The sequence below is a fragment of the Vanessa tameamea genome, chromosome 2 (assembly GCF_037043105.1).
Source record: "Vanessa tameamea isolate UH-Manoa-2023 chromosome 2, ilVanTame1 primary haplotype, whole genome shotgun sequence".
Classification (NCBI taxonomy): Eukaryota; Metazoa; Arthropoda; class Insecta; order Lepidoptera; family Nymphalidae; genus Vanessa; species Vanessa tameamea.
This window is the reverse complement of record NC_087310.1, coordinates 14,285,395-14,351,783: the sequence shown is the minus strand read 5'-3', so window position 1 is coordinate 14,351,783 and position 66,389 is coordinate 14,285,395. Positions and strand designations below refer to the sequence as shown.

The 66,389-nt window shown below is 34.6% G+C and overlaps 4 protein-coding genes and 1 long non-coding RNA gene across 6 annotated transcripts; 3 read left to right on the top strand and 2 right to left on the bottom strand.

The window, feature by feature from the left end:
* Nucleotides 1–6,207: 6,207 nt before the first annotated feature.
* LOC113394083 (sulfite oxidase, mitochondrial) lies at nucleotides 6,208–15,691 on the top strand. 2 transcript variants are annotated; one of them, XM_026631281.2, is made up of 11 exons: nucleotides 6,208–6,463; nucleotides 6,668–6,819; nucleotides 7,100–7,199; nucleotides 10,319–10,497; nucleotides 10,801–10,954; nucleotides 11,029–11,221; nucleotides 13,088–13,219; nucleotides 14,572–14,755; nucleotides 14,845–15,045; nucleotides 15,161–15,330; nucleotides 15,441–15,691. In XM_026631281.2, the coding sequence occupies exons 1-11, from the start codon at nucleotides 6,438–6,440 to the stop codon at nucleotides 15,567–15,569; spliced, it is 1,620 nt and encodes a 539-aa protein (XP_026487066.2). In that variant the 5' UTR covers nucleotides 6,208–6,437; the 3' UTR covers nucleotides 15,570–15,691. The 2 variants fall into 2 exon arrangements, with proteins under 2 accessions (XP_026487066.2, XP_064072054.1); XM_064215984.1 differs by lacking the exon at nucleotides 15,161–15,330 and having other exon boundaries at nucleotides 6,209–6,463; nucleotides 15,441–15,608.
* A 715-nt stretch (nucleotides 15,692–16,406) lies between these two features.
* Nucleotides 16,407–17,796, top strand: LOC113394085 (gamma-butyrobetaine dioxygenase). Its single transcript, XM_026631283.2, has one exon. The coding sequence runs from the start codon at nucleotides 16,487–16,489 to the stop codon at nucleotides 17,741–17,743; it is 1,257 nt and encodes a 418-aa protein (XP_026487068.2). The 5' UTR covers nucleotides 16,407–16,486; the 3' UTR covers nucleotides 17,744–17,796.
* A 66-nt stretch (nucleotides 17,797–17,862) lies between these two features.
* On the bottom strand, nucleotides 17,863–18,763 carry LOC113394060 (mitotic spindle assembly checkpoint protein MAD2B). The gene is made up of 2 exons (XM_064215628.1): nucleotides 18,688–18,763; nucleotides 17,863–18,595 (listed from the first exon to the last, which is right to left on the bottom strand). The coding sequence occupies exon 2, from the start codon at nucleotides 18,588–18,590 to the stop codon at nucleotides 18,003–18,005; it is 588 nt and encodes a 195-aa protein (XP_064071698.1). The 5' UTR covers nucleotides 18,591–18,595; nucleotides 18,688–18,763; the 3' UTR covers nucleotides 17,863–18,002.
* Nucleotides 18,764–20,291: 1,528 nt separating this feature from the next.
* Nucleotides 20,292–21,013, bottom strand: LOC135193344 (uncharacterized). Its single transcript, XR_010309170.1, has 3 exons — nucleotides 20,835–21,013; nucleotides 20,465–20,551; nucleotides 20,292–20,383 (listed from the first exon to the last, which is right to left on the bottom strand). It is a non-coding gene; the product is annotated as an uncharacterized LOC135193344 (long non-coding RNA).
* Nucleotides 21,014–21,395: 382 nt separating this feature from the next.
* Nucleotides 21,396–30,956, top strand: LOC113394057 (tripeptidyl-peptidase 2). Its single transcript, XM_026631228.2, has 25 exons — nucleotides 21,396–21,581; nucleotides 21,662–21,793; nucleotides 22,244–22,430; nucleotides 23,312–23,459; nucleotides 23,941–24,104; nucleotides 24,233–24,476; nucleotides 24,589–24,719; nucleotides 24,837–24,999; nucleotides 25,283–25,353; nucleotides 25,458–25,597; nucleotides 25,827–26,004; nucleotides 26,547–26,712; nucleotides 26,827–26,993; nucleotides 27,063–27,241; nucleotides 27,321–27,535; nucleotides 27,633–27,744; nucleotides 27,841–27,963; nucleotides 28,083–28,238; nucleotides 28,428–28,516; nucleotides 28,614–28,810; nucleotides 28,889–29,000; nucleotides 29,139–29,211; nucleotides 29,291–29,376; nucleotides 29,496–29,658; nucleotides 29,742–30,956. Exons 1-25 carry the CDS (start codon nucleotides 21,417–21,419, stop codon nucleotides 29,949–29,951), a joined length of 3,771 nt encoding a protein of 1,256 aa, XP_026487013.1. The 5' UTR covers nucleotides 21,396–21,416; the 3' UTR covers nucleotides 29,952–30,956.
* Nucleotides 30,957–66,389: the final 35,433 nt, after the last annotated feature.

Here is a 66,389-nt window from a genome sequence, read left to right as displayed (position 1 = left end):
GAATTAATATATAGATCTTTAAAACAGCTGATCACTTACTGATACATTACTTGGTTATTTAATCGAGGAAATCCAAAACAACATACAGTCTGTCTTCATATAAATGAAGCCTGTTTTTAATATCACCATTGTTTGCGATCAAATTAAGCGTGGAGGTTAAATTATCTTGTCCAAACAAATCTCATTAAACCCATACGTTTATTTAGAATTAAATGAAATATTACAAATATATAGTACATTTTTTAAAACTATTACCTACGGTAATTAAGATGAAAAATATCTAAAATTAAATAATTTTTTTTTTTCGAAATTTAATTAATTTCTTACGATACGTGAAAGTAATAAATTATTTAGGTGGACGGTATGGTTCATGCATTAATTCAAGCTAAGTCGTCGTTAACTTTTTCAATAACCGAAATCCCCGGACGCGAGCCCTGGTTGCTCAGGGCCCGGGACAGAGGGAGGGTCTAAAGTGAGAGCGGATGCCTGCTGTACATATTTTTTACTTTTGTTTAAACAAGAATATCTAACAGCTAGTAACAAAAGGTTGACAACTAAAATATTAATGTATTACCTTAAATTTTGCTTAAAAAAAAAAACAAACAAAAAATTTATTTTATTTAAAAAAATTATAACAGCGGATGACAATATTTTGTCTATATATATAAATATCCTATATTCCGTTCCGAGAAAAACTCGATTTTTAAACGAATTGTTATTAGAACTATCCATACGTTTATGGTTAATTAAAAAAAAGTAACATATTAATTTGATTAATAGTAACATTTAAAAGGTTATAACAGGAGTATCCGCTGTCACTGAGACCGTAACAAATCGAGCTAATAAATAGGAGTTCGTTACCGAACATCGATTTCGTAACTCGAGAAGTCGTGATGGAAAATTTTGCTCTGAAAACCTGCTTACGTCTCACGCAAAACTTCTAACCAACTTAATATCCATGTACTGAGCCTTCAAAAACTTTATATACCAGTTTGTTAACATTGAAGCATAACACGTTTTAAGCAAACTCCTAATATCGTGATTGATAAGTGTTAGGAATACCACCGTACAATATAAACAACATTATCAGCCGTAATTATGTTTTCTTCTTTTTCTGTCAGTCAGATGTCCTATTAAATGCAAAATATGCTAGATTTGAATATCAGTAATCGAATCGCGACGACAATGATCAGCGATTTCTTGGGACATAGTTATATTTATTTCGATTAGCTTATTAATTAACAAATTACAATTTTAAGACTTTAGGAATAATAAGTACATTACACTGGGTCGGTATTCACAGGTTCCGCTTTTCAGCACCTAAGTCTCGATAATTATCAGAATGTCTTCTGTTTCAGTTCGAGAAATTTCTAAATAAACATTTTGGGTAACTTGAATTTACAAAATAACTTTTTATCTAGTCAACATCTATCGAACATAAAAATCAAGTCCAACGTTTAAAATTCTCCAGAATCTGTATTTTTTTTTTATTATAATTTTATTACTACTATAAATGCGAAAGCTTTTTTTCAGAATGGGTTTGGAATTAAATTCGGCACAAATATGGATAATAGTCTGGAATATAATATAGGTTCATTTCAATCTCGGAATATCAACGCGTAGCACTTGCAACAATACGAGACCAATACAATCATGTTGACTGTACGAAACAGCTGACACACACACATAAGAGAAAAAAAAATATACAAATAAAGTTTCCACATATAAACTAATCAATTAATAATGAAAAAATTATAGACAGTAGGTATTAATTTGTGTATCCTACAAAATATTTGACTAAATACATTAAAAATATTTCATAACTAAATTCCGAGTCGTAAAAAAGCTGAACGTAGTTCGTGTGATGAATATTTTTACCGATAGACGTGAACATAAAAAACTGAAATATAAATCATAACAAAACATTATGTATTCATTCAAACAGAGCTCAGAGGTAACGTTTATGACGCGCTTAATAATTCTCCTTTTATGATCAATTCTAAGAAGCTTTTAAGAAAAAGTGTTTTTCGATTTTTTTATAATTCGTTGCCAAGTGATATGATTTTATATTGAATCTGTCGCTTAAAACATGAAATAAACTTTTAAAATTGTACTTACAACCAAAGTTAATGTGATTTTTAAAGTTAAACAAGACTGTTAATTAAAAAAAACCCCCAGATTTGTTAAGGTTTTAAACTCAGTATTTACGGATTAACAAAACGCATACTCACAGTCGCGACAGTATATTAAATTGCTTATTTTAACATAATAATCTAAAATAATAATATATGTTATAATATTATACAGAAGTAAAGTAGAAAGCTACTCCTGATTGCTCTATAATGTACCCGTGCGAAGCGGCCGGATCGCTGGTTAACAATAAAATACGGTTACAGTATACCTAAAAAATACTAACACATACCTACAAGGTTAATTATTTTCAATGATAAGGAACCATACTCGTTATTTAGCTTTAAAGGTAAATTATCATTTCCATCAAAGAATCGCGAACGAACGATGGTAGGGTAAATATTCAGCGTGTGATTGATGTTTAAAAACAAGGCCATTTTACGTGTAGTTTGTTGCTACGCCGCTTTGCGGTACGTCCCCACAAGCTGTATATTGAACAGGTTTATGCAGCAGAGTGGAAATAGTTTACCGCGTCTACTAGTGACAAAAAGTAAAGTAAAGTTCTATGTATGTCGACCAATGCTCGAATAGAGATATAGAAAGTATGGAAAAAGGCTTTGGGATTTCACATATACCACACTTTTTTTTTCGCTGGAAACACGCGTTACGCGTTACCCCCACTTGGAAGTGGGGGGTATGTGGGACTCGCCAGTGCCCAAGATGCTAACTATCCGGTACACCGGAATACCCACTAAAAAACCAGCGGTACCCTCTCCGTCTCATTGGCGGGCGCCACGGGATCGCTTTCTCATGCTACCGTGACGTAAATATATACCACACTGACTATTAAATATGTTGCCCAGATAAAACAGGAAACTGTTTATAACTATATGCACGTTTGAAAGATCAGCGTTCATCCGATAATTGTTGAAAGCATACAATAAATAAATAGGTAATTAAAAAGTAAACGCAGCACACATTTCTACTGTACTCATATATATTGTTTTCATTAAGAAACACTATCGTGTTTCACTAGTTTAATATAAATAGATTATTCCAGTAAATATAAATGCATTCGCTCCAATGACGTTTGACCCAATTACATCTCGAGGTAGAATATTACGTATAATATTCTTGAAAACTTACTGGAATACTCGCTCAGTGCAATCATGTATAAAATCAAATTGATATGTAATTAGTTTTTTTTGTTACTTAAAGGAGAGAGAGGAGTGCGGTTTTTTAGAGTAAAAAAGCATTTTCAATAAATTGTACAAATGTAGTTTAGGTATCCCGGTCAAATTCATGTTATATACATTTAACGAGGAATGCTCCATATATTTCAGTAAGCTACGATTTCTATCAATATGCAACGGATGCGTAGAAAATTCATCGCTTACCAAATGTGAGTACTTCTGAAATATTTAGTTGAGACTATGTAGGTATATATTTCATTCGATATAAATATTAACCACTGAATTTCTTTCCGATTCGCTTCCTGCATTCCGAACTGAGGTCAGCTTTACATTTAATCCAATCTCATAACATGACGATTTAAAAGTACCCATAAAGGCGTTCTTGAAAAAATTGGGGGTTTCTGTCAGAGAGTTCTTACAAGCAACCGACTTAAAACGTATAGCCTTTCATCTCGCACCTGAGATCTCTCCGATCGTGTTGGATTCATGTCTTATACGACGAGTAAATGTGATGACAGAAAGTCAAGTTGAGTGAAACGCCGATGTTAATCCACTTGTGCCAATACTGTCTCATAGGCAAACTTTAGCCCGACGAACATTACGTATGTGTCCAATATTGTTAAAGATAATTTAAATGGAGAGGCTTCTAAGCGTTTCTACGTTTAAAAATAATCTATGTCATTTTACAGATGATAATTTATAAACATAAGGCTGGTACTCAAAACAGAATGAAGTTGGGTAAACGAAAGAATACTAAAACAAAGAATGAACGATAGAATCGAAATGGTTTCGTTTTCTGTTGGAATTGTCTGTGTGGTAATTTTTGGATTTCTTATTGCGCAGTTCGCGGGATTTTTTTTAATTATTAAAAATATTAACATATGCTTTTTTACATTATTCCAGTTCCTTAGTAATTAACATTTATCATTTTATAATTATCAACGAAATCATCAAATATTCAAATGTTTGTAATAATTGTAATACAAGAAATAGGTATATGAAATTCAAAGAAAATATTTTTTTCAATAAAAAATATATCATTTTTTTTTAGTCAGATGTCGGGCTCATAAGATATTAGCAAAAAGGAGTCATTCAAGATGACAGACAAATATTCGCTTTTCCCCGAGGCGCACACTTGGAGTTACACTAAGGGGCTGTCTTTATCCCTTAAGTAATTATTTATTTTACAGCGTTGCGATCCAATCGAAGGAAAGAAAACAAGCCGAAATATAAATACTTCACACAATCCTGCTGCACACATAACGATTTTCGCGCACTCGTATTCGACATTTCTATTGAGTAAAAAGTAACTTATATTTTAATTTATAACATTTTTAGAATCTACTGTAATGAGAATTTTGTACATCTTTTTAAAAGAATTTACATTACAATGACAGTTCCAATTCTGAGCGACCAGGATAAGCTTATAAGTCAATTGATAGCTGATATATATTATATTTTTCGACGTACTTACTCGGACGCAATATCTAGAAAATTTATAAAATCATGATCCTTATAAATACCAAATTCGTTAGCTTATGAATTTATTTACATCATCAAAAATTAAGTTTGAAAAAAGTATGATGACGGGACGGTCCATGTGACCGTTCGGAAAATCATGCTTTATTTTTTTAAATAATTAATAAATCTCTGCAAACTGTACTATACATACTTGTTTCGAGAATAACCACTACTCTTAGAACTAATGCATCAGGTCTTTAAAAACTCATTAGGAGAGAAAAAAAGTGAAGATTCATTATAAATGGGTCAAAGGTAATGTATGTATGTAACTTATTTCAATTATATTATAATATCTTAGGTTATGTTAACTTACGACTTATTAAAATTATTAAATGAGGAAATTGAAAACAAACTCTGGTAAAAAGCCAAGATGATTTAATAGTTAAAATACGTTCTAATTTAGGTACATCACTGAATTGTTTTGTACATAGTTTGTGTTTATATTAGTTTCGCACAATGCGAAGTTGTCTTGCATGTATCGGATGAAAATCTGCCACGTTTCCACAAGTGTATCCAACAATTTTCTGCACAAAAAGGAGGAGTTTTTACTTTACTTTTTACGTTACCACTTGACAATAATAAAAAGGCATAACAACTCAACAGCGTAAACAACAAAATACATAATTATTTTTAAATGAATTCGGTTCGATTTTTCATCGAGAAATTCTCAACATTTTTTCACAATTTGTTTAACTGTAGTTTTCAATGTAACAGAACACATGAAACGAATATGTCGACATCATGTCGAAAGTAAATCGAAACTAATTTATATAGGTTTTTAGAAATACATAACTAATTTCAGTCGAAATTAAAAGCAACATATAATACACATATATTTTGTTTCAATATTTAAAAAGGTACATCTAAAGAATTTTGAACGAAATAAATTTACTCGATTAATAAAAAAGAAAGGGAGCAGATTATTATATCAAAATAATTATTTTAATGAATTTCGTCATTGTTTTAAGATAACATGAGCTTAGCAATGTAACAATTTCTAATAAATCAAAATGCACGCCATTTGGCACATCTTACTACAATGATGTAATTTTAAACTGACGCGTCTTTTAGCGTTGATATGTATGATGTCGTGGAGCTTCGTAACCGAAACTGATAATTTTTTTTATTATAATACTTTTTTTTTATAGTCAAAGTGATAATATGACACAAAAAAAAACTCAATAACTATTACCAAACTATTGACAATAATAGATGTTTAATAATTATATTTCCATCACTTTACCATTTGCTTGACCAATTTATTTATTTGGAGTAATGAAACGTAAAATTAAAAAATAATTAAGGTTGACACTAAACGATGTCAAGTCAAAAATATTGTAATTATGTCAACGTCAATATAAGACAGCGTTAGCGGTCAAAATCAAAAATCAAAACAATGTCATTCATAACATAGTTTTTCTTGTAATTGTATCAACGTATTATGTAGACATTTTAATAAATATAAACATAGGATAAGATAAAAAATCAAGGTCAATCGTTTAGTTCAAATTCTTATATTCTTGGCTGTGAATAAAATTCACAACACATGTACGTGTGTACATATCGGAAGATCATAGTTGATATTTAGTCAGGATGTCTTTAAAAACTTTATTACTAAGGTACGTTTTAATTCTGAACTAATTTTACCTAATCATTTAATTGTGCAGAAATTGTTTTATTAATGTTAATTTTCACGGATTCAAAAATAATTATAATAATCATCACATTGGAGTACTTTTTGTATTTCAATATTATAATCATATATTGTTATTAAAACTCTTCATACTTGGTTTAATTTTATAATACTTGAATTTTATTTTCAGAAATTTAATTAGACACAGTAAGATCACTAGCTTTGCACCTATTTTTATTCAGAGACAATCGTATAATAAAAATGAACGACATTATTGGACCTCAAGCAGAAATACAGCTGTTGCATTACTAGCTTCTGTTGTAATAGGCTCTGCGGTTAAAGGTAATTTTATACTGTAATGACAGAAACAGCTGTATATAAAAGTTTTCATTTATCCATATATTAACTCAAGATATGTAATTAAAAACCGAACAATGATTTATCTTCATGTGCTAGATGAGGCCTTAGCTCAGACATGGCTGTCTATTATAGAAACATTTTTGAATTTTAGTTTACTTTTTGAGTGAAATTATTATAGTGTTTGTGTAAGTGCCATTTCTATTAATAATACTTAACCCTTTGTATGATCATGTGATATATTCATCAAAAATAAAACTTCTAGATCAAGAAAATGTAAATAAAAAGGGAGATGTCGAAGCAGGAGAGAAAAGATCAGATTTGCCGACATTTACAGCTGAAGAAGTCAGCAAACATGATAGCAAGTAAGATTATTTAGTACTTCTACTTTGAAATCAATATTGTTTTATAAAAAATCACTAATAGGTATGAAATAAATTATTTTGTACCACTACCCAGATTAAATATTAAGTTCAATTGTTGTGTTCTAATAAAGTGGTAACTTAAAGCAAGTAATTTTGTGATTGTTGATCAATCTGGCAATGGCAACACACATTTACAATATCATCATTCAGTATTCAGAAGCACAAATGTAAAATGGGATCACTTTACAGGAGAAGCAAAAAAGTGATTTAAATATAATGTACACTTTAATAGTTACTAAATAATCATTATTGAGCATTAATAGTGTTTGTTTTTTATAATAATGCACATTAGCGGTATTTACCTAAACATCTTGGTCAAATGTATTACATTAGCGGTTTCCGTAAAGATATTTGATCATAAAATGATCATTGACATTTGACATTTATTGTTGTATCTTAGAAACAAAATTTAAATAAAGAACATTTAGTTAAATGAAAATAAAAAAGTTTATTACTACCTTTCTTAATCATACTATCACAATGTTTGTTACAAATAATAATTATCGTTAAAAGTCTTATTAAGTGTCAATTTCACTATAAAATTAAGTTTTATTAAAAAATAAACAAATAATAATATTAATTCTTATAGCAGGATCATACATTAACGCTTTTATATCCATGACTACTGGGCCTCTTAGAGATGGCCTTATTGAATCATATCTCAGGAACTCTCTTTTAGAATAATCTTTAAAAAAATTATAAGAGACAACCTTTTGCTCATACGGAAATGGCTTACTTCTTGCTGTGCTAGCCACGGTAGCATATTGACTAGGCAAATGTATTTCTACGTTTTTTAATCGGCGTTCTATACAGCTATTCGCAGAATCGCATTCCATCTGTGTGTGACCTTTTACTAGATATTTTTGGTAGATTACTATACTATTTTGTACAGCCAGTTCGAGTAAAGCGTTAGCCATTACAGCATTCCGATTTTGATACGTACATCCATCAGAATAAACTATGATTGGTATCGGTTTTCTTCAATGTATTCAGATAAAATATCTATCAGACAACTGGCAAATGTCGAAGAAGACAGGTCCGTATCGGTTTCAGTAAACCAATAGCATCTCACTCGATGATCTACCAAATTGTATACCGTATAGTTGTATACGCAAAGTTTTGTCTTGTAGTACATACTGCTGGTATTTAGATTTGGAGATAATTTAACAGACTGAAGGTCAACAGTGAAAACGTGACAAAGGCCATCAATTGCGTTCTTTTTATCTTTGGTTTTAGCGCTCCTAGACAGATCTTTTTCAAATATATGAGCGTCATAAGATGATTTCAGAATATTTCCTACTTTATATTGGGTACACGTATCGCAGGCATCCTTTTTTGGTTGATATATCACCACATTCATTTTTTTAAATACTCTATCAAACGTTCTTTTGCTTGCTATAAAATCTTCTTTTTCACTTTGGTGATTAGAGTATAATGTATATAAATGGTTCATATTTCGTACAATTGGTTCAAGATGTAATCTGCTAGTAGACTTCCTGCAATAATGAGATGGAAATTTCGGTAAAGAATTTATAAAGTTAACGATTGTGTCCTCTTTCTTACTATACTGCCTCCTTCTAGTTAGTGTTTCTCTGGTTTCCTGTGTAGGTTTGTTTTTCGTATCTATCCAATATCTTATTATCCACTCTTTAATGCCTAACGTATTCAAAAACAAAATTCGGCAAACACGAAGTCGATACTGTCAAACTGATAAATAATATAATTTAGTTAAGCCTTTCCTTGAGTTAATATCATCATATTTTTTTCTTCTACGAGCAGGTAGCTTTACATCTATCATTGATTTTACATAAACCTTCTTTTCATTCCAAACCATATTCCAAAATTGATTGAAAATCTCTTTTCTATCGACCTCTGTTATCTCTTTGCATTTTAAACCTCCTTTCAATCACACATTAGAAGCACAGCGCATTTTCATTACTCTTTCTTCTTTCTCAACGTCTTGAAACCATTTATTTCCTTCCTTTCTAAAACCAGTGTATTTTTTTCCAGCCATTCGTTTTTTCTTTTCAATAGCACGTTTTGGTAATGATCTTTCTTTAATCTGGTTAGTATTCATATCACTATCATGGTGTCGATTGGGATAATCTTGAATATCTGGAACGCAGTTGGCATCATTGATCTACAGTTTTCGGTTGTGAATGTGGCAAGTCTGCTTTATTAAAATTATCTTTTTGTGGGTTTAGGCAATCTTGTAAATCGAATACTGAGGTGGCTGGAATGCGCCCAATATTATTTAAATCTACTCTTTCGGGTCGTAATTCGAGTAACTCCGGTGTACTTAAATCATTAAAATCAGTTTCTTGGCTATCAAGGCTTGGTTTTAGGAGATTTGGAGTACACGAGACAAAAATTTTTAGGTTAAATGAGTCTAGTAAATTTTCTTTTTCAGAACTTGATGCCAGATAATAATCAGGTACATAATTATCAAGTTAATTGACCACAGGATCTTTTTTTCTGACGTTCTTGAAATAGCAAAAGGTCTTACAGGCTCCAACAGACATAATAATTTATGTGTTCGGGGATTTTTAACACGAGCCCTATCTAATAAGTGCCTGCTAAACCCCATTTCCCTCAGTAAGTCTTCGTCAAAGTAAGAGGATTATTCTGAATCTGCCAGTTTTATAAAAGTAATAGGTAGGTATTAGTAATACGGCAATAAAGTTTTACGATACGACTACGACTACGACTATAATTACTAGAGAGTTTATAATATAAATATTTTAAACTCTAGTAAATATAGTCGTAGTTACATTTTTTGGTTTTATCTCAAATACACAATCGCGTATTTGATTAAATACTATCGATATAAGAAGAGAAAAAAAATTCAATATTTTTACATTCGCGCTTCTGAATGCCGAACGACGATGTATATATTTTTTAACCACAACCTATACCACAATAAACAGTATTAAACTCGGCATTACCCATCATCAAACCATTGGATTTTGTGTCCAGAAATAATCATATAAGATTACTTGCTGATCAAACAATATAGGTATATCAGCATTCTATTATTAACCGAGCTTTTGTTGTTTTAGAAAAAGTTTTTGGGTAATATACAAGCATGGCGTGTATGATGTGACATCTTTTCTGCCATCACACCCTGGTGGAGAGCAAATCTTTAACGCTGGAGGTCTTAGCATAGAGCCATTCTGGAATGTCTATGGCATGCATAAGACAAAGGAAATATTTGAACTACTAGAGTCTTATAGAATAGGTAAATTGGTAATTAATTGTTAGCAAAGAGCATTATTTACGTCATGACCCTTTTATTATTGGTGCTATCATTTATAAATATAAGGAAGAGATAAGGATTAAGAATTATGCCCTGCATGACTCCTATTTATAATTTTTTTTTAAGATAGTTTCACATTTATGTATGATTACGATGAATCCCAATTGCAGTATCAAACTAGTTATAGTTACGAAGTTAGTAGCTCTTTTAAATATGTAAACAAAATATATTTCGTGCTTACAATAATAAATTATCTCCAACATGCAATCTTATTTTTATTTCCAGGCAACCTTCATGATGACGATGTGGTAGATCACAGTGATGATGAGTTTTGGGCGAAGGAACCCTATCGAGACAAAAGGCTCATTATCAAAACTGCAAAGCCATTCAATGCGGAAATACCCCCTAAACTACAAGTGGAACATTTCAATACACCAAAGTGAGCTTTCTTTTTAATTCAAGCTGGAACGCAGACAGTTTTATTTTAAAACAAATGTTACCTTCTATTTACAGTGAATTATTTTACGTCCGTCAACACATGCCCGTTCCAGACATTAACGAAAATGAACACAAACTTACCGTGACTATAGTCGGTAAAACCACCAAAGTAAAGGAGTTTACATTAAAAGATTTGAGAAAATTCAAACCAGTTTCGGTCAACGCGGCGCTCATGTGCGCGGGGAACAGGCGCAGCGAGATGAATAAGGTTAGTATTCGATACGAAACCAAAATTGTCATATGTTTTTTGGAACAAACTATCTTGGTGAATAAGTGCTTAGTCCAGGGGAGTCCTTTGATACGTTGGCTGCCCTAGGTCTTGAAAGATTGCTGCTCCTCTACTTTTTGAAAGTTTGGACCATCACAATCTGCATACGATTTTTTTGTCTGATATGCTATATTCGTACAGGGCAAAAACTAACCTGGACGAGACCTCTCCTTGTGAGCAGTTGTGTCGATGAGTTAGCAAAGTGGTCTCAGCAGCAGGGGAGGACCGTGAGTTTAGGGGGCCACATAAGACACACATGAACGTAAACTTGAATTAATTGAATGGGTTTAATTAATTTCAGGATTCGCAGGGCTGCAAGCCATACATATATCTGTTTAATTTAATAAAATGATGGATTCTTTCGCATTATCGTCTATTGTTCACTTTTGATCTCTGGTTTAAAGAAGTTTATTTCCAAAAAGAACAAAGTTCGCTTACAAAGGAAATTTTAAAATTATAACTACAATTAAGATATTACAAATAATAAACAGTAGTGATATCAAACAAGATCATTGAAATCCTCTAATATATGGGTTCTTAATCGTTTTTTAAATATATTTAGGGATTTTGAATTTACAACACTTAGAGGCAAAGAGTTCTACAGCTATATATCTCATTTAATATAATCAACGATAGATAACAAAAGTAATGTAAGCAACAAAATTGCAAGTGGCAATGTCGTCCTTTGTCAACTACCTTCCAGGAAATGTATAAGTATGTCGTTCATAGGCCGCAGATATTTGTCATATCGAGCTAATTGAAGAAATACATACAAGGCCGTGTCCACGTCAAAGCCGCGCCGCGACACGGGCCGTGTTTTAGGAAATTAATCAAATCAATGTGTTTTTATTGAGTTTTTTTTCTCGGTGCTATTAGTCTTTATGGGATTCTAGATTCATCAGCTGAATTGGATGGTATTCGACCAGTTTGTCCATAATCGGGTCATCTCTATGGACAAACTGGCGACTTTTCGATTGCAATCCTGAATTTCCAATGAGACAACTACTGAATTTTAAAAATGTACGGTATACAAATACTCATTTCGTTCACAACAATACATCGAATTTAACAATGTGCTTAAATTATTAATATATCTAAAGCTAAATAAAATTTTTTTAGAGATTTGTTTCTCCGTTATGAAAAGATGTCGCCATCGGGAAACAAACTCACATTAATAATCTCTATAAGTAAAATGAAAAAAAATAGTATCACAAACATTCTCCTCAAGACAGGAGGTCTTTGACCAACAGTGGGACGTTTACGGACTTACTCTTCACTAAGTTTTAGGTCATACGCCTAAATGTTGAAATTGAAATAAAAATTCGTTATATTAGTATCAATTACCAATTCTTTCGAGTACTTTGGAGGTCACGCGCCTCAATGCTTTAGTATTCTACGAGCATTGGGTATCGCGACGGGCAACTGATTGATATTTTTTATTTCTTACTTATGTTATTTGTTAGGTTTGGAATACATTATAATATGTTATGAATTCATCTGTTCAATGGATGCTAATGATTTCAAAGCCTTGTCTATCATGAACTAGTCTTTGGTCGCCGCTTCGCTCGCGTTTTAGAGGGTAGTCGTTAGGTGCCATAGGTGTAGTACAGGCAAAAAAAATTACTATGACCTTCCCGTTTATTAATTTTTTTCCCTGGAAAAACGCTCTTACGTTTCCCTCACACGATGTGGGCAGGTATGTGGGACAATGTAAACGCCTTTGATTAATTTTTTTACATCATGAAATTAAGTCACTCAGAATATTTCATAAATGTCATAACAACACTATCTAACGTGATTAAGCAGGTGAAGCCGGTGAAGGGTCTGAGCTGGACGACTGGTGCCATCAGCAACGCCGAGTGGAGTGGCGTACTGCTGCGCGACGTGCTGCTGCACTGTGGATTGGACACCGAGAACATCGACGACAAACACGTCATAGTGAGTGCTTCACACTGCAACATCGCACCGCGTTTTTATATCATCTTATAAGAAACATACCGAGTTAGCAGAGCTTTGATCAAGGCAAATTTGTCTCTTAGTAATTATCAGATAATCGTCAAACATACAAAATATAACTTGTAAGTCGACCAAGGACATAGTACTAAATACAATTCATGGAAGGAATATCATTCTCAACAACTGCATTAGTAATCTGAAGAGCCTAGATTGAAAAGCTAACTTATTTCGTTGTAATTATTTGCAGTGTGTTATTTAAAGTATTTAAATAAAATGTGAGTTTAACTCGCTAATTTAGTCACCGCTTCCTAATTTCCCAGTCGATTTTTTTCGATTCGGAACTGGTCCGAATGAAGATCATCGGACAAAATGATAGATTTTTTTCGAAGCCACAATTCATTTTATAAGGACAAGTTGTTCCGCAAGTTCCGTATCGAATAGAAAGTTCTACTTTCTGGATTCAGAAATGCCGATCTCACTTTTGCTGGTTGATCTTTTTGGTTCCGAATCTAATTTCAACGCGCTACAGCGACTTTGGTAGATTTTATTTGCGTGATATCTACTGTAATACAATAGGAGTAAATATTTGTAGCTAATCAACATAATTATTAGTGATTGCAGCGTCAGTGTATTATGTCTATACTAATTATGTCATTGTCAATACATTCTTAGAATACTGACATACTTGTATAAGAATGCCTTTGTTATCCAAATATGAATGACAAATAATGAAACAAATACATAACTAATAGAATCATAGACACGAGTACCGCTCGCCCGATCATCGAAATGCCACCCCACACGAATTGCCTCCAAAAGGAACACGCTCCGCAACGCAACTTTAAGCATATATGTCCCGAAGTCGACGATAGACTCTTCTGTGCCATTTAAACATGTCCTGCGCTCATCTGTGAACGACATGGAGGTCCATTGCTCTTCAGTCCAATTAAGATTTTCACGTAAATCTTAAAAGAGCTCCAGACAGCTTCAGACCATTTGCTGGTCTAAAAGGAGTGATTGTCGCTTCCTAAGCCTCCTTCTTATTGTTCGTGCACACATGATTTTTCCACGCACTGCAGCTCTGATTACTGACGATAGGAAACGATTTCGTAGGAAAGTTAAAATAATTAATCGATCGTCACGACAGGTGGTTGCGCGAGTTTCGGCAGTAATTTTAACTTTTACTGCAGTTCTATTTTTAAATATATTTTTTTTTTATGATCAATGGACTGCCCCGACGTTTTCAATTTGTTTAATCTAAAAGTTTCGTTTATTAATTCGGAAGTGGATTACTTTAAACTGAAACTGAAAAATAAGTGTTCGTGCTCGCACAGCTGACGGGAGCGGACACGGACGCGACGGGCACGCAGTTCTCCACGTCGCTGCCGCTGCGCGACGCGCTCGACACCGTGCTGCTCGCCACGCACATGAACGGCGCACCGTTGCCGCCCGACCACGGCCGCCCGCTGCGCGCCGTCGCGCCCGGCGCGCCCGCCGTGCGCAGCGTCAAGTGGCTGCGTGAGTAGCGCGTGCGCGTGCGCGGGCGCGTGACCCCACACAGAGATCCACGTTTGGACGATTGACCAATATTCCAAAATTCGAAACAGAATCGATCACGATATCGACCGAAGAGAGCTCCTCTCACTGGCACCAGAGAGACTACCGATCCTTCAACCCGTCGACGACGTGGGAAACGGCGGACTTCCCGACGGCTCCGCCCGTGTACAGCCTGCCCGTCACGTCCGCCATCTGCGACCCGGAGGACGGCGAAACGGTCACCGTCGAAGACGGCCACATAGAAGTCAGAGGTGAAGATTCAAAAATTTTTTTACCATAAGTGATAGTCCAATATACACGATGTCAATCCGGTCCATTTTTGCTCCTTCACACGCACGTTCGCCGACACGCGGGTCGCCGAGCCAGGCTACGCGTACTCGGGCGGCGGCGCGCGCGTGCTGCGCGTGGACGTGAGCGCGGACGGCGGCGCCAGCTGGCGCGCGGCGCGCCTGCGGCAGCACGCGGCGCCGCCCGCGCGCCACTTCGCCTGGACGCTGTGGAGCGCGCGCCTGCCGCTCGCGGGCGCGCCGGCGCAGGTGCCGCTCTCTTACTCTTGTTCGGTCGCCGAGGCTAAATACTAAGCCACTGGAAATAAAATTGTTGTCAATCCGACTTCCCATGGTCATAACTTATTCGTTTAATTCAGGTTGAAATATGGGTGAAGGCGACGGATAGCAACTTCAATACTCAACCGGAGAAGTTCAACGACATCTGGAACATTCGTGGGATTCTCAGCAACGCGTACCATAAGATCAAAGTCAATCTAAAATATTGATATTATTAGTTATCTAATAAAATTATTATACTTTAATGTTAACAGCGATTATTTATGTTTTTTTTATAAACTTATAATTAAAAGTGAATATTTTAGCTGTGACAATATATTTCATATTATTTCATTGAGTTTTGTTTGATTAAATTGATTATTGATGACGTTTACTTGGTATTTGGGTCCTAGCCCGCCTAGGTAGCCACCCAATTATCAGATATTCTGCAGCCAAACAGCAATACTTGGTATTGTTGTGTTCCGGTTTGAACGGTAAGTGAGCCAGTGTAACTACAGGCGCAAGGAACATAATATTTCAGCTTCCAAGGTTGGTAGCGCAATAGCGATAAAAAGAATGTCTAAAATTTCTTACAGCTACGCTTATATAAGTCCTACGGATTGTGGTGACCTCTTACCATCTATGATGGTCAATTTGCCCGTCCGTCTATGTATATTATAAAAAAACCGCTCCAAATAAATTAAATTTTAAATGGAAACTAGAATACAATTACAATTATTCAATTATTGTAATAGTTATATAGTTACGTCGTACGTCGTGGTTACGTATATTCTATTAATTTATACATCCATTCCATTCGGTGTGATAAAAATTAAACAAATGTATATTTTTGGCCTCTGACGTATATATATATACGTAGGTAATAAAGTTAATATGCATAGACAATTAGACACTAACATGAAATGTGATAATTTCAACGCATTTGTAAGAAAAATATTGTATCCAAGTATGTATCTAATTAATGTGTACTCGATAAATAGAAGCAATTTTTTTTAAACATATCACATCTGTTATCTAAATTGTGTGTATATTTAAGTAGGTACCTACATCGTTTATCACACAATAAACTGTTAATAACCTCTATCTCAATTGTAAGTACTCACTGTTGTACAATTCAAAGTTCACAATGATTGTGTTGAGACGAATTCAAAGTGCAAATAAATTTATATCAAGACAATTTAAAATTATAAATGAATTTAAAACAGGTAAATTTCACACAAACAGTTTATTGATGCAAACGGATACTAAGGATGTTATGAATATAGAAATTAACGGTAAAACTCTGCAATTTCCAAGTGTGTGGTTAAGAGACAATTGCCAGTGTGAACAGTGTTTCCATCAATCAGCAAAAAGTCGAATTATTGATTGGAGCAAATTCAACTTGAAAGTTAAGCCAAACAACGTTAGTAAGGACGATAATTCTTTACAAGTTACTTGGGACGACGGTCATGTATCCAAATATAAACTTAGCTGGTTAAAATTCCGTAGTTTTACACCAGATGATCAAGAAATCTACACCAATACTCTGTATAAACCAGCGAAAGTTACATGGCACGGAAACGATTTTAGTAAAGTTTGCAGTAAGCATGATTATAAGGAAATTTTAAATTCTGATAATGCACTATACAACTGGTTACTTCAGTTTTCAATATATGGAGTTGCGTTGATACAGAACACACCCGATTCAGAAACTGCTTTAGATAGTATTGTAGCAAAAGTAGGTTTTAATAAAAAGACACATTATGGTGAAAAATTTGTAGTGCAACATGTCGTTAATACCAGTAATGTTGCATATTTATCGAACAATTTGCAAATGCACACTGACCTCCCATACTATGAGTATTGTCCAGGTGTAAACCTACTACACTGTCTCGTGCAGACTCTTAGCAAAGGAGGAGAAAATCTTCTATCTGACTGCCATTACACAGTTGCTTACATGAAAGAGAAACATCCTGATGAATATAAAATCTTAACCGAAACAGAAGTAGAATGGAGTGATGTGGGTTGTGAAAATGGCAATGAATTCTTTAAACTCTATAGATCACCAGTGATATGCCTAGACAAACAGGGTGAAGTAATCAGAATTAATTTTTCAATTCCTCAACGTGGTGCACATTTTCCTGGACCCATTGAAAGTGTAAGACCTTGGTACAGGGCCCATAGCCTCTTCTATGAATTGAATAAAAACTTTTCAGCCAAGTTTAAAACAAAAGCTGGGGACATACTTGTGTTTGATAATATTAGATTGTTGCATGGCAGGAATATGTATGAAGATAAAGGTAACAATGTTAGGAAGCTGATTGGTGCATATGTGGATTGGGATGAAATATATTCACGGTTGAGATGTTTGAAAGTGAAGTTGCACTCAGAGGATAGAATATAAATTGATCCACTTATACTTTATGCATTTTTCTGGAAATTACTATGAATATACTAATTTGTTATGTATTGTATTTCATTATTTTCTTGCTCTTGTCCTCACCTTCTTACGCAAGTTGACTCTCAATTCACAAATGTTATTTATTTTTTCCCATATTTGCTTATTTAACAGTTATTAGACTAATAATAATGATCTGAAATTTTTAGTATAAAAATAATTTATTTCTATAAATTATACCTTAAAGCTTAAGATAAGTAGCTGCTTATTTTGCAAATTCAATGTATGTGTCAATACAACAATTTCTAACAGAAAACCTTCTTATTGGTAATATTTTATCAGAGTCTTCATACTTGTCATCCATTTCTACTAACGGAAAATCTTCTAGATCTGGTTTAGATGCCATAGCGACTGCTGTTGATTCATTTGTATGAATATAAATTGTAAAGCTCCCATCTTGAGGCAGATTGGTGAATTTGTTGCTTAATGTTGCTAACTTAAGGCAAAACGCGCGCAAATTCTGCTCAGTTTTAATCAAATACGCATCTGCAGTTTCATCATAGAAATCCATGTGGTCGAAGTCAAAAATAAATTTTAGTATAGATTTATAAGTGTTGTCTGTTATTGCAAACTCTAATCTTTTTAACTGTCCAGTTTTCAGACATTCTGCTATACTTTTTAAGCACAAATCAATGTACTGGTTAAGCTCAGGGTGCATTGATCGATACACGACAATGTTATATTTCTTTTTTGTTTCAAAAATACTTTCTGGGTATGTTGAAGTGTAGTATAAAATACTATGGAAAGCGACTGCGAGAAATTCTATAGTTATGTCTACCAAACAGGAGTCCATTATAACTAAAAGAACAAAACATATTACAAATATTACAGACCTATTACATAAGATACCAGAATACCCGACATTTCGTCGTTATTTTTCATTTCATTACCATTAATTAATTATCATAATCTAAAATTATCAAAAATATTTATTACTAGTTCGACATTATCCAATTTATAAATTTGGCATGGCATGTATTTAGCGAATATGTTTATATTTATAATAGTTTTCCGTAATTTTCAAAATTAATTCATAATTAAATGTCAAAATACAAACGTCAATAATTGTCAACTTATATTTTTTTTGTTCAATTTCTCTTAGAATAAGTTGAAGGCAGCGGCTTACACCATACAGCTTTTATAAAACCTTTAATACTTTATGAAATTAAAAAATATATTTGTGTGCCTATGAGCAAAATTATCAATAACGAGTTACCTGCCTTAAATTGAAGATTTAAATCCAAGGAAGGCCTCGGACCGTTGATTGGAAAATATTTATAAATGGCAGCCGATCTCGTGTCATCTCAATTTACGCACATGATATTTAATTGTTCAGTTCTTGGTAGTGTTGCACTTGAACGGTAATAAAATTAGTTAATTTAACATTCTTAACTGTATTTGATTACTTATTTAATAATTATGTATTTAGTAATATAAAAGCACAGTATACACGTACTCAACTTATAAATATATAAAAATAAGAAGCATTAGAAGTTCTACTTCTTCGGCGTAATTAGGTAGGATGCAAACAATTAATTCCAATAAACTAATAATTACTTATTAATAAATAGTAATTATTATTATGTTGAATGTAATTTCTTCATTTTTCACAAATTTACACATTCGTAATTAAAATGCTTAATAAAATAAACATTGTAAAATAAGTTTAGCGTGAAGATGTCTATTCCGAGCGACACGACAGTTAATGGGCGGTCCAGACTTCAGGTAACTTCATCATGGAGTTTTCATACCACTGCATAAAAAAACTAAACAAAACAATTTTTTTGATTTTATCCTAACACACCATAAGTATATAATGAAAAAATTGTCTCGTAATTTTGATTGAAATGAAAATGAATCCATATCAGAAAGCTAAGAATAATAAATTAAGCTCATTTAACTTAAATACTCCTACTATATACTTTATTGTTAAACCCCACTTTTTTTATAAAATTACCTTATCTTTAAATAATCGATAGGTATTTATGATGGTTTAATTTATATATTTAATGGAAACTATGTTTCTATACTAATTCAAATATGTATAAAAAGATTATTAGAGTGAATAACTGGTTGAACAGGGTAAAGCCATTTAAAATAAAAACAGGAAATTATATTTGCAAGACTGTCCAAAAAAGAAGGGTATATATGTCTGCGACCTTCTTTAATTCACCTTTACATTTAAATGCATGAACCAATTTTATTGTATGAAGAATCTTTAGAACACCAATTTCAATATAATTGGAATATAGTATAGTTTTATTAGAATTGCATAGAAAGATTGATACCTATTTGAAATATGATAATCATATGATTTTCACTTTATAGGAATATTAATTGTTAGGCTACAAAATGTAGGTCATATAGGATTTTGTACATAGCATAGGACATAAAGGACATCTTAGGTATGTAGTACACAGAACACTGATAGTTTTAATGTAAATTACCTAACCTAATGACAATTTATATGAAATTTTTGTAATAAAACAATAAATTGTTGTTTGAATTAAATAATCTATATTTTGTAATACACTATATATTTCATATTGTAACAACCTTTTATTTATCAGGTAGAGCATCTAATCCCTGAAAATAAATATAAAAATATATTAATATACATATGAAGGTAACGAGGCTGGAATATCATTAAATTGTTTTATAACTTACATTGACTTGGTAAGGATTTCCTGTGATCCTCCGGTCCCGCTGGTAGTGCATACGGTCCCATCGACTGATCATAGTGCGCCTATAATGCTGAAAAACCAATCACTTTTAATTTTTTTACTATTGATATTGGACATGAGCATGCTATACACAAAATAAATATATTATCTTCAACATACTATATTATCATATATTTACTTTATATTTAACAAAGGTCTATAAGAAGGTAACTTTTAAGTTAGTTTAACCAATTTATAAAATTGCCTTAGAATTGGACCTTAGAAGATTTGGTTGTAAAGTATTATCTATGGTTCTCTTATATTTTTGCTATTAAGACCCTTGTTACCTAATATAATTTTAAGTGTAAACTTACGTTGCCTAAAGTTAAATTATGTATGTGGTAAAGACCCCAACCGGGTAGCCCCAGGCCGGCTGTAATGATTAAGAAACTAGGTATAATTTCGTACCACATATTAATTACAATTATTCAAATAATATTCAAGAAATTATTTTATTTCGAAGAATGACAATGACATATGGGACATAGGTCAATCTTGCCAGCCTTAAAAAACAAATATCGATATCAAGATAATAAAAAAATGTATCAAAGTAAATTGTTAAATAACAATGTTTAGAAATTATTATTAAACTTTAGTAATTATACAATGTTTTATATTTAATTAAAAGTATTTTCCTTCTTTTAAATAAGGATAGAGTAGTTTTGATCGACATGGTATAATATTATGAAAAATTTCATTGAAGAGTATTCATCAATGTATTATAGGAATAACTTTTTTTTTAAATAATTATGCATTAGAAATTATTAAAATATCGTTTATTGTAAAAATGTATTTGGGACATATACATTTTTCTTTTCTTAACGCCTGTCGTCACTAACAAAAAGAAGAAACTATTTCTTAATTTAATCTGTACATAAGGTATACGGTCATCAAAAATGGCAGACGTACCGATCGATTGTGATTTCCCTGTTTGGGGATTATTACCTAAAAAAGAAACAGGGGTGGTTTCATTCTTAACAAAATACCCAAAATACGATGGCAGAAACACGGTTATTGCTATTCTTGATTCGGGCGTCGACCCGGCAGCGGCAGGGCTTAAGGTAAAAAATTGACTTGTCATGATTTGTTTGGTTGCAATTTTGTTGAATATTTTCCCTAAAATAAATATTTTATGACTTAGGTGACCAGTACTGGAGAGACAAAGGTCATAGAAAGATTTGACTGCAGCGGTTGCGGGGATGTGGATACTAGCACAGTCATTCGAAAGGTCGTTGATGGATGTATTACCGGCATCACGGGTCGCAAGCTGAAAGTAATTTTATTTTATTATTAAGAAAATGTTGTTGTTCTTTTTATTCCATAGAATATATACAAATAGTTATAATTTGCACGTTGAGCTAATTTATGAAATTGAAAAAAAAGCGGTAACATACTAGGTCATTGACTTCGTGTCATATGTTCACAGCTGTTCTTTGTCATTTATACCTTGACACCTAAACAGTTGCTAAGCTGGTTTTTCCTTTTAAGGTGAATGCTATATTAAAACATTGTAAAATATGCATTTTATGAACTTAAATAATGTTGATGATTAGCACTTTAAATGAATTTTTCTTTTTATAGAATTATAAAACCACTGAACTCTGACTAAATTTTAATTTTAGCTTCTACATATGGCCTTATAAAAAACAATTACTCTTTTTTATGTAGTATTAGATATGTTACATTAGTTTGTAGCAGTTGTGTTCATAACTATGTGTTACAGATTCCAGAATCATGGAATAATTCTACAGGGGAATGGAGAATAGGTGTCCTGTATCCATTTAGTTTATATCCTACAAAAGTTAAGGAACGCTTGCAAGATCATAGAAAGGAACATCTGTGGGATGTAGGTTATAAACCTGCACTAGCTGAAGCTACGAAACAGTTACAGGACTTTGAAGATGAAAATGGTAAGTTTTGTCAGCATGATAAGCTGGTTTGTATACCCTAAATGAATCAAGGAAGGAATAAATATAAACAAACCTTAGATTTGCTAATAGCTTAGCTATATTGTTCGCTAAAACAGTTCTTTATTAATATATTTTTATTTATAATACAACACTATTTCACTTAACTTATAAGACTAATTTTAATTCCAATGTTTAATTAACATGCAGTGCCATATTTTGGCAAATCCTTAAGCTCTCAACCAATGATTTTGCATCATTTTGATGTAGAATGTGGTTTGTCTTTTGTCTTGTTATGGTTGGAACAGACTTAAATCACACTGGTCTAACAAAGGTTAACAGCTGAATGTTAATAAAATTTATTTAATGTGAGAGTAAAATATATTTAATGTGTATAATAGACTCTTTAAGTAGTTTATGTTAAGATCTCATATTCTATTGAAGTAAAAGTCTTAAGTTTATTACTTGTATGGCCTACCAAAATACAATTTAAAATCACCAATGTCCACTTGATTGAAATACACAAATTGTACCTTATGCTTTTGTATAATTTACACCATTGTGATCTTAAATTAGTTGTAATTATTGATATTGATTATTTCATATACAAATCTATATGAAAAGAATATAATTGCAATAATTTCTTATAATGAGAAGGAACGAATTGTAGAATGAGGGGGAAGGGGGGTTAGCAAGTTTTGTCAATTTAATTTAGAACCTTTTTAATATACTATACATTATTGTTGAAAAACAAAATAGTTTAGTTGCATATTAATTTATAAATATATTTTGTTGCACAAAGCTTATGACGTTCTTTAATAATTTGATAAAGCCATTACCATTCTAGACATACTAAGATATAATAAATTATTTCATTTCTTTAGCATCAAAAACAACTCTTAGTCAAGATGAAAAAACGCAAAAAGAAGAATTAGAGGCAAGAGTAGAAGTATTGAAGGAGCTTGAGAAGAAATATAATGATGTAGGACCCACCTATGACTGTGTACTGTTCCATGATGGTACTGTTTGGAGGTAAGGGTTTTGATTAACTATGGGAACTAATACATTTAAGTAGATTGGTCTTTTTGAGTTCTAATACTCTAATTTAGAAATGTCCAAGTCATTATCAAAAGGACTTGTGTTTGTATATGAAAGTAGAGTTTACTTAGATTTTATTTAATAATTTTGCCCTAGGTGAAAGTGATTTGATGTTCTTAGTCTTTGGATAAGGATTTACATTAAATAACATTAATCTTTATAACGGTATTTTTAAATTCCTCAATATGTTGTAGTCTGTTCAATTTTGTTTGTTACCTTTTGATATTAAAATGTGTAACGTTGAATATTTAGTAGAATAGTTTGTGCTATAAATATTTTCAATAACCACATTCTCAGTAAAACTAATTCAATGAATAATAGCTTATATATGTCATTTGGTGATTTTGAATAAAAATATCTTAACATAATTTTTATATACTTGTAATTGCTGATAATGTTATGTATATTATTACAGAGCATGTATTGATACCTCTGAGACAGGGGATTTATCGTCTGGACCATTTTTGGGGGAATACAGTGTCACACTAGAGCACTCACATCTCACTCCATTGGATGAAATGACTGTTAGTATTAATGTACATGATGAGGGAAATACACTTGAAGTTGTTGGGATGTGCTGTGAGTCTTTTACCTTATTTATAAAAACATATATAGCCTTTATATGTACTATATGCAGTATTGTTATTATATATATTATCTACTTTATAAAGCATAGATAAAATAATGTCTATATAAATACATTTCAGCGACTCATGGAACCCATGTAGCAGCAATAGCAGCAGGTTACTTTCCTGATGAACCAGACAAAAATGGAGTGGCTCCCGGTGCTAAAATTATCTCACTTACGATCGGTGACAGTAGGCTGGGTTCCATGGAGACCGGAACGGCACTAGTGAGAGCATGTATAAAAGTTATGGAATTGTCCAAAAAGATGAAAGTAGATGTCATCAATATGAGTTACGGTGAACATGCCCATTGGTCTAATGCTGGGTTAGTATATCATCATAACTATTAAGTAGTAGTTGATCATAATATTTCAGTTTATTATTTAAAATGTAAAAAAAAAAATCATTTATTTGACAAAATTGTCTTATTTTATTAGACGCGTCGGCTCCGTGATCAGCTCAGTGGTCAATCGGTACGGCGTGTCGTGGGTGGTGTCGGCCGGCAACCACGGACCCGCACTCGCCACCGTCGGGGCGCCGCCCGACATCGCGCAGCCCATACTTATCGGTAACCACCGTGCATTGTAATGAAATATTTACAATTATCTGCGTTTCCTAATTAAAAATGAAGGGATAGTCATTCCACTCTCGGTGCGTAAGTGTTGTGTAAGCGCGCTCGTTGCAGGCGTGGGCGCGTACGTGTCGTCGGAGATGATGCTGGCGGCGTACTCCATGCGCGCGCAGGGCGCGCCGGGCGCCTTCAGCTGGAGCTCGCGCGGGCCGTGCGCCGACGGCGCCGCCGGGCTGGCCGTGTGCGCGCCGGGCGGGGCCGTCGCCTCCGTCGCCAGGTCCGTGCCGCTGTGACACCCAACCATTGAACCCGAACCCGAACCCAAAAATCTTTTTTATACATCATATTTCTTACGATTTCCATTTGTTTAAACGAAAATACACGTAAATACTTTGAAATAGCAACACCGTCTGGCTTTTCATCCAGCAGTGTTGCCACTCCCTATTATTGGAATTGCAGGACTGCTGAGTTGTTAGATCAATGATAGATAACAGATTCTGTCATTTATATTAGTCTGTAAGTTTTGTTCATGTTTTTCAAAGTTTATTTTTACTCTATAGATTCACATTACGCAATTCTCAATTGATGAATGGAACGTCTATGGCAGCGCCTCACGTCGCTGGAGCTGTCGGTAAGCATTTTTTAAGTTAATATATCTTTAGCTTAACCTTTTTTTAGTACAAAATATATTGTTTTTTAAAGATAGACTACTTAATCCTAAATAATATATTCTAGCGGCGCTCATATCCGGCCTGAAGGACCGTCAACTACCGTATTCGCCGTACTCTATAAAACGTGCATTGGAGAATTCGGCGACGTTCCTGCCGCACGTGGAGCCCTGGGCGCAGGGCTGCGGACTGTTGCACATTGAGAAGGTAAAGTATATATAATAAGAATATAATTGTTAGCCTGATTTAGCTCAACTTGATCCAATTATCTTATCTACATAATTTTCAATTTTGTATTATTAATTTTGCCATGATTCCAAGACAAGATACAATAATCGAAATTAAATTGTAAGTTATACATGAGCGCTTAGTGTTGCTCTTTTAAATCATCAGGCGCTCGAACAAAGTGATAAATAATCAATATAATATTTGACAGGCTTTCGAAATTGTCACTTCCTACCACGATCAACCAGAACGAGACGTGACTTTCAATATCAAGTGCGGTAACAACAATTCAAAGGGTATTTTCCTGAGACCGAAGATGGAGGACGTATCCAAAGATATCGGCATTACAGTTGAACCACAGTTCTTAGAAAACCATCTAGATGAGGAAAGTGAGTAGATATAGCATTGAGTATACTTTTTAATAATAAAATTCGTATATTACTTAATATATTAACTTTAAGCAAGTAGGATAGACTGTCTCTAACCTTCTATACAATTATGTCTAGAAAACCATGTCTAGAATGGAATTTTATTTGTAGGCTCAAACGTGGAATTATATTTAGAAGAAAAAGAATGTAAAGATGTATTGATTATCTGTAATGGTATGTTGATAATTTTTAAAAAACCAAGTTTGATTGTTGTAGTGTTGTGTAAACTATCTAGTATTTATTACATTACAAATTCCATTAAATAGAGAATCGGAGTAAAAATAGCTCTATAAATATGATTTTATATTTGGAAATTTTATTGTCAGTCAATAATTAGTGTAACCGGAATAACTAATTTAGATAATAATATTCGATTTTTATAAATATATCCCTGGTACAGTGAATTGCGAATTTAAATTTGTTCCCATACATAGCAGGTACATAGAAAGAGTCGTTTAAGCATAAAACAGATACAAAAAAAGTATGTAGCGTGCGTGTTGCAGACAAGGCAGTGATCCCCAAGCAGATCGCTTTCAGCGTGCGCCTCGCGCTCGTGTGCCGCGCCGCCTGGGTGTCGCACCCCGCGCACCTCGAGCTCATGAACGCGCCGCGCCCGCTCACCGCGCGCCTCGCCACCGCCGGCCTGCCGCCCGGCCCGCACCACGCCAGGTACCGCGCCGTTCGCATCCAGCTTCTACTTTTTATACCAATTGTGATCATTTTTAATTCAACACCTGTGCACCGACTACCAATATGATAGAATATTTTATTGTATCTCAACAGTATCGACGCGTATGACGTAACCTGCATCGAGAAGGGTCCCGTGTTCCGCATCCCCATTACGGTTCTGCAGCCGCAGTCCCTGGACAACTCGCCCTCGAGCGCGCCGCAGATAGACGAGAAGGACGTCCTATTCCAGCCCTCCACCATCAAGCGTCACATCGTCGTCGGTGAGTGGTCGCGGGTGGGTGTCGCGGGTGGGCCCCGCGGGAGCGAGCTGACCGTGTCCGTGTCCGCAGTGCCGCTGGAGGCGACGTGGGGCGTGGTGCGCATCCACCGGCGCGGCGGGGAGAGCTGCGCGCGCTTCCTCGTGCACGCCATGCAGCTGGCGCCGCGCCGCTCGTGCCGCGCGCACGACACGCACCGCCTGCTGGCGCTCGCGCCGCACGCGCCCGCCGTCGCGCCCTTCCGCCTGCTCGTGAGTGTCGTCCCGCACGCCCCCGCCCCCGCCCCCGCCCCCGTGTCCGCTCCGCTCTGACGTCACGCTGTGTCCGCAGGGCGGCGTGACGCTTGAGGTGGTCATCGCCAAGTATTGGGCGAACATCGGAGACGTGACCGTCGACTACAGCATCGAATTCCACGGCCTGAAGCCGGACTTCGGCACCAAGCTGACGCTGTCGGGCGCGTCGCTGGGCGCCGTCACGCTGCGCGCGCTGCGTCCGCAGGACGTGCAGCCCTGCGCCACGCTCAAGCACGTCGAGCACGTCTACAGGTGCGTCATTGCGTCCACGCCGTGATCATTATTTGAGGAAAAAATATCAAAAGCCAATGATAACAGCCGATGGCCAACTCCGTTCTTCCGTTTGCAGGCCGGCAGAGTCGAAGCTGGCGCCGCTTACGTCACGCGACATTTTGCCGCCCTCGCGTCAGATCTACCAGCTGATCAACACGTACACCTTCCACATACCCAAGGCGACCGAAGTGAGACCCTAACCTTTGAAACTAACACACGCTTTCCAACAATCTTAACGAGGGAGTCGTAACTCGATAGTATATACCGTGTCACTCTTGTCGCAGGTATCCCCGATAGTGCCGATGCTGTGCGATATGCTGTACGAGTCCGAGTTCGAGTCGCAGATGTGGATGTTGTACAACAGCTCCAAGCAACTCATGGCCGTCGGTGACGCTTACCCCACCAAGGTACATAGGTACAAGACATTCTCCACCAAGAGTCTCATGTTCCACGTACTACTACTTTTATCGTTCGATTATAGTAAGATAAATGATGAATAATGATGGCGGGCGTGTTCCCCGCGCAGTACTCGGCCAAGGTGGAGAAGGGCGAGTACACGCTGCGGCTGTCGGTGCGGCACGAGTCGCGCGTGCTGCTGGAGCGCCTCGCCGAGCTGCCCGTCGCGCTGCAGCAGCGCCTCGCGCAGCCGCTGCCGCTCGACGCCTACGCCGAGCAGGCGCAGGTCGCACTCCTCTATTTCACGCTCTCTACGACCGCTCATTCATTTGTATCGATTGATATAGTCTTATTACAGATTATTTTACTTTTATATTATTGTTCGCTGAATTTATCAAAATTGTTTACATTGTCGTGAATAAATAGCACATTGTGATTGCAAATGCTGATCTATATATGGTTTGATACATTATAGGCATTGACCGGCGGCAAGAAGTTCACAGCCGCTTCACTGGCTAGCGGAGACCTACTACCTCTCTACTTCACACCCGTGCCTTCCGACAAGTAAGAATGCCCCCGGACCTTCGTCCGCTCCCGTGCCGCGGGCCGCTCACCGCCCGCTCACCGCCCGCTCACCGCCCGCTCCCCGCCGTGTCCGCAGGGTGTCCCGCTCGAGCTGCTCGGGCGCGACGCTGACGGGCAGCGTGTCGTTCGCGAAGGACGAGCTCGGGCACAAGGCGGACAGCTACCCGCTGTCGCTGCAGCCGTGCGAGGCGCCGCGCCGCCCGCGCGAGCGCGCCCGCGAGGACTACGCCGACGCGCTCAAGGACTTCGCCTGCGCCTGGCTCGCCAAGCTCGGTACACGATACGCGCACATTATTTTACGCTTGTGTTGCGCGGTTCTGATTACTTTATTCGATGTGTACTTGGTTGCAGAGGGCGAGAAGCTAGAGCAAGTGTACGAGGAGCTGCTGGAGAAGTTCCCTGGATACCTCGGTGCTCACATCGCCTACTTGAACGCGATCGACCCACCGACTGATCCCAAGAAGTGAGAGCTGATACTGTCCTCTGACATAATATATCAATATGCTTTAAATTCATATGGATTTATAACGATTCAACGAGCAATATATAAAATATCTGAATACATTTTTTAAAAGTTAATCTAATTTAAATATACTTTCAGATTACCGAGTATTAATGAGGAACCAGACGTGACGACGGCTTGGTGCGAACAATTGATAGCAATAGCTGATAAGGTATCTTTTAAGATTTACTGTAATTTGTTATGTGAGGATGTAACTCGCACGGCAGATAATAATTGTTTTTTTTTTACAGGTTATAAAACAAATCGACCAAGATAAGTTACTGGCGTATTTAGGTATGAAGAATGACTCACGCAGCGATGCTAGCAAAATAAAGCAGTAAGGTTTTTTTTTATTTGAAAAAATAATACTAATATCTTTTTTTACAAAATAAAAGATATATGACTAGTAACTTTTGTTGCGAAATGAATATTTTAACACGCAACGCGCCCCGACAGGGAGCGCGAGCGGCAGAAGAGCCAGATGGTGGAGGCGCTGTGCCGGCGCGGCGCCGCGCTGTGCCGCCTGCGCGCGCTGGCCGCCGGCAGCGACAAGCTGGCCGACGCGCTCGCGCACAACATGCACGACCTGCTCAAGTACACCGACCTCGCCGACGCCAAGGTGCCGACTCGCCCGCGCTAGCTTTTTATCAAATTAAAAAAAAAATTATAACCGCGGTGACGGTATGTACGCGTGTGTCGCAGACGCTGCACTACGGCGTGTGGCACAGCGTGGCGGTGGGGCAGTGGGGCCGCGCGGCGCGCCTGCTGCTGCGCCTGCTGGAGGAGCGGCCGGCGCGGGAGGCCGAGGAGCGCCTGGCCGGCCTGGCGCTGAAGCTGGGCTGGAGCTTCCTCGCCGAGCACACGAGCCGCCAGCTGCCGCAGCGCTACCCCGCGCACTACCGCCCCTTCTGATCGCACCCGCCCGCACTCCCGTACCGCACTACCGTTTTGCAGAACCGTCCTCATCCCTTCCGACGCATAGCGATCACATAGTATCTTCGATGAGCTAGACGAGAACGCTAATGCCTCCTAAACCCTTCTGATAGTTTACCGCCTTTACTTATATCGCAGGACCATCCCCTAGTTAATTGAAATTCATTTTGTCTATTCGAAAAGTTATATAAAATTTCACACAAATTGCCAATACAGCGCTCAACCTTCATTAATAAAACTCTTTCTTATTTTATTTGACGCTTCAAAACTGTATGCTATATATTTTAATTCAGTTTTACCATACTACGTAAAATTACCTCAACTTTATGAATAATGAAATTATACAATTTAAAAATGAATCAAATTATTAACCAATTAAAAAGTTGAGAACATTCTAATAAATGAAATGAATTAATATATTTCACGAGATTCCGGTGTCTTCCTTAAATTCTAAGAGGCAAATTTTAATAAAGGAAATCCGTATTGAATTAATTCCGAATATACATTTAAAATGCATTTTACCTACAAGGCAACGAATTTTTATATCAATAGTAATTCATAATGTGTAATCTGTGTCAATTTTGACAGCTTAAAAATAGGTTATTTTATATGTTGACATAGGGTGCTCAGCGTGTGCTCAAACACTAGATCAATACGTTTATTATTTTATTTTTTTATTTTAATAGGTGATAAATAATAAATGAATTAACGACGTCAGTATAGTTTTGATACTTGAAAATGTATAGCGATTGAGTTTAATCTATTATGGCTTGAGCTTTTTTATAACGATTTCGAAATAGTCTTATCTCAAAAGTAATTCCTTGAAAGTATTATAAATATGCTAAATTACATTTCAAGTATCAAAGACAACTGTTAAAGCAATACAGCACATAATATTATATAGTATATTAGAATAGAATATCTACACTTTAAAAAAACGGTATAAACATAGTGTAAGAACAAATTCGAATGTCTTCATTTAATAAAGTTATATATTCAATAAATTTTAAAATATGTTCTTAATTACATAAAATACTCTTTTTTTAAAGATATACAGGTTAAATACTTCATCCTACAGAAACAATAATAAAAATAAATAAAGTGTTTTGATATGTCTTTAAATTAAAACACACAATGTAACATGTCACTTACATAGGCTGCTGTAAAATATCACAATGCAAATGCCACTATAGACATCGTTTTCCTTAAATCTTAATAACTTTAATAAAGTGACTAAAGTATATAATATTTATTGAAAAATACCTTTGTGAGTCAATCACGCTGAAACTTAAACGTATATTATTAATGACCATAGGATTGGGCGGTTTGTACTTATTATGTATTACCGATAAAATTTGCATTTATATAAGTTGAAAGGATATTAACAGAGCATCATAAATCATGTTGGTTCTTATATACAAATTTAATTATAATTTGTAGATATTCTATCGCAATGTACTACGCTAATAGTATTTGGTATAGATGTTACAGATAAATATTTTGTTAAGCTGAGTCGACCGACTGAACACGTTTTTTTATATACATAGTTTATAGTTAAAGCGAATCTTTAACGTTAATAAATTCTAGTATATTATAGAACTTTCTAGGAAATTAATGAGCTGAAGCAATAAGTACAGGCCAAGGTAATTAGATAACTAAAATTATGTAAGAAAGTCCGATATCATTGTAACTTTCTATTTTTTTCTTAATGGTGTACCTTGCAAGTGACGAAAAGGTTCCGATATTAAACCTTTTGGACGCGATAGGATTAATACGATGTTCGAATTTATGTGTAACGCCGGATGGAAACGATTCCGACGAAAAAAAAATTATTTTCTATGAAGTTGTTTAATTATCTTGGAAAATTCGATTTAAAAATAAAGGGCATTAGAATTTAGCGTAGTCTTATTTTTTTATATCGACTAGGTATAGTGGCGTATGCATGTTTAGCGAAATTTGATCGTTCCGTGTGCGGCAGAAAGTCCATATTGGTGGGCCGGGTGTCGGTCGGTCGAGCTTCCCGCGAGCTGGTCACGCCGACCTACGTGATCATGTTTAGATGATTTAAATGAATTGTTAATTAAGATAATAAATATTTGTGACAATTTTATATTTGTTTTATTTTTATCTTTATAATAAATGCGTCAAGTCTCTAAAAAATAGGTACTCCCTTATATCATCCCTATATGTTCATCCCATTTAATTGCGGTTGTTACAATGAGTTTTTAGACTTGGAAAAATAATTTGATATACCTTAACGGGCCCCTTGGAATGCTTTCAACTATAGCGTATTCCAATCGAAGGAGGCATAGAAATAAACAAACCTTAGAGTATTCATGCGATTTGCTAATAACTAGGCTATATTTTGCACTACAAAGAGTTTATGACTAATATATCTTCGTTTATGATTAATAGAATACGTCAGTGTTCTCCTACTTATATCCATTTTAATTTTACTTCCAAAATTCCAGTTTGGAATTTTTGCAAATCCATAGTGAATATCGTAGATTAATTAAGCTTTCGCCTCAATTTGCTGTCAAATGTTGTTTATTTGGCTTTTTCCTGTTATGGTTGGAATAGAGTATTGGGTTATTTTGGTTGCGATGGTGGTTTTGATGTATCATCATCATGGCTCATATCGAATATTTTCCCTCTGTAAAACATAAGATCAGTGATATTTAGTATACAAATAACTTATTTTCCTTTGAATTGGATTGTGTTCGTTTTTTTTTATAACATGTTCAGTTCATCCTTCAAAAGAATCAATAATACTGTTTAGTCTTGGTAACATGTATCAAGTTTGTTCCTTGAATGATGATGAATGTAATATTGTTAAGATTAACATAAAATGCGAGTAAGCTGTTTTTTAGATATTAGATTTTTGCACCATATTTACAAAAAGAGATAAATTTAGTTTTTTAGCTATATGTCGATAAATTCTCGAACTGGGGCCGGCTAAACCTAGTTCAATTCAACCCCAAAAAGGCGCAAGTTTGCGGGTTAACTGCTAAAAAAACACCATTCGTCTTATCCTCACGATTTGAGAACATTCCGATAGCCACCACAGCTAGTATCGGAATACTTGGCGTTGATATTTCGAGCCTCGTCCAGTTCCGCGGTCAATTGGAAGGCAAAGCCAAATTTGCATCAAAAAAGCTCGGTGTGTTCAGCGAGGCAAGAGAGTATTTCACGTCGGCCCATCGCCTAAGACTATACAAGGCCCAAATTCGGCCTCACATAGAGTACTGCTCTCACCTCTGGGCGGGTGCTCCCCAGTACCAGCTCCTTCCATTTGACCGTATCCAACGTAGAGCGATTAGAGGATTTTCCACGGGGAATGTTCCGAGCAATTGTTTGGATTAATCCCCGCTGCTGCATTTCACCTTCGGACATCTCGTCAAAAGTGTCACCCGCACCACCTAGATGTCCGAAAATCCATAACAGCGCGATTTTTAAGTCATTTTCTTCCTCGAACAACTACTCTGTGGAACCAGCTTTCGCCGGCGGTTTAGCCGAACCGATACGATTTGGGAACCTTCAAGAAAAAAGCGTACACATTTCTTAAAGGCTGGTAACGCACCTGTAAGTCCCCCGGTGTTGCAGATTTCAATGGGCAGTTGTAGTCACTTTCCATCAGGTGAGCCTCCTGCTCATTTACCAACTATATCATACAAAAGACGATCATTATTTCGTCTTATTTCATTGAATAATAGGGTCAGATCAATTATTCATATCGCTGAGTGCCGTTGCAACCCCTAGCGAGGATAACGTCATTGGTGTGATTTATTTCTATCTGTGGAGGCCCATATTGTTAAGATTTCGTACGTCTAAATATATGTATGAACTGTATATAATTACAGATATCACAGAGAATAATTCAACGATATGTTATCCAGATGCTGGGAATTTAGTTTATATTTTAATTTATAATATGTATGCGGACTTGTCTTGACTTGGGTCGTCTGATGTTTAGTGCAGCCTATATACCTTGGGAACTAAAAAGAGTCCCTTACCTATGCCCTAAGATTACACTATCTCACTCACTCTTTAAAAAATAATACTAAATAGTAATCAGCGGTAGCACAAATTATATCGTTTATGGCGTAAATAAAATTAAAAATGACGGTTCAATGATGACGTTTGCATATTTCATATATTCACACCGAATATTTAACATAGCAACACCTTTGACATCAGTCTGCCTTATAGCCAAACTAAATAATAAACGAACTGATATTACTTTATAATACATTCTGTATGAGTATTAGAAGATACCCTACGCTATCATCATTATTAACACAAAATAATATAGAATATCATGCTAAGGTTTATGTTACACAATTATTGGTTGCTGCAATCTATATTAACGAGGTTAATTTTAAGCCGACTTGAAATTGGAGGTTAGAACGGCTTTCTATAAAATAAATATATATTATACCCCAATAGTTTTAATATATAATTAATACTTAAATAAAAATATCGGACAATGGCCCAACCAATGAACAAATGTGTAAAAATTTAATATTTTTTTTATTTTATTTTATAGATTATACTTTAATGATATTTAGTACTGTATAATAGGCTATTTGACTTGTTTTTAAAATACACTTTATACTATTTAGTAGAGGTTAAGGAACCCAGTAAAAGTTGTGGTTTTTAATTTTAGTACATATTTGATGCAAAATATCAAATTAAAAATTCAATATTTAAATAATGCGCGAAAACGCTACTTAGACAGTATGGCGTTGCAATGGGGTCGGTGACGTTACGTGCCTGTATTGTAATCTGTGACACATAATCCACATACAGTAGGCGAACGAGGCTATCAAGCAAGTGACGTCATCATAAGCCCGACCAATCAAGAGCATTTTGTGTCACGTGACAAAAGGTTTCAAAAAAAATATTTTTATTTATAGATTTTTGAATAAATTAATTACTATTTTCAACTTTCGTTGATAAATAACCATTTTTAAACTTATAATATATACTGATTACAATAATTGACACTTTTTTTTCGCATTGTCAAATAGCCTATTGTGTACAAAAAATACTGATTATTACGACACAGTCCAGCGTCATATATGCTACTCTAATATAGTCTTCTGTCTACTGTCAAGTATATAAAATATAATCAAAGACAATGAGATTTAAACTGAATATTATTTTAGAAGACAAATTTACTTTTTCGTTATAAGTATGATATACTTATAACAAGCACAACTTAAGAGAAGACATATGTGAATCAATTAAAAAAAAAACACCCATTAGGGTATTCTCAAATTATTTTTCAAAATGTAACGACTACGTCTGTTTAAAAAAATGAAAATTCATAAATATGCACTTACTACATACTTGTCTTACTAAGCTATTTCATTCATATACTATTTTCATGTAAAATCAACATTTAATAAATTGATAAATTTAAGTGGAGCGTGAGGGTAGACATGATTATTATTTAATTACTTTGTTTTTAAATTCACGCGAATACACGTTTACATAAACTCTTATTAATGTTTATATTTGTTGAATAATACGTTGAGATAAACGTTGAACATGACCGTCATTAATAAATTTCAGGCTTTAAAAAGGTAGTTGCAATTTAATATGGAATCGTTGACATTTTCTGTAATAATTTAAGGTTTAATATAATTTATGATTTAATTAATATGAGGTTAAGAATAATTACATATTTTTTTACTAGCAAACCTTTTTAAATATTTTAACAGTAGAATTGCCGAGGCACTTTGTTTTATTTCTACTCCGGAGTCAAATTTATCCTGTATTTATTGTGCGTGTCATGAAATGAAACTGCTAGGATATTTGCGCTATTTATATGGGACACTTACGATGTTAGAAGAGGATAACATTATATTTGTATTGTGTTAGAACGGGATAGGCATAGGTAGGGAACACTGAAAATGGTTTTTATCTTTTTTACATATTGGGCATGTCGCAATTCTAAACAATAGCGCGTCCTATTTACTTTTGGTATATTGTTACTACGACCTACAGAGTTGTGATTCGTTTTGATAACAACGATATTTATAAAATTATTCTTTTGCAATATTAGTCTAATGGTTAGCATATAGGGCTGGAGATGATACCCTGGTCGGGACTAATTTACAGTTTTCCTATCAAGAAATTACCAACTCGGAGTAACAATGACCTAAGCTTGTAAGAATAAACATTTGCCTTAATAACTGAAATATAAGAAATTTTTTGGTGGTAGGGCTGCAAGTCATTATCCACTCTTAACGTATTCCACCAACAAACATCGATAGTTATACTTAGGACTCTTCCAACCGGAACACAACAATGTTAGAAGAGTGAGTCAAAGTAACTACGGTCACAAAAGGCGTATTGATGATGAAAGCAAAGTAACAGCCTGTAATTGTCCAACGGCTGGGCTAAGGCATCCTCTCCCTTTTGAGGGGAAAGTTTGGAGCTTATTCCACCACGCTGCTCCAATGCAGATTTTCATACACATGTGGAAAATTTCATTGAAATTAGACTCATGCAGGTTTCCTCACGATGTTTTCCTTCACCGCCAAGCACGAAATGAATTACAAACAATAATTAATCAGATGAAACTTGCAGTGGGTTTGAACCCGCAATTATCGGCTAAATGGGCCAACGTCATTGACGATGTGAAGATGGTAAATATTTCCTAGAGTGCAAATGTCTCTTATGGTGGTCCACTTATCATTGAGTGATAAATTTGATAGAATATATAAATAAAATGATAAAATGTTATGATATGCAAAAATATGTTAAAACTGCAGTCTAGCGCAGTGCAGCAAACTACACACCAGCCGTCCCGTATTCAATTCCCACTTGGGACGGTATTTGTTTTGGCCAAGCGACTAGTCAATCTGTCTCGGTCTGGATATTGCTCTCGTCTCGCTTATAAACCTGAATGACCTTCAAAATGAACAATGATTATTTTATATCCAGAAGAGAAGCAACAATTTAATGAGAACTCATTAAATATAACTTCATAATATCATCGTGCGACAGATTTTAAAGCCGATTTTCGAAATTAAACCATTAATGCGAATGAGACAGATTAATGCATGAAATAAACTAGATTATCAGGAACGTAATATAATGAAAAATATTACTGTAGTATTAAAAATTATGCAATTTTTAGGTACTTATTAATTTACTACTGTAACAGGTCCTAAGCATTCAACAGTTGGATAAAGGGTTATTTTATAAAAAGTGCGAAAAGAACAATTCAATATAGATTGGCCGATAAAAATGTTTTATGACGGTGTTACCACGAGGGAAATAAATAACGTAACGATGTTTCTATCATCACCGAACATTGTAAATGTAACGGAGAATGTAAAAGAAATGTGTCACGCATACCAAGATAATAAAGCTGGCTCGTTTGTTTTAGTTCTTTTGTATCCGACACTCTATCTATACTAATATATAAAGCGGAAGAGTTTGTTTGTTTGTTTGTTTAAACGCGCTAATCTCAGGAACTACTGGTCCGATTTGAAAAATTCTTTTTTTGTTGAATAGTCCATTTATAGAGGAAGGCTTTAGGCTATATAACATTACGCTGCGACCAATAGGAGCGCAGCGACAGTGAGAAATGTTGCAAAAACGGGGAAAATTATTCACATTTATGGACTTTCGATGCGTGCGCAGCATAAACGTTTTAAGTTACTCAAAAAATGTGTATAAAAGATATATTCCTCTTTTAATAATAAAAAAAAAGTCCGTGACACTATATGTCTATTTGTTAAGAGTGTGCTAGCAGGCGGGGCGCGGCGGCGGCTGAGGGGGAGGCGGGTCAGCCCCGCCGCCGCGCTCGCCACTCTCACCCGCGGGTGTAGTTCTGCGAAGTAGCAATGCACATAACGACTTAAAAAAATTAACATTCTTAATAGTTAAATTATTTATCAAAATTAGGTTTTGTTATCAGCTTATTTGCTCATTATTTTTTATCGTTTAAAATCGATTACATTTAAATCATAATCTGCTGTAGTTTTAACTTACGATATAAGATAAAATTTCAATGAACATTCCTTCGTACTTTGCAAGTAAACAATTCAAACGTTTCACGGTATAAATAAGGTATAAAAATTACATTACACACGTAAAAAAGTTCAAAGGTTCAAGCAAATAGGTGAATATCGTTTAAAATGACTACACAAATAAATTAGTAGTTCAATATTTCAAGTAATTTCTATTACGTTCAAGCATATTCAACACGGTTGTACTATAATCACCTTATGAAATAATAACACCAAAGGAGAAACAATCTAAACTTCTTATTGTTCGGTTTGTTTATCTTATTACGTTTAAGTTAATATTATTTGTTTTCAACCGACTTCAAAAAGGAGGAGGTTATCAATTCATCTGTATTTATTTTTTTTATATGTTTGTTACCTCTTAACTTTTCACTGGATTTTGATAATTTTTTTTTGTTTGAAAGGTAGTGCTTCCCGTGGGGCCCCATTTTAATTTTATCCTGTTACGATGATGGTATCCCTATGAAAACGATATAAGTCTTAAATGTGCATTATGTATGTGCGCGATAAATAGGTGAATAACTCAAAATTGTGCCAACCAATTTTAATGATTCTTTTTTTATTATAAAGGATATACTTCAAGGGTACTATGGTGAAAGTTTGGTAAGGTTCTGAGCATAGGATCCTTGACAAAGTAACGGTACGGAAGGGAACGGAACAATTCTAAGGAGCACGTTAGCGATACTCGGCAAAAAAAGTAATATGCTCTAAAAAGTAAAAAATAATTGCTTATTATTCTACAACTTAATAATCAAGTAACTTATTCTACTTACCAATATCTAGGTACGTTCTGTGTTTCCACGCAAGGAGATAAGTATGTACCTACCCACTTTAAATCTAACTTAACACAAACCTATGAATAACAAACAATGATCACAATATTTTTTAGATTTATACTATGTAAAATGAAATTAAAAATATTTAGACTATTTAAAAGTCAGCAAAGTTATTACGATAATATATTATAGTTAAAATTATTGTTATTTTTGGAGGCGGTGTCAGCCAAGGTAGGTTTGTAAATATATGATATACTCCAAATTTGTAAATCTGGTCTATCGATAAATACACTTCTTCTTGATGTTTTTTTAAACCCTATACGTACATAGTGGTCCTATATAATGACAGAAAATTGGAATCAAAATTGAGTGTTTAAGCAAACATGTCTACCGTCAGGTATTACAATTCATGAACTTTTCTCCTAATCCAAGACGAAGAAAAGTCATTCAGATTTACTATTACATTTCCTGTTGAACGTTTTGTTTGTTTTGGCAGAGTATGAATTTTGTTTGTGATTTATTTATTTACAATTGACTTTTTCTTTTGTCTTACATCTAGATGTCGATACACCTGCATCGAATTGTTAACAAAAAAAATATTCGCAATCGTACACTATTGTACAATATTTCTTTTATGTTTAAGAAAAGGGTTGTCATAATTGACCGTATAACAATAAGCAATAAAAACACAGATGTTGGTAATTTATTTAGACAAACTTTACCGGTAATTTTAAGAGGAACTAGAGCAGACATTGTAAGGTCTTGCCTTAAAAGTTCACCGTTATGGAAATTTGTCCATACCTTAAAACTATCTACGAATATGAGAGCACATTTGGGGGGAGGAAGTACAAATTTTCCTTCAAAGTTACTTTTAATAGGAGATGGAAAAGTACCTCTTTCTGAAAATAAAATTGAAATTGATCGCGATTTAGGAGAAAAAGTGACTAGCATAGAGGATTTAATATTAAAAGTTTACCCTAATATCGTCGAAATAGAAAATAAAGATTACCAATGGATGTGTCAAAGGGCAATATTGGCGGCGAGAAATAGTAGCGTTGACGAAATTAACGACCTAATTTTAACCAAACTTCCAGGCGATATAACTACCTACCCATCTATTGATAATGTAATGGATCAAGAAGATGCTGTCCATTACCCACAAGAGTTTCTCAATTCTTTAAACCCGAGCGGCCTTCCACCACATTCCCTGAAGTTAAAAATAGGTGCTGCGATAATTTTACTCAGAAATCTTAAACCACCAAATTTATATAACGGGACCCGCCTTCAAGTAAAATTCCTTCGCAATAACGTGATCGTTGCAACAGTTTTGACTGGTCCGGCAGTTGGTCAGTGCTTATACCTCGCATCCCAATGATTCCAAATGATTTACCTTTTAATTTTAAAAGAATTCAATTTCCCATTAAGTTATCTTTTGCCGTAACGATTAATAAATCACAGGGCCAAACATTTAAACACGTAGGAATCGATTTACGTCAAGACTGCTTTTCACACGGCCGACTATATGTCGCGTTGTCAAGATCGGGTTGCGGGCAAAATCAGTATGTTCTTCTACCACAAGAAAATAAAACTAAAAATATAATCTACGCTGAAGTACTGTAAAACATATTATTAAATCTTATTGACGATTATAATAACAAAAATCAACGTGAGCAATCAAACGATAATCATAATAGTGTTTCCGACAACTACGCGAACGAAGTCGCGGGCACAGCTAGTCTAAACATATATGTAATCTAAGGTCTGCTGTATTCAGTTGACTTATTCTGTAAGGAGAAACTCAAAACTCACCACAGAACACGAGCGTGAAATATCAATGTGATATGTGATATTGACTAAAATTATTATAAAAGGTAACCGTAAATCGGTAGTCCGTCATCGTGACGTCGAAGTGACTTACACCATCACAATTCTGAAGTGTTTCGTATCTCACTCGTGACTCGAAACTGTTAATTTTTATGTGTGTTAATCATTATACGCATGGATGCTAAGTAAAATAACTATTCTATTTGTTGATCAAAAAATTATATATAAAAATCTCGCTTTAGGCGTGAAAAATAAAACATCAAACGAAGTCTGTAGTATTATTATTGTGATAAGTCAAAGCATATGGCGATAAAACAAGAGGGTATATTTTATTATTTCGTTTATCTCGCGCCGCCACCGCCGTTCTCATTGACATATTGAGCGAAATCCTTTATAACGATGGAATTGAACTGTTCCACTGGGTACTTTATTGTTTTTCGAGGATCGGATTATGAGAATATCAAATGAAACACGTCCACGGTATTTGTAATACGTTTTATTGATTATTTTCAATTAAATATTATTTTTGTTTTGGTACGAGATTGTTTATTATTTTCTAAATTAATTCGTTAATCGTCTATGACGAGATAAATTTTATCTTCTAAATAATTTGTTTAAATATCTATTAACTTTCAAAATGACCTTAATTCATGTAATCAAATGAAATCCGTCAATGTCGAGCACAGCTTTTTGCTGTTATGTGAAAAATCGCACCCGATGGCAGGTCTGATCGTAAAATGAGAAACGACGTTAGGGCCGGGTGCCCACCTCGCCACAATTAACGACATTGCGTACATTAAAATAAAATCCAAAATAAATAAAATGCACGTCAACATCACCATCAATACCTGTTAAAGTATAAGCGAGTTAGGGCACTTCCGCAGTTCGCGCGTCCGCGGCGTGGACTAATTTAATATATTACGTATAGCGTCGCAAAACTACAACCTTACTTGAATGTGAGTTTTTTTATTTTATTTTCGTGACAGTTTTTATAATAAATATGAAAAGCGTAATTTTATAACCTTAGTATATCATTCGATTATTTAAGGTTATTTCACAGTCAGCGAAAACGTTAAGAGCAGGTATTGAATTATTTTTTCCGCACTAGTGGATTATCTATTTATGACCAAAGTCAAACTGGAATCTCAACCTTTCTTTATGATATAGTTGGCAGACGAGCAGGAGGCTTGCCTGATGGAAAGTGACTACCACTGCTCATTATCACATACTATTATCTGCAACACCAGGAGACTTGCAGGTGCGTTGCCAGCCTTTAAGAAATGTGTGAGCTCTTTTCTTGAAGTTTCCCAAATCCTACCGGTTCGGGAAAACCGCCGCCGAAAACTGGTTCTACAGAGTGGTTGTGCGAAGCAGTAAATGCCTTATATATAGCGCTGTTTTGAATTTTCGGACATCTAGGTGCTGCGCATGAAACTTGGAATTTTGACGCGATGACCTACGGTGAAATTCAGCAGCCGGGATCAATCAAAACAATCCTACGGAAAATTTCCCGTGGAAAATGCAATAGAAGATGCAGAGTGATTAAATATCTCTACCCAAGGTCAAAGGATCAAGCAGATCGGATAGGGCTCGTTAGATATATATATATATATATAGTAATTTCAATAGGGAAGATGGGTTTCAACTGTCGAAAGTATGGAATCCAGTGATAGAGTTATACAAACCCTCGAACAATTATATGAAAAATTCGCGAATCGATACAGTGAGTTTCGTTTGTAAAACACGGGATCGAGAGTCGAGTGCACATAAAACAAATAGTAGGGGTGAAAGTGACAATGCTAGTGGTGACCGGTGTTTACGCAGCAAAAGTACGAGAAGCAAAGGAGGGAGAGTCCGATATGGACACTTCTAATGCCGTCAACATCTACCCGCAAACTTCAGTCTCGTGAACAAGACATTCGTAGATAATGTTAAAATATGGAGCTCCACCAAATAAAAATAAAAAACTTGGTAAATATCCCGTTACAAATACTTATACTTAAATGCACTTATCTTCTACATTAATATCATTCTTCGAGCCATGTTTCAAATTAATATGACCCTCTTGCGATCCAACCGACCTAATAAAGTAATATTAATCAAAGTTATGTAGTTATCTTTGAGTTAAGCTATGGAGAACAATACAAAACAAAAAAAGAAACCAAATTGATAAACCCTTTCTTTTTGAAAGTCGATTGAAAACTCATATATTTTGAAATTTAATGCCTTCGGCTCGATTCGTTCAAATATTTTCATTGAATCAGATAAAACGGTATTTGCTTTCATATTATTTGGATGCCATATATCAAGCTTTGAAAAACGTTCAAAAATGTTATCACTATTCGTTTGTTTCAAACGTTCGGCTCAACGCTTTGATCTATTCCATCGAATAAAAAATAGAAATACTGCAATCGACGGCGGTGTCTGATGTAATGATTTTGTCATGACCGTTATTTGAAAATCGAATGATGTTGTAAGTATTATGTTAGTTGTTGTCTGTTGGATTGATTAAAGTGCATGCACGAGGCCGCAAATCCCAGGTTGGTTAGTTTAAGCCCGAGGTGGGAGATGGCGATAAAAAGTTATTCAATTATTATTTCTGTACCATATTTCATTCAAATCCATTCAAACGTACTAGCGTTATTGAGTAACAAACATTCATTCAATCTTTGGCATTTATAATAAACACTATTATTTGATTATAATTATGATTTTTTGGAACATTACCTTTTTGCTTGATTGGCTCAGAAAAGCTTAAACATACGAGTAATCTTGTGATCTCCACAGAGAAGATATGGATGCTTTTGTTTATGAAATTCATATATTTTTGCGATTCGCTTCCGTCAGGGCTCGGTAGTGTTATAATAATTCTTAAGAAATGCAACAGAAATATCATTCACATTAAAATAGGAAAATGTCTCCACAGCGTGAAAAACTCGTTGATGGAAATATGGAAATGCAATGCCTTCAGAATTTAAAATCAGGGTTCAAGTGAAATATTAAAGAATTGCTTGGATTTTGCGAAATGTCGTCCGAATAGACTGCCCCTTTGCAACTCGATGGAACGATGCGGCATTTTATATTTGAAAATCTTGCTTCTCGGGGAGTATTGAATTTTATCGATAAAGAACTATAGAAACAATATACAACTCTAATAAAGATCTCATTCAATAATTTCATATAGAAGTAAGTGTCAGTGCACAAAGACTCGAATCTGATTCGTCCAAACTCCAACTGTAGATAAAATGTACGAATTACGTAATAATATACGCAAAATATATTTATATTCTAATTATGATAACATCTAAAATAATATTTTTAGATGTAATAAGAAATGCCGCTATTAAGCGCCATTTATAAGCGTAAGGTTTTCCTATTATATAGTGTAAGATTATTAATTTTTTAAATACTTTTTTTTATTGCTACTTTGTTCTCGAAGATTGCTTCAATCGCTTTTAAGTGCTGTCGTTTTAGGATTTTTTGTTTAAGTAAACCTAAAAAAGATTTATTTGGATTGAAAAATTAATATTTATATAAAAATATAATCGCAGTGAACCTTAGTATAATAAATCTAAGTATAATCCTTAAAAAAAGCTGAAAATATTATGTTACGATAGACAAAGATTAACATAGTTCGTCTCAGAGAAAAACGGTGATGTCAATTTAGAGATGTAGACGGTGAGTAAATAGCAGTCTGCGACGTTAAGTGCAGTGTTAATTTGATTAAAATAAGCCTTTGCTTGGAGCTTCGCTCATTTGGAATAATTCATAATCCTTATCCTTTGTGAAAACATATATCAAACTTTAAAAGTAACGTGCAAATATTTTTTAGTTTACGGATATAATCGTTCCAATTGCTAAATACAATAAACCTTGCTTTTACTATTTAGAATAAAAACAATGAACATATGTTACTTTGTTTTATAAATTATAGATATGCTTTTTTTAAATGTACTTTTAACTCCAGGCTGCCTAATCCACTGAAATTGAACAAGCTTGTTAATTCATAGTTCAATTTATTTATCCAAAAAAATTTGAATAATGAAAATCAGGTTTGAATTATGTAATTACTAATTACGCAATTAGTAGTTACATAATTCAAGGTATTGTTACAGTGAAGACGTCTTAGATGAAGATAAATTCAATTGGTCTCGAGATCCGAAGAGACGGCAATCGATCACGATCGGACAGAGATTAGGAATTCTGGTGTCTCTAAACGTTTTAAAACGGTATGTCTACATTTTATATTTACGTTTCAAACACGAAATCTCTACACATTATAAAACTAAGTCGTTTTTGGCCGTCTGTACTCTTAGATGTTTAAACTACCTACGCGACCGATTTAAATGCGGCTTTCATTAATAAACAGAGCGATCTCAAGAGGAAGATTTATATGTATAACATATGGATATTATAGCAAAAAAAGCCTAAGATTCATCTTGCCTAACAGGAAAAAACAAGATATTTTTTTCTATGTTTGTTCTTCAATCTTTAAGTTGGGACCCTTCCTGTAGCCGTGTGTAGCCGAGTTGGGTAGCTAGTTAATAAATAGGCTTTTATTTATCGTTTACTGTTTTGTTTATATTCTTTTAAATATTAAATTTCAATACGATGAGAGAGGAACTGTCTTCGATAAATTTTTCGCGCAATTTACAATATATTTCGCTTGGATATATTGCATATCTGTATTCGGCTATCTCGCACGCTGATTTGAACGTTTGATATTTCATGAATAAATTACGTGAAATTCATGAATTTATATCAACACTTATCAAAACGTAGATGGCGTCGTAATACTCTAAGAAATTTGAAAAATATACGCGGTTTCAAGCAAGAAATTGCAGCTCAAATGGCTTCCAGATCATAAAATACAGAAGTCAATCCTAATATTGTAGTTTTATTCAAGTTGGTTCTTACAAGTACATTTGAGTCGTCATTTTGTAATATTAATTTAAATTTATCAAATAAATTATTAATTATTAAATCTTTTTACAAAACACAATTAATAACCGCATATAAATGAAATACAGTATAAATAAAGGAAGTCTTACAGCATGTAATATATATGTATAAAAATAAATAAAGTAATGTTATATATTAAATATGCTGCGTTTATGTAGATGGCTCCTGTACAAACAACCGCGCGGATTGAAGAATACAAACCTGTGAGGCACGTGCATGTGTTACTGGCAATATTGATAATGTTTTGTCTGAAAAACTAAAAAAATATATTGGATTGAAGTTTGAACCCGATACCTCGGATTCTGCAAGTCTATCTACTAAACCAACGAGGCAGAATAAACAAATAAAATCAACATGTACTAAATATGCAATGTCGCGTACATGTCAAGTAATGGAAGACACAAATTGCCGAAATTCCCAATAATTGTTCGTGACAGTTACACGATGAGCGCTGTAATTTTCGCTCATAGGCTTGAAATTAATGTAATCGTACTATTTGCAGACAATGCACTGTCCGATATCTGAACACGCGATGTAAATTATGACGTGACTATATTTATAGGCTTTTGAAATTCAATGTAACGATTTACGATATAAATTTCTGTGTGTGTCAACTTTGTTTATTTTTTAATGCTTTTCCAAAGTTGATGGCGTAGGGATTGATGATGTAGGGAATGGTTGACATTTCTTACGGCTTCGATGTCTTTATTATAAAAACTCTCACCTTACAGATATATTTCTAATAAACTATTGAATTTTAAACGTTTTACTACCGAGAGATAGATTAAAATGATATATATGTAGCTTGTACTGATGTATATTTTAGAAGTTATCTATACACAACATTTACAAACTCTATGATACAAAGCCTGTTATAATGGCACTAGACTAGAGTATTGGTAATTCAGCGATCTATACTTTTCGTAATAAAATTCCCATCGACATTCCATATTCAATAATTCTCGTAACACCTTACTCGAGAATCTGGGGAATACAACACAAAGACCACCAAAGTGATCGCCGTGATTTTAATAATTCTTCGTAATACATAAGGTGGGAATCGTACGAGTTGCAAAATCAAGACCAATGAATCGCCGCCAACCATCGGTACCGAGTACAGAGAAGACTTCACTTCTGGCTCACGCTTCGAGCAGTAGACACTAGACTAATTAGTTGATAGGTTATATGTAATATACTACTTAATAAATAGTTTTATAGCTCTCGGATTCGCTCATTATAACTAGCCAGTACATTGAGTATCGTTAGCTAAAGCTTGCATAAACAATAAGAGATCTTAATGTACAATACAATATTATTTGCTACAGATTAAAACAGATATATTGGAAGCAATTTCGAATAGCTCTTCTATTTCCTGTATATGAAAACACGATTTCAGCTATAATGCCATTTTAGTTTATCTTCATACGAGCTGTTCCGCATTAAGCCAACAATATACGGTGTATTTTCCCACCTGGTGTGGTTGCGACCGAGCGATTTATTGGCTTTGTTTGTACTTCGACAAGGGTCTTTTGGTACCTGGATATTGTTTCATTTCCTAAACTAGAATCTGTTTGTAACGGTGACTTATCAGCTATCATGATTCTGGATGGCTTAGTGGGTAGAAAGCGTGAATGTTTACCGCGTTATGGGTCCAAGAAAGAAAACATTGAATTTTCAAAAACGGGAACAATTTGAAAATACGATATGGCCACTGGGTCAATTCAATTAGTTACTACGGCGGTTATAATAGAATAATACTTGGTATTTACTTATTGGTAGGGCTTTGTGAAGACCGTCTGGTAGGTTATACCAGCTCATCATAATATATTCTACCGCCAAGCAGCAATATTTAGTATTGTTGTATTCTGGCTTAAGGGGATAAATCAGCCAGTGTAACTACAGATATGATGTCTTTGTTCCCCGATTTGGTGACACAATGGCGAGGTAAGGAACGGTAAACTAAATAAATTTATGGAACCAATGTGGTGTACTATGGTGATCACTTACAGCCAGTTGGTCCATTTCCCCGTCCGCCTTGATCCATTCTAAAATATATAAATATATTTGTAATGAAATAATTGTAATGTCTGCCTACATGCTGACATTTAAGTTTCAGTAATATCAGTTTTTTATCTGTGGTAATTAAGAAAATTAGTTATATTAATTATATTATTTTTAAAAATAATTATTTGGTTAAAAGACACGTGGAACTGTGAAGGGAAGAACATGTGACAAGAATTTAGTTATTTATTCTATATATGAATTTCACAATAAAATATGTCAAATAAAGAACTGTGTTTACGATCAACCACAAGTTTATTCGTATAAACTTGGATACAAGTGTGTGTGCAAATACAAGTGGATTATTTGTTCCCTCACTCTCATAATCTGATGGAACGCAAATCTAACATGACTCTAAAGAATTCAGGTTCAGGAACAACGGCATTATTTGCGATACGTTTAACGACAGTACGAACAGAGCCAATATGCAAACTTCGGACTGGAACTGATCTTTACTGATTGGTTAGGCTTCCAAGTTAGCAACTAGAGCAAATGGGCCACCTGATGGTAAATGGTCACCACCGCCCATATACGATGGTGTTGTAAGAAATATTAACCATTCCTTACATCACCAATGCGCTACTTGGGAACTAAGACGTTACGTCCCTTGTGCCTGTTGTTACACTGGCTCACTCGCCCTTCTAACCGGAACACAACAATACTGAGTACTGCTGTCTGGCAGTAGAATATCTGATGAGTGGGTGGTACCTACCCAGGCGGGCTTGCACAAAGCCCTACCACCAAGTAAGAAGAAAAGATAGCTTGGACTAATCCAGACAAGCACTATGGAGTTTTCTTTTTCTTTATTTGTAATGGGACATTTTGGTGCATTAATCCTCTTTACCTTTTCGATACTAAAGTATAATTTACGAATATTGTAGTCGTTCAACGTTTGTCTGGGGGCAATAAGCGCGTCGCGAGTCGTGTAGCTTTACAGAACGTGACAATAGCGTAAGGCAAAACTATTGTGTTTCCTGGACTAGTTTTTCACTGAAATTACACGTTTCGGACTTCAGTTTTCGGTTGTTTCGTTTATCAAAGGACTGGGTATTGAAATTTTTCAACATTCGCACGAAAGTTTTTTTTTTTTATGTGAAAATATATATTCCAGAAATACAAATGTTATTTTTACAAACTTTTATTTGACTCTATCTGTTAGTTAGAATATGTGGCTCGAATCTAGTAACTAAATTTTAAACCAGTTCCACACAACCGAACTTACAGTGCTACCGACAATAGAATTTTTATATTCTAAAAATTGCATTTTTTTTTGACAGCCGTTGCAATTATGTGAATTGAAAAAAGGTTGTTTCCAAAAACGTCTCTTATAAGTATAATTTAAGATAGACTATACAATTTATTGGTTAGTTATTGTTTGGCTAAAATTAAACATCTGACGCTCGAAATGCAAGAACAACTCCTGTTTATACAGCCAATGTGCCGCCAACAATAGGATCTGAGATGTTTTGCCTCTTGTGCGTGTAATTTCGCTGTCTCACTTATCCCATTAACCGGATCATAGGAATAGAGAAATAATTTTATTTGTTTTTTTTTCTTGTTTTACGTAATATAGATTTTCTTCTTCTTCATACAATTTTTCAAAGAATACCTTGTAAACACGTGAATTTCAACAATATCAATAATAATAATAAATAATAATCAGCCTGTAAATTTCCCACTGCTGGGCTAAGGCCTCCTCTCCCGTTGAGGAGAAGGTATGGAGCATATTCCACCACGCTGCTCCAATGCGGGTTGGTGGAATACACATGTGGCAGAATTTCGTTGAAATTAGACACATGCAGGTTTCCTCACGATGTTTTCCTTCACCGCCGAGCACGAGATGAATTATAAACAAATTAAGCACATGTAAATTCAGTGGTGCCTGCCTGGGTTTGAATCCGAAATCATCGGTTAAGATGCACGCGTTCTAACCACTGGGCCATCTCGGCTCACTCAACAATATCAATCTGTGCAAATTAATACGTGAAGGAAAACTCCTTTATGAAGAACCATGAGAAATTATTAAACATGACGTATCGGATTACCAACCCACAGTTAATTAAGCATAGCATACGCATTCAAAAATTATGCCTAATCAGAGAGTCGCCTTTGTTCATCAGTGAGACATTTACTTAAACTGTAATAGGATTTAACCTATTATATCCACTATTCAATATAATCAATTTAATTTAAAACGTTTGTCTGTTTGAAACTCCCTAATAAGCTAATTCGGCACACGTAAAACTTCGTGATGCAATATTTTCTGTTAAAAATTTTTAGATAAAAATATATAATATAATTATCCATATGACTTTTCCACACGACACAGTCATAATAAATGTTGCACTGCGGAAGGAATTTCGTTAGCGTGATGTTAATACAATTTATTAACGAAGCCCCGATATGTCTCGTCGCTGTTTCAGAAAATTGTTACAATTGTTTTCGTTTTGTTTTGTTTATTTATTAATATATTTTATTTTTTGAAAGTCATCTCAATAAAATAGCCCGCAAATTATGTTTCCTATTTACGTGACGCATTTCAAAGTCCATCCTTTTATTAAATCTTTCCAGGCTATCTCTTACACTGCAGAGATCAGGTCAAAGCAAATAACTCTATAAATCTCTATTCAAGTTCCAAAAGATTCTGGCTTGTGCGTAAATTCCACGTTAATTAGTGCACTTCCATGCCATTATATCTGCAAACAACGCCACATCTGTATGTGGAACCTTCTGATGGAATCCTCCAAACTCCGTTTGGGAGTTTTTCAGTCGCAATTTTATTATTCTTGGGCAGTAAACATACTATTAAGGTCTTTATGATTGGTCTTCCTATGGAAACGTTTACAGGAATGACAATAATAAGCGCACGAGGAGGTCACTGCCTTGCACCCCGAGTAATCAAAGAAAATACATATTGAATGACTTTTGACGAAAAAAATATTAATTATTTTTTAATTTATGTGGATCTACTATAAAACAACATATATTTTATACGTATATATCGGAGAAGTAATAGGGTTTACAGCTTCCATCGCAGTGAAACGCAATCAACTTAAATAATATTTATTTGTTATATTAACAATTTATTGTCTTTTCACAAAAATGTGTCGATCCAATATGGCGTTGCTATAACAATGCCCGTTTCTAACGAGTCCTCTTCGAATGAATCAAACGGATATTCACAACTACAACTTTTTATAATAAATTAATGCAATTACTGCAAATTAATTCTTAAAATATAGTTTAATATTAAAAATGAATATCTATTTGGTTCTTATTATTAAATATAGCTCTTAATTAATTACAATTGAATTACTTAAAAAAGAATATAATATTTTTATTACATAGTCCGTTGACACATTATAGGTGGCGCTGCAAGACGAATCCAAATTAAGTTTTACTTATTGAATAATAGTGTTTTAGAAATTTACATTATAAAATATAAACATTTAAATGATAATTGACAATATATAATTATTATTTTATATTATTAATATTTTAAACCATTGCCAATGGCGACTTGCGCCCATACGGCCATACTGACTCCAGCGCGTCCCCTGCGCTGTTACATGTTATGATATAATTTCATACAAGGCATCGACCATGCTGGGATCTAGCCAACACACAAGGCATCACCCATGCTGGGATCTAGCCAACACACAAGGCATCACCCATGCTGGGATCTAGCCAACACACAAGGCATCACCCATGCTGGGATCTAGCCAACACACAAGGCATCACCCATCCTGAGATCTAGCCAACACATAAGGCATCACCCATCCTGGGATCTAGCCAACACATAAGGCATCACCCATCCTGGGATCTAGCCAACACATAAGGCATCACCCATCCTGGGATCTAGCCAACACATAAGGCATCACCCATCCTGGGATCTAGCCAATAAGACCAGGTTTAAGGATACGCATGGTGGCCAACCAGCGTTTTAGGAAGGGATATAGAATAGGTTAGGAAAAATAAATTTACACATACACGCACATATTAATTATTTCATGATATAAATTATATCAACAAAAAAAATAATGTTAATTACGCCATAAAATAAAACATATCAACAAAAATGCATATATGTTAATTACACCATAAAATAAATCATATTAACAGAATGCAATCATACAGTATCAACATTGACCGGAGCAGAGGAAGTAGAAGCACCGTCACGTAAATCAGTCTCATTTGATTCCTCCGCCCATACGGTAAATTCGTCCGAGTTGTCAGAATCATTAAAAGGGTCTGATTGAGCTGTAGGGGCAGGCCGTAAGGCATCATGACTTGCAATTTTTTCTGAACACCCACGAAGGTTTACATGTTTAAGTCTGTATCGATCATTTGCCAATATTTCTAAAATTTCCATCGGACCTTCAAATTTAGGGCCTAACTTAGTGGTGTGTCGTTCATGGCGCTGCATCAAGACGAAATCACCGACTTTAAATGGGCGAATTGTAGCTTTACCTCTATCAAAGCGCATTTTATCATTAAGGGACCGCTCGTCCATCCGTTTTTTAGCAATTGATCTAATTTCCTCTACGTTGTCTGTCAGTATGTCATCGTCAATTTGTAGTATTTTGATGGCAGGTGGGGAACATCTTTTACCTAATAATAATTCCATTGGACTTTTTCCTGTACTTTTTGATACTGTACAGTTAATAGCCAGTTGTAATTCTTGTAAAGCGGTGTGCCATGGTCTATTAGTTTCTATAACGGACATATTATCTTTTAAGACTTTCATTAATCGTTCAACTTGCCCGTTGGCCCTGCTAGCTCCCTTAGCTACTACATGATGTTGAATCCCATATTGTTCGCAAAATTTTTTAAATTCTGTAGATGTCATGCTTTTATCCTGATCGGTAATTAATCGCGTTGGTGGGCCGAATATTGTAATAAGATTTTGAAAACATTTGATAGCAGTTTCGCTTGTACGATCATTGGTATAAAGCATATGGACATACTTAGTGAAACCATCAATAAATACGAAAGCATATTCAGGTTCATTGCGTTTTCCGTTCATTCGTCCGGTTATATCTGCATGAACAGTATGGAAGGGCACAGCTATTTTATCAATTGGATGAAGAGTAACCTGTCTAGCGCCCGATATCCCCTTTCTTACTCTACACATAACACAATTTTCTACAAACTTCCTAACTAATCTAGTCATATTAGGGAACCAATACTGTTCTCGCAATTTTTGAAGGATCTTTTCCCAACTAAAATGTTGAAGATTATCGTGATAATGGGATATAAGATTCCACCTGTAATTACGTGGAACTATAATTAATTTATGTGTTTTATTATTTATCTGTACTTTACGTCTCAGTAATTTATCCTGAAGTATAACGTAAGTATCCGCTATATTTTTGGGAATCGAATCACCTTTCAATTGTTCTACAATATTAACTAGAGTCGAATCGCGTTTTTGTTCAATAAGTAGCCAGTTATGATCAAGGGTTGCGGTATTAACAGACCAAATTATGGAGCTTGATTTATTTATTTCGAAACAATGATTTAATTGTCGTCCACTGGAATTTTTCATTGGATTACGACTGAAAAAGTCGGCATGAGACAGTTTGACGCCCTTGCGATATTCAATTTCAAATTGAAAATTTTGCAAAAAGGCCCACCATCTGTGCACTCTGGGGGTTAGGTCTCGTTTATGACTCGAAGCCTTTAGAGAGTTACAGTCTGTGACTACTTTAAATGATCGACCATGAAGAAAATGTCGAAAATGTTTTATAGCCTTCACCACAGCAAGAGTCTCCAGTTCATAAGAGTGATATTTACTCTCTGTATTTGAAGTTCTTGTACTAAAATAAGCTACTACTAGTGGATTTCCGTTTTGTCTTTGAATAAGAACAGCACCATAACCAATTGAGCTGGCATCTGTATGAAGTGCTGTGGGGAGATTAGGATCAAATATAGTTAAAACTGGAGAAGATGTAAGTATATCAATTATTTTTTGTCGAGCGAGTTCGTGTTGATCAGTCCAATTAAAAGAAATATTTGCTTTAGTTAAATTGTATAAAGGAGCCATGATTTTAGAGAAATTCGGTACAAATTTACGGAAATAGCCTGCCAAGCCGTTAAATTGCCTTACTTCTTTGATATTTTTAGGCGTTGGAGAGTTAGTCAGAGCCTGAATTTTTCTTGGGCTTGGCTTAACGGTGCCATTTTCTATAATGTTACCAAGATATTCAATTTTAGTTTTGAGAAAGGAACACTTGGAAATGTTTAGAGAAAATCCTGCCTGAGCTAGTCTAGTCAAAATAAGCTTCAAATTTATCAAACCCTGCTGTACAGTTTCAGACATAATCAAAATATCGTCAACATAAACTAAAGCAATATTATCCTTATAATCACCCAAGGCTTTATTTATGGCGCGTTGATATACTGATGGAGCATTGCAAAGACCGAATGGCATTCGAAGGTATTCAAATTGTCCATCTGGCGTCACAAATGCAGTCTTTTCGATGGATTCTTCTGCTATGGGTATACCGTGGAAACCAGAGGCCATGTCTAAACAACTGTAATAACAAGCTTTGCCTAATCTGTCAATTTGGTCCGCTATAAGGGGAAGTGGATAATTATCTCTAACGGTATTTGAATTTAGTTCACGGAAATCAACACAAAGTCGGTCTGAGCCGTTTTTTTTCTTGACTAATAATATAGGACTACTAAATGGGGACGAGCTATCCCTAATTATGCCATTTTCTTTTAAGTCTTTAATAATTTCCCTGACTTTCTCACGTTCCACGGGGGACAAACGATACGGTCGGCGTTGTACAATCTTATCGGGGTTTTTTAATCTAATTTTTAACTCTCCGGTTGTCACCCGTGAGACGCGATTTCCAGACGTAAAATGATCCTTGAACTCATTAATAATATGACGAATTTCCTTAATTTGTGTTGGGTCAGTGAGGTCGGTATCTAACTCAAAAGTTGGTGTCAAATTCAAACATTCATTGATAAAAAACTCACGATTAATAAATATATTGTCTTCACTAAGGGTAACGCTAAGTCCGGGTATTTTTAAAAGATTAAAACCTATTAAGATATCAAATTGGGTTTCATTGTCACCTACTACATCAAATTCGAGCTCTAGGCTAACATTATCAATATCAACTATAGTCGTAATACTTTGCTTTGAAATAACTGTTTGACCCCCAATACCGACAAACTTCATATCAACTTGTTTACGTTTACCGGGAACGGAACCTGCTATTTTTTCACGAATTAATGAGCAGTCGGCTCCAGTATCAAAAAGACAGTTATATTTTTTGTTACCAATAATTACATGAATAGTGCTACGCTTAATAGATGAACAATAATTAATGTTTTTGTTCGAGGAGTTACGTTCGTCACTTTGACGTCGAAAACAATTTTTCTCTAAGTGTCCCGTACGATGACAATAACTACACTCAATAATCTTAGCGTTACTATAACTACCACTGCTACCGGGATTGTTATTTGATTGCAATAAAAGAGAGTTACGCTTAGAGAGATTTTTATCTCTACAATCTCGTGATAAATGACCGGGCTTATTACAATTGAAACATATAATTTGATCCTTTGAAGGTCCCGTAACACGGAGTTTCTTAGAATCGTTATATTTACTCTCTCTATTTTCAATTTTACGTTTTCGAAATGTTTTTAAAATCGATACTAATTTGGGAAGCGATTCGGGTGTATTTCTCAACAACTCAGACCTAATAAACTCAGGATAAATACCTGTGATGAGTGCATCTACTACCTCGGCAGCGGAAGCTTCTGGTCTAACTCTCTTGAAAAGCGTCCAGGCCGTCGTAGCATATTCAGCGTAGCTGCTCGCCTGGTCCGAAGTGTAGCTGCGCCATTTGCACGTCATCCGCGTACCGGAACTCCTTACCAAAGGTATGGATCAGCTCCTGCTTCACTTGCTCCCACGTCGTTGAGTGCAGCGACCAGGTGTCGGCCCATATCTTGGCTCGTCCTCTCAATTGCAGAATGGCCTTCATTCGAGCTTCATGTGGCGGAATATTCAATTTTATAATAATCTCATCAACATTAGCGCACCAGTCCCTGATGTCATGTGATCTCTCATCAGGGTTGAACGGCGGAAGATAAAAATCATGGTGTCGCCGCAAAGTTACGGTCTCCTCAGTTAATGTTGCTCTTGCAGCGCTTGTTGCAGCTGTCCTCGTAATAGATGTTAGAAGACCCATAACTTGTTCCATAGTGAATGTTGACTCATCCGGAGGTCTTGAAGAGTCTCGGGGCTGTGATCCCACCGCTGCTATCGGAGAAGTAATAGGGTTTACAGCTTCCATCGCAGTGAAACGCAATCAACTTAAATAATATTTATTTGTTATATTAACAATTTATTGTCTTTTCACAAAAATGTGTCGATCCAATATGGCGTTGCTATAACAATGCCCGTTTCTAACGAGTCCTCTTCGAATGAATCAAACGGATATTCACAACTACAACTTTTTATAATAAATTAATGCAATTACTGCAAATTAATTCTTAAAATATAGTTTAATATTAAAAATGAATATCTATTTGGTTCTTATTTTTAAATATAGCTCTTAATTAATTACAATTGAATTACTTAAAAAAGAATATAATATTTTTATTACATAGTCCGTTGACACATTATAGGTGGCGCTGCAAGACGAATCCAAATTAAGTTTTACTTATTGAATAATAGTGTTTTAGAAATTTACATTATAAAATATAAACATTTAAATGATAATTGACAATATATAATTATTATTTTATATTATTAATATTTTAAACCATTGCCAATGGCGACTTGCGCCCATATATACGTATATTTATTTTCTATGAATAAAAAGCTTTAATTTTTATCTGTTTTACGTTTGTAATTTATTTTTAATAATACATAATTCACGAGTAGTGGTTTTTGTAAGATTTCATTATTATTTTTTTAATAAAATCACTGACTCAACAATTTAGCTTAATATATTTTTAAATAACATTTCAATTATTAAAATGCTGTAAATGGTAATTTCTTTTTTTCATTTAGTTTAGTAGTAGTTTGTTTAGTTTAGTAGTTAGTTTTTTATTCGTTTCATTTGCACAACTGCTATAGTAGTTTTGTTGCGGTGTTTGAATTTATAATAATTTTAGCTTTGAAAATTTTTGTAGTTTGACAAAATAGAAAGAATTTAATTAGCATTTATAATTATTTTAAGACAAATTAATATAAAGTGCGTAGTCCGTAGTACTATTCTGTAAGAAGTCATTTCGTATCACAGCGGTAAAAGGTTGAAATCCAACTTACTATTTATACAATATTTTAATTTTATCAATTTTGTAATTTATATGAGAAATGTCTATTTGGAATTATATTTATTAAATCAAGTTTAATTAATTAAAGCTATCCAGTTTCGCACGGACAGGATGACTTCACTAAATATTTAAATACAAATATAAAATGAACATTTATTTATTTTTATTTTTTTGGGCTTTTTCGCGAGAGTACACAGGACAACTCACTACAGTTTATTCAAAATTGAATGAATTGATTGAAAATTTAATAATTTCAATTTATTAAGAAACAAGCCGTATCACATTGGAAACTTTATTCAGATGCTCAACGTTTTTTTAAATATTAGAGATTATGGAAAGTCTTAATTTTTGGTTAGTCTTGGTACATTGAGTAACCTAACAAGGTAAGATATAAGATAAGATATAAGATTTCCATTTTTCTTATTTCGAGACGAACTTCCATTCCAAATTTAAACCCAATTAGATTTCTATAAGAAATGACAGCAAAATTTCAACATGAAATTTTCACCAGTTCCAAGATCCACCGGTTAAGGCTGTGTGTTGTATGCCAATCAGGCGTGCGCAGAGCCCCACGACTATAAATTTTATAGCTGAATCTTAACATTTCTAATCTGAGTAACCACGTATGTGAAAGACTTTTAATGAGGCAACTTCGTACTTTTGGGAATAAAGTAACCCTTCATTCCATAAAAAAAACAATTAAACAAAATAGATGCGGGTATATTTGTTGATCTGTTTGTAGCTAATCATTTCATAGTTGTTTTAAAGAGAAATGCAACCGATGTTTTCCTTTATTTCCTTAATTCGAATTCCTCTTGTAATATTCCCTCGACTAACGTTCAAATTTTATCAATAACAAATCGGAGAAGTTGATCAACAAAAGTTAGTTAAATATTACATTGCAATAGTATTGGAAACTCATGCAATTTATTAATGTACAAAATCAAAATATGCTTTATTCAAGTAGGTTTTTACAAGCACTTTTGAATCGTCATTTTAAATAAATATATATTAAGTGAAGCTACCATCGGTTCAGAATATAGATTGTACCGAAAAGAACCAGCAAGGATCTCAGCAGTTATTTTTTTTCATCATTTGGAAAGTCATCAAGTACTAATCCCACGATTTTTATAATCTCTATAAATTTTTGTGCTTTGTTTGTTAATGTATTTTTTGCAAATGTTTTAAATTTATGAATCGACAAATTTAATAATTATATATCTAACGTAATATAATCTTTGTCATCATTAAATAATAGATAACAGTGTATATTTCTATATATCGTATAACGGCCACTTTACAGATATCCACGCCTTAAGTATATATAGAAATAATCAACTAGATCTAGAAGCTATAACAACATTTAATCTTGGGTCAGTTGCAGACACTTTAAAATGAGTTCACGTAATTGAAAGAAAAACTTTGAAATTGATTGCACCCCGACGACTTCGTAGTTTTCAACTAAATATATCATCTCATTTGTGAAACATTTTTACGAAAGGAACGCGAAGTTACTCTTCATATTGAATTTGGGCTTATCTATACAAATATAAATTAAAGAGGTTTTTTTAACACTATAATCTCTAGAGTGATATTAACGCTGGTAAAACTGTCTGGAACAGCTAGAATTATGACAGTGTCTGTTTCTGTTCTTTAATTTCAATATTATCAGTATTTATAAGGGAGAATGAGATGGCCCAGTGGTTAGAGAGAATGAGATGGCCCAGTGGTTAGAACGCGTGCATTTTAACCGATGATTTCGGGTTCAAGCCCAGGCAGGCACCACTGAATTTTCATGTGCTTAATTTGTGTTTATAATTCATCTTGTGCTCGCCGGTGAAGGGAAACATCGTGAGGAAACCTGCATGTGTCTAATTTCAACGAAATTCTGCCACATGTGTATTCCACCAACCCGCATTGGAGCAGCTTGGTGGAATATGCTCCATATCTTCTCCTCAACGGGAGAGGAGGCCTTAGCCCAGCAGTGGGAAATTTACAGGCTGATTATGTTTATGTTATGTATAAGGGTGTGCGCATACACTAATGCCTTATAGTGAGAGTGGAAATTGGTCAGGAGACCATCATCACTTTAATGTTTTATACAGAATTAATACGTCGTCGGCAAATACCTGATGGGTTTGGTCACCACCGCCTATTAAAATTGGCATTATAAGGAATATTAACTACCTTATACCGCCAATGCGCCACCAACTTTGGGAATTAGGATACTACGTCCCTGTTGCCTTTAGTTACACTGGTTTATTACAATTTAGTTATTAGAATAACACAGTGATTAATTATTATTTATTATCGTCGACAAACAGAATTTTAGTCCAATGAAAATAAATGAGTTCTCTAAAAAGTTTGGTACTTGAACGATTTTATGAAATTGATATACAAAATTCAATTTGATAGCACATTACCATAACTTTTGACATTTTAGCTTTATTTATGTTGAACGAAGTTTTGATCGTTAAACTGCTCGTGAACCTACCTCATTAGCAAAATCGCTTATTCGCAAATTCGCAAGCGTTTCAACAAACAGTTTAAAACAAATATGTGATCTTAAGCACGTTAATATGTATATTATGTAGCTTATATTTTTACATATAACTTTCGAAATTAGGTCGTCTATTCATGGACGATATTTATAACAAACTCAGTTTATTATTCGTTCAACCTGATCCCATTTATTTATTCTTTTATTTATTTTTTATGGCATCGATTGTCGGACGGGCATTTGGACCACCTGATGGTTCCTTACATCGCCAATGTGCCACCAACCTTGGGAACTAAGATGTTATGTCCTATGTGCCTGCAGTTACATTGGCTCACTCACCCTTCAAATCAATAAATGTCCAAAAAAATGATTTACTCACCGGTTGAGCTGGGTGGAGATGAGGTGATTTTTTCTATTTTTCTAAAATTACACCGTACGAAAAAAATCAGGGATGGTCGTTCTCAGGCTAAATAGGACTGCTGACGGCACATGTACTGGTGGAAATATAAAAGTCAATGATCGTATGTCAGCGGCGTGCTGACAGCGAAAGTGCCTTTGTCCAGTAGAGAATGAACAGGCTGGTGACATTATTACATTATTACGTGAATAAGGTACATTGATTCTAATACAGGAGCTTGTCAGCTAAAAACTTTCTTAAGGAATTTGTTTAGTAAAAATACTAAAAAAGAAAATTTAAAGTAAATATTGATCACAAAAGTCTAGACTCTAATTCTGAAAATAAAACCTTTCCTTCTAACTTTATTCGAAATATAATAACGGAACATAAGGAGCAGTCATAAAAGTCAAACGGTTCCAGCAATTCCGAAAGAAATATTTTTAATTACTTCAGCGAGGACCGCGGTCTATGATGTCGGCTACATTCTGGAAGTAATCGATGGTGCGAGGTACAGGAAAAAGCGAGTAAATAAATATTATATTTTAATCTATACATAAACGCTTACGTGGCAAGTTTCAAGTGAGTTTATGTACGTGAAGCGTATATTCATATCTAGTTTGAAGTTTTCCTTAATCGAATTATCCTGTACTTATTCTGCTTGAATAAAGTAAATTTTGTATCTATTTCATTCGATGTTTTGAATTTTGAGGCTGCTCTGAACGACTACAGTCACGAAGGCTGTTATTAAGGGAAATCAGAATTACATTGTATTATTGTCTGCGGAAGTAGTTCCTCTCATTTCTTCACTCTCTCGTGTGAATACTGCTAACTGCCATTGTACCCCTGAGAAATTTGTACTAACCGCACCAGACAAACGGAGTAGAGGAAATCTTACCACTAGATAGACCCACTTGGGTCGCAGTTACTTTAACGCTCCTAGCTACCTTCTTGTACGTTTTTTACCACGAAAGAGAAATTCGGATATATTGATTAAAAATGTATAAACCGTATAAATATATGCATGCAACGGAAGGACTGGGCCATTCATGGTACACCAATATGGCAAAGTGTATGAAACGAACATTCATAAGTAATGAGTTCGTAAAAATACTAAAAAATTGTTCTAGAAAATGTTGTATATGTACTAGTGGTATTAAAAACTTTTTTGAGCTATTCACACATTGAAGGTGCGCGTATTGAGCGACCCATGCTTACAATATATATTAGATGCGTATGCGTAAATGTAAAGCCAGTAATAATTGGTACGTATTAGTAAATCAATAGTATTTTCTTGAACGAGACTAGCTACCGATCAATCATTTTGTACAATTTCATCCGATAGGAAAACTTTATCCACAAGTAATTCTAAGAAGTTACACATATAATATGTCGGACATTCACACGGATAGCCATAAATAAACGATTACTATTGTCTTCCGACATGTTGATTTTACTAATTCAGTCAAGACCGAGAGACCAAGTGCCTCACTCAACAAAGGAACACACAGTGACAGATACACTATTAAATCTTTATATTTCCATCTCTGGGCTGTGTAACAAAATACTTACCCGTCTTATATTTCCAACAATTGACTTCTCTCAACTGACAATCTTTAAAACGTAATCACGTTGTGTGTTGTTGTCGTTCTAATAAATGAGGTCGTATACCCGTGTAAATTATCTATCTCTAACATAAGTATATATATATATCGAAAATGGTTAGACATCAACTCATCATCAGACATTATGAAATTATATCCGAAATGTAAGTCTATTGGTTTTCGTTCCTAAGATATCTCCCTTTGGATGTTCCCTTAACTATGACACTTTCGGCTGTCCCTTTTTTTTTTCTCCGTCATACTGACGTAGCCAGCATGTATGATAAAAGTAAATAAATCCTAATTAAACCTTTTCATGCTTCGACATATATAACGTATTATAAGCTAATAAAAGTTAGTCTTCTCAAGAACATCTGAAATAATAAAAAAATGATTGCACTCCTTGTCAGTCAGTTGGTTTGTTTCTTAAGGACGAATTTTGCTGAATTAGAAAAATCTTCACTTATCCTATGGATCTTAAATTTTGTATGATGGTTCAGTTACATTGACAATGGTCAGCATGAACTGATTCAATGATCAGAATTGGCTCTAGATGAAGGAACACTTTAACGATTAACAGTATAGACATAATTTCATGTATGTATTTCATGATAATATTACGAGATTTCCTTGTATATATATATATATATATTTCCATAAAAAGTGCTTGTCTACTTATGTAAAGTATATTTTGATTTTGACCAAAACAGGGAGCGATGAGTGGCGACGGAGAGGCATGGCGACATGCGAGGGCATCATGAAGTATGCCGTCAAGTGACGAGTTGGTCCGCCTTTTTTAAATATATTTCAATTCATTTTATAAATTGGACCAATCTCTGTTAGTGAAAAGGTGCAGCCCCTGGCTCGCTACTCGAAAATTAATTAAACTATCTAATTAAATCTCACATCGCTGCTTGATTTTATACTTTGGTATATGTTTTGACAAAGCCCATATTTTGTAATCTTTACGAGCAACGTTGTCTTTGTAGGTTATTTTATATTATACTTCCTGCTCACCAGACCCGACATTGACAGATTACTGTTGCGTCACAATATATTTACAACAATATTATGTATATTCACAGTAGCATTGATCACTTTGATAAAATCAGTGATAATCATTGTATGTGCAAAAGTCAACGAGTAGTAGTTCCACGCTTTTTTTATCATCTTTATAATCTTGTATTGAATAATATTTCTTTTTACCAATGTGTTTTTTTACAAATGATTTGAATTTATGAATCATTTTGTTAATTTAATTAATAAATAGCACCCGTGCGAAGCCGGGGCGGTTCGCTAGTAATACAAAAATGTACGAACGCCCGTCACCAGTCTTCGGTCGAAGCAGCCGAAGGGGTATTAACATTCAGTTTAAGACATAGACAATTATACTTCTTTTTAGTGTTTTTTATATTTTATATTAGTTAGAGATAATGAATTAGCACGGGTATACGACCTCATTTATTATAATGACAATAATATGAGACGTCAATTGAAAATAATATAAGAAGGGCATGTATTTTGTTACACAGCCGTCTGATGGAAATAAATAAATTTATTGGTGTATCTGTCAGTGTATGTTCCTTTGTTGAGTGAGGCACTTCTGGTCTCTCCTGTCTGTCTTGGGACAGCGCCAGCGCCAGACGTGCGTACTGACCGAATTAGTAATATCAACATGTCGGACGACAATATTGATCATTTAGATAGCTGTTCATTTGAATCCGCGACACACACACACATATATATAAGAATTATTTACATTGGGACCGTTATAAATTGATTACTTTAATTCGTATCCAGATTTTAGGTAATAATATTATTATAAAGTGTAGTAAAAACTTCTAATATGAAAAGATTTGAGATTTGATACAAAAAAAAAAAAACAAATTTAGTGTCAAAAGTATAAATAAATGAAATATTTAAAAAGTTTCTAAAGATTTCTGAAAGTGATTTATATATATATATATATATATATATTTATAAAATTCGTGTTTAATTAACTAGAATATAAAGGTAAGTAGTAAGTACTCCGTGACGGTTCGTTAATATCACACAAAGGGACAATAATGGCTGCACTATTTTAACCTTTACCAGAGCTTTTTGGAAATTATCATTGTCTTTTGAAAATTCAAAACAATATATTGCTTGTTACAAGAAGTGCGAGTCACCATCTTGTACTAAGATATCCGTGTAACACCGGTCTGTCAAATAGTTTATCTATCATTTTTGACATACGACAGTCATTATTTTATGTACAAGTGACTTTATATCGTATGGTGTATTAGGTTACAAGTAATCTGTGAGAATATCCGCTGACTAGTCGTCATGGTTCTACAGATAGAGTCCTGTGAGTTGTACGGTGTTGACACAGATAGAAGGCTTCCAACTTTTGGGTGCGGAAATCCATCAATTACTGAATATGACTAGTTCAATTAGCGTTTTTATTAACAGCCTACCCATTTCACTAAGCCTAAATTATATTCAGCCATATACCAGAATATGGTAATTTGTCTTAGACTATAGTGAAAATAAAAATATTTAAATTGGTTAGGTTTGTTGTGAAAATAAGGAGGAGATAATAAATAATTTCCCTGAGGAGAGCTCGGCCGAGCCACAAACTGAGCCCAGCACTAAAGTGGCCTCGGGTGCGTTAAATTGACACGATCCCGCAGCCTCTCCAAACCGTATCGAAGACGGCCATTGCAAAAGTTTTAATGGGCAGGAATCCCACATAAAAGGGGCCCTCGGTACCTTTCTCAAGGTTTCCACTCTTGGACAAAAAGGAACAAACATGATTAAATATTTTTTTATAAATTAAACTTGCAGTACATTTCTCGTAGGTCTTTATCTATTTTCAGGAAAGTCTAAAGCAAATTATCCTGTTATTTGAACGGAAGGTTTGTTGGCCCAATGTCATTTAGGCCGCTGGTTGATGGCGCCCGCCATTTATAAAATTGCGAGGCTATCAATTCAAAGGCTAATTAAGCAAGTTACCTTCGGTATATACACCGTACGTTAGTAACGTTGATTATTAACTTCAATTTAACTATTTCATTCTCTCAATTTGTTTTTCATTAAAATTACACCAATCGAGTTATTTAATTGTAACGATGAATAATATTCAAAATCGAAATTCATCGTTCGATTCTGAATAATAAATTCCAACTGGTCACTTTCGACTAGTTTGAAGTTGGAAATTAAATTTGTTTAAAATATTATCGAGTGTAGAAGCGCCGTTAACAATGTAACCACGTAAAAGTCTTCATACTTGTAGTCCACTTCAACAGAATTGTACATCAGCTAAACCAAAAATATATTTTACGAACAAAATCAAAATATACTTTGTTCATGTAGGTCTTTACGAGCACTATTAAATCGTCATTTTATAAAATAAATTAAATTTAAACTTAGTTATTTTATTTTGTGTAAGTCCTATAATGGGCAATAATTAGTATTGTTGTGTTCCGGTGTGAAGGGTGAGTGAGCCAATGTAACAGGCATAAGGAATAACCTTAGTTTGCATGGGTGGTGGTCTTTTCGATGTTGGTTATTTTTTTTTACGGCGCCAGTATCTAGATACAATGACGTGATCCATTTGCCCGCTTACCTACCTTGAACTGATCATTTCTCTTATCATGAAAAAATATCACCGATTCCGAATCTTACATCCGAATTCTAATGATAAAATACGACAAGAAACTAGGTTACTATTTTAATCAATCATTTATGTGTGATATAAAATGAAAAACAAAACGTTCTATATGAAAGTCACTAACTAAATGCATCATCTACAAATTAAATCTTATTGGTCTTACGGACAACAAAATAATATTCCATACTCATTTGAATTATTCTATTTTTAAACGAACTTTACTAATTAGTCATGTAAATCATTTTCTTCATGATAAATAAAACTCATACTAATTCTTACGTAACGTTAAGTTACATTACGGCATGTTATCAGCTAAATCGGTTATAGAATGCACAAACAAACAAACGTCAACTCACAAACATCTCACATCACACACAATCTGCCTTGGGTTCAGCAATATCGAAATTAAATTAATTATCTATTTAGGTCAAGATCTATTGAAGTCAACTATACACAGTTTCGCAAATAAAACACGTGGAAACGAAGTTTAATAACTGTCGCAAAAAATATATGGATGTAGTTGGAATGTTCATTATTACAGATTTTTAATAATAATTATTAAATTTTACCTCGGATGTTATTTAAATACAACTTCATTGGCTTAACGATACGGGATTAAAGCTTTCACTGAGATTTGATTTAATATTTTTTAACTATGGTCAAAATAAATACGTATTATCTGTGTTTAAATGTTATGAAATTTTTAAACTAAGTTTTCGAGACTTATTTTTCAAAGTTATATGTATGGATTTGTATGTAGGATTTTTTAAGACAAATTAATAAATAGGCTTTTTGGGTGCGTGTCCGGGCGAAAAATACTGGTCTGTCAGTGTTTTTACAGTTTACCAGATACTACGGCTAAAAAGATTGCGGTAAAGTTTAATTTAAAGTATAACTTGACATACTTGAATAAATGCATTTGATTTTAAATACATTTAATTTAATTTGAATATTAATTTTCAATTTTCTGGTAAATGATAAAAAAGTCAAACGATTACATAAAAAGTTGTTGTCTCCCTAAGACAAATAAAAACAAACATTAGAGATTAATATCCTTGGGTCTCAATGGGCCTTCTACTGCCCGGCCTTTTTATCCAAATTTCCGACTATTCGGTTTTAGGAACTAGCAACTCTATATGTTCGTACGTCGTGTGGTATGTACTTTATCTATCCATTGTAAAAAATATATATAATAACAACAAACTCCTTCTTGAAAATAATTTGCTTAAATAGAAATCCGCGAGGCTAATATTAATTAAATCGTAAATGCGTAAGACGATGTTTTAGCACGTCGGG

Coding starts and splice junctions, on each gene's coding strand:
- LOC113394083 (XM_026631281.2), top strand. CDS start 6,438: ATGTCTTTAAAAACTTTATTACTAAG. Junction 6,820..7,099: donor AATAGGCTCTGCGGTTAAAG/GTAATTTTATAC, acceptor TAAAACTTCTAG/ATCAAGAAAATGTAAATAAA. Junction 10,498..10,800: donor ACTAGAGTCTTATAGAATAG/GTAAATTGGTAA, acceptor TTTTATTTCCAG/GCAACCTTCATGATGACGAT.
- LOC113394085 (XM_026631283.2), top strand. CDS start 16,487: ATGATTGTGTTGAGACGAATTCAAAGTGCAAATAAATTTATATCAAGA.
- LOC113394060 (XM_064215628.1), bottom strand. CDS start 18,590: ATGGACTCCTGTTTGGTAGACATAACTATAGAATTTCTCGCAGTCGCT.
- LOC113394057 (XM_026631228.2), top strand. CDS start 21,417: ATGGCAGACGTACCGATCGATTGTGATTTCCCTGTTTGGGGATTATTA. Junction 21,794..22,243: donor TCACGGGTCGCAAGCTGAAA/GTAATTTTATTT, acceptor TATGTGTTACAG/ATTCCAGAATCATGGAATAA. Junction 27,242..27,320: donor TCGCGCCCTTCCGCCTGCTC/GTGAGTGTCGTC, acceptor CTGTGTCCGCAG/GGCGGCGTGACGCTTGAGGT.